The sequence below is a fragment of the Rhipicephalus sanguineus genome, chromosome 5 (genome assembly GCF_013339695.2).
Source record: "Rhipicephalus sanguineus isolate Rsan-2018 chromosome 5, BIME_Rsan_1.4, whole genome shotgun sequence".
NCBI classification, from domain to species: domain Eukaryota; kingdom Metazoa; phylum Arthropoda; class Arachnida; order Ixodida; family Ixodidae; genus Rhipicephalus; species Rhipicephalus sanguineus.
In genome coordinates, this window is record NC_051180.1 from 46,451,923 (window position 1) to 46,523,308 (window position 71,386).

Sequence of the window (71,386 nt, forward strand, 5' to 3'; positions counted from 1 at the left end):
ATTTAAACCTCACGACATCTTTGTCCAGCTTCCCACTGTTGAGGTTTGGAACTTAGATTATTAACTTGTCTTTGATATTTGTCTTTCGTATTTTGGTCAATTTTTTATGCCATAAGGGAAACGGACATGCTGTATTTTAGCCAAAATTAACTGGGAAAGTAATGAGTCATTTTATTTAAATCACTCGTTTGAATTATACTCATCACATTTTAAATTACCAGCTCACAAAAGCAATTCATTACATTTATCATCATGGGAAAAATGAGCTTATTACTGTAATGTCATTAGACTCATAACTGCCAAATCTGTAAAGGTATATGTAAACAATGAAAGTGTTGCAGCAGTAATGATGAAACGTGCGAGCTGCTTTTGTTGCTTGTATCTTGATTTTATAGCCAAAGCTGTTTTAACGTGCATATTAAAGCTTAATTAATGGTGTCACCGAAACAGGCATTGGAGCTCTTCGTAGTCATTTTGTATTGTTGATTTAGCGGTGAATATAGCGTCGTCAATTTCTCTTTCTGTGACGAGGTTCACAAAGTAGATTTCATGAAGTAAGAATGAATAGCGCCGAGTAAGTTCAATACTTTCTGAGCACATGGGGCAATTAGGGGACGCCTTATGCGGGAATGGTACCATCTGCGTTGCTTGCGTTAAATTAACGTGTGAACATAGAATGATGTGATTGCGCAACGAAAGAAATTGTGTTAAATGAAATGCACAGATACTTTAGTGAAACAGAAAGAAAGAAGAAAGAGCATTACCTGAGTTTACTTAAATACATTGCTCTGCCCACATTTTTATGAGGCCTTCTATATTTTATTCTCTGCAGAGCAGAACGTAAGCGCACGCTGTCTAACAACTTTGGTTTTCAATAAACAGGTTTTCTTCTTTCTGTTTTTTCTTTATAGTCACGTTCAAATACTGTGGCTTTATTTGTGAAAACTTCTAAAGAATTTTTGTGAAAGATTGAGTGGAACAAATTTTTTGACCGTGTAAAAAATTGTTGCTTCAGATAGTGTAAATAAGGAGCAGGCTTGGAGCAACGTTTCACGCTTTAAATACAAGTGCATGCATTCACCAAAGGCTCCCCCAAAAATAGTTTTTTCTGAATGGAACTACACAAAAAATGTTACTATTTCTTTTTATAAAAGTGAAGTTTGAAGGCAGTGGCACGTGCTCACGACAGCTAGTCAAAAAATAACTCTAATGTGGTTCTAAACGCGTTGACAGCTCTTCCGATTGAGGAAAATCAAATAGGAGAGGGAAGAAGCCGCCTTTATGTTTCCGAGGGCCTTCGATTTCGTCAGAGCAGCGTAATTTATTTCGGCAGAAATCCCGTGGAGCTTATCTAAGTTTTTCGGGGAAACAGGACAACGCACATGGCGCAGTGGATTTAGGTGAGAATTGCGATATGATAAGAAGCTGCTTCACTCAACGTCATACAGAGCGAATATCCAAGTGTCCCTGTATTTATGGAATTGTATTGATGTAGGTAATCTCTTCTAAGATAAACGTCTGATAAGAGGATGTCCGTGATCATTTAGAGACCATCTTGGGTCGAGCGTGCTTCGAATGTGCTTTGAGTTCGTTCGTTTCGCACTACTGCCTGCACACGTATGCAAATGTTTTACATAAATGTCGAAGGGCATCGCAATGCTACATATATGATCGTAGCTTTCACTTCTAGGTTTATAAAGATAAGCTGAAGAAAGCGTATTAACTAGTTCGCCTGGCCCGCGCATGTAACACGGACAAAAGAAGGCAGATGAAGCAAACGGACAAAACGTGCACTGTTTTTCTTATACGTTTACCAATGTCTAGCGCGTTGGTTTCGTAATACGACACTAATGCCCGCTTGCGCAGCGTTTTCACGTCACAATGCTTTGAATGCGAATAGGGACAGCTTCGTACAACACTCCCATAGTCGAACATCGAAGCATTCTAAGTCGTTTCATTATAAGCGAAGCTTTTATGAGTTGGAGATTTGGGTTGACAACGGCGGCGGCGGCGTTGTACGCGAGAAACCCCAGCTTCGACGAGGGCACAGAAATGCGGCCTTCGAAGGTGCGCCGGCTACGTGCGCGTTTGTATCGCCGTTTTCAAATAATTGATGTCTTATAGATCGTGGGCTTGTCGGCTATCGGCCGTTTCTGATACGGCAATTTGATCTTTTATTGAGGTGACTTGTCATTTCACGTTGCCACATGTTTCGTTGTTGCCTGGATGTGAACGCGTGACCGTCGTTGTTGCCGCTAGCAACTGAAGTGTTGCGCTACTAAGCACGTGGATTCGTGGCATGAAGGACGGAAAAAGTTAGGAGGGAGCGTTGCACAATGCGAAGGAAAGAAAGGAAGAAAGGAAGGAAGGAAGGAAGGAAGGAAGAGAGAAAGAAAGGAAAAAGAAAGGAGGAAAGAAAGAAAGGAAGAAAGGAAGGAAGGAAAGAAAGAAAGAAAGGAAGGAAGGAAGGAAGGAAGGAAGGAAGGAAGGAAAGAAAGAAAGAAAGAAGGAAGGAAGGAAGTAAGGAAGGAAGGAAGGAAGGAAGAGAGAAAGAAAGGAAAAAAGAAAGGAGGAAAGAAAGAAAGAAAGGAAGAAAGGAAGGAAGGAAGGAAAGAAAGAAAGAAAGGAATGAAGGAAGGAAGGAAGGAAGGAAGGAAGGAAGGAAGGAAAGAAAGGAAGGAAGGAAGGAAGGAAGGAAGGAAGAGAGAAAGAAAGGAAAAAAGAAAGGAGGAAAGAAAGAAAGAAAGGAAGGAAGGAAGGAAGGAAGGAAAGAAAGAAAGAAAGAAAGAAAGGAAGGAAGGAAGGAAGGAAAGGAAGGAAGGAAAGAAGGAAGAGAGAAAGAAAGGAAAAAAGAAAGGAGGAAAGAAAGGAAGGAAGGAAGGAAGGAAGGAAAGAAAGAAAGAAAGGAAGGAAGGAAGGAAGGAAGGAAGGAAAGAAAGAAAGAAAGGAAGGAAGGAAGGAAGAGAGAAAGAAAGGAAAAAAGAAAGGAGGAAAGAAAGAAAGAAAGAAAGGAAGGAAGGAAGGAAGAGAGAAAGAAAGGAAAAAAGAAAGGAGGAAAGAAAGAAAGAAAGAAAGAAAGGAAGGAAGGAAGGAAGGAAGGAAGGAAGGAAGGAAAGGAAGGAAGGAAAGAAGGAAGAGAGAAAGAAAGGAAAAAAGAAAGGAGGAAAGAAAGGAAGAAAGGAAGGAAGGAAAGAAAGAAAGAAAGAAAGAAAGAAAGAAAGAAAGAAAGAAAAAAAGAAAGAAGTATAGTAGGTCAGCCACGCATGCACCAAGCTTCGCTAGCCCCATTTTCCCGGCACAGGGCAAGGGCTTCTGATTTTTTTTCTTCTAAACACACACGTGGCTGTGTGTGCACACCATCCTGTTAACTTTTTACTCATTTCGAAGAAATCAGAAACAAGGCTCGCGTACGGACCAACATGCCACAGTCAAAATATCGGCTGCCACCTGCGACATCGTTGAAAGATCATCGCGCAGAGGAACGGAGGTCCTAAATCAGATATGTTACGATATCGCTGGACGTCTCAGCGGCGCCACAATCAGGTGAATGAAACGTCTGCAGATATCGCTTGCGTAGTTCCGCGATAGAGCGCACATTTTTTCATGTCTACCCCATTCTTTCGTAATGTTGACGCAGAGATAATGCAAAGTGTGTGTGTTTTATAGTTTAGCCAACATTAGCGCTGTTAGCGCATTGTTTCCATGATTGTGCGAACATGCGGTAACAGAAAATGACGAAAAAATGGTTTCAGCGCGAACGTTATAATCATCAGTGCACAAGAAGAAAGCTTTTTATGCACTAGTCCACTTCATGTGTTACCGATATGCTTTTTTTTTTACAACGATTTCGAAATAAACGTGCTATTCTGAAATCATCAAACGTATAAGATTTGCATGATACTCCAACCTAACAGGCCGCGGAAAGGACCTCCAAGCTTAACAGCTTATAGTTAAGTGCAGATTTCTTTGCGGAGCGTGGCATTGCAAGGCCATCCAAAATAGAGATAGGATACTTTGAAGGATTTCTGTGATGGCCCAAGGCATAAAAGCATATTCTGAAGCGTCGGCAGGCAGATGCGGTAAATTGCCGCCATAAGTATTACTGTTAACACTTGTTTCAACGGTTTTTCACCAGTTTTCTGCCGCCATTAAAAATGTATAGACCGGAAATAAGACAAGCAAAATAGAAACATGGTTCCATGTCGCACGCATAGAAGCAAGACATCAAGGGTGTTTTCTTAACTTGGAAGATTTCAAGCACTCACCATTTCTCCTAGCCCATCGCGGCTTGGAATTCCCTGGCTTTCGCACAGCATCGTTTCAAAAACTTTCAAACGCACAGAAGGCCAACCGAACACGACGCCGAAAAATTTCAGACTTCTGCGCGGACGCTTGCACACCAAGCAGGAGAAACTGTTCTTTGAAAAGCAAATCTGAAGAGGAGGAATGGATGTCTTTTAACTAATCACTCTGCGTGACTGCCCCATAGTGGCACGCGAGAATTTGCGTCAGGTTCAAACTATGCCTCGCTATCGGTCTCTTGCTCTAAGATATGAAGACGCTCGACGGAAGAACAATGGTGCAGTCAGCTGACTATCGAGGCCGTTGTAGATAGCACCGTAACGCGGGGGTGTGCCAGATAATACTGAGATTAAAACCTTTCGAGGAAAAAAAAATCCTCTTGATGCACGGGAGTGCGGCCGTCGTAGGACTAATATTTGTCCTGCCGTATAGACACGGATCATGTGTTACGTCTGGTTTTTACCGTTTTCGCCTGGTCACCATTTACATCACGGGCTCTGTTCACCGTTCCTATCTCTCAAATTACTGGTGCGGAACTGGTTCTTGTTTTGTGACTTTTGTATTGGGTGTTATGTGACTTGGAAATCACGTTTGCTGTTTAAGTATGTGCCAATCCAATGAACTGCCAATGACAACAAATTGTGTCTGGATAATTTGGCTGCTGGTTCGCCAAGATGCTTTGTTGCAGGTATGCACGATTGGTTGGTTTACGGGGTTTAACGTCCTAAAGTTGCTCAGTCTACGAGAGACGCCATATAGTAAAGGGCTCCTCTGCATAATACAAACCACTTGGGGTTCTTTAACGCGCACCTAAATTTAAGTACACGGGCGTCTACCATTTCGCCTCCATCGGAATTCGACCGCCGTGGCCGGGATCGAACGCTTGGCTTACGGGTCAGCAGCCGATTACCGTAACCACTGAGCCACCGCTGCGGCTTCAGTTGCAGGTATACAGTGAGTGTGGCTGGATGTGTTGAGCGAAGAGAGAGAGAGAGAGAGAGAGAGTGTGAAAACTTTTACAGAGAAAAGACAAGGTCGTCGACTTCAGCTGTATAGCACTCTATAGTCTGACTGTGTTTGCATAAGATGAAGAAGACGCTATTTTCTACTCTGCACTGGGAAATAGGGAAGGGCAGGGACATAGGAGAGGGATGAATGATGATGGGGAAGGGGGAAGCAGTGGATGCCTATTCCCACTAGTGGCTTTACTAGAGGCCCTCCTCTAGTCCTGAAACGTCCAGGAACTGCAGCTGCATTTTTGTTGCCTGCTTTGCTGTAAGAAATATCGAGCCATAGGCCGAAAATAGCGCTTTTTAACAGCGGTTACCCGCTTGTGCTTGCTGGGTCTTCCAATTAGTAAATGCGATCTATATCAAAATTATGTGAAGAAGAAGAAGAAAGACTGAAGGCTCGCGGTACGCTGGCCCGCGCGAACTGGTTACGAAGAAGCCGAGATTTTCGACCAGCTTGTTTGCTCAGACGGCTGTCACAAATCAACTGCGACTCTTGGACAACGTTGAGTTTTTATCTTCTGCAGTCGCAAGTTCGAGCCGGGAATGGATTTCTCATCAGCGAGCAGCCACAGTTCTTCACAGGAGCGACTGCACGGGAAAGAGCTCGGTTCAGGCGCTACGATCCGCGTTCCTGAGGACCAGCAGAAAGCCTGTTCACAAGGTAGAACTGCTGGGGATTGAAGTAGATATTAGGCTACGCTATCAAACCTTACGTTCTCGGAAATTGTTTGAAGTTGTTGCTTTCGAGTTGGTGTCGCCGCGAGCGACTCAATCGTGCACCAAGGATTTGCACTAATTGCACGGGTTTTACTACAGCGTTCTAAAAAGCCTCAATGTGGTTACGAAATTAACTACATATTTATTTATGTTCATTAACTATGTAGTTTGAACCTGTTGGTTTCATTTGGCTGTTGAAAAATTAACTTTTTGTTTTCTACCTTCTCGCTCATTATGATATGTCACCACATAACCTCACTGTGCACATCTAGTTTTCAGTTGTATGGACTATCGCGTCCACATAAGCGTCTTAATACTTCAGCTTTCCGTCTTGTTATTAGTCAGTTTTACAAATCTTGCTTTTAAATGCGTCATGCCATGCTTCTGGCCGAAAAAGAAACAAAAATATCCTTGATTTTATTGCACATTTCTTGTTAGCTGTCTCTGTAATGTAGTAATAAAAAATAATCCATTTATATGGCTCATTTTGCAGTTACAACTGCGGCTGTACTGGACGCCAGAGCTGCGAACTTGTCGCTGCTGGATGTGGCTACCGTACCGAGGTCCGCGCCCTTTGTTCAAGACGCCAAACTGCTTAGTCACGCCAGAACTGCTCCTGCCGGACCAATCGGTGCCACGGAAAGGAACTCACCCAAGAGCGTTACCGCAGAGCACGCCTCTGCAACACATTGTCGGCTCGATGACTTAGCTACTACGCGGGCTTGTCCGACGCGCGTGGCGGCCGACAGTCGTGCACCAACAGTACAGGAAACTGTTGCAATGAGTTTGGATCTACACGCAGGCGTAACGGCCACAGATATCGTCGCGTCGGCGCCTGAGTTTGTGACCTCTGCGGAAAGCGCTGTTGCTGTGCCGGTGGTTATGACCATGCATTTTAGTACGACGGCAATGGGCGAAAGCCCCGCCGTTGAACCGCCAGAAAAGCCCACATGTGAAGCTCCCGATGCGAACGAAGCCGCCGCATGTACCGTAGTGCCTGTCTTGGCGGCTGTGTACTCTACAGCAGTTCCGAGCGCCGTAACGCTGCCTGACGGCGAAGCCACGATTATTGTTGCCACTGACAACGTGGGCACGGCGGCGGATGCCCGCAAGCGGCTGTACATGAGCGTGGCGGTAACCTACCTTGCTGCACTGTCGTTCGGCCTTTCCATGGCCTACTCGTCGCCAGCGCTTCCGGGCATACGGAAGGTCATGGAATTCAGTGACAGGGACAGCGACTGCTTCGGCTCCCTCGTCACTCTTGGTGCAGTCATCGGTGGTGTAAGCGGGGGTAAGTGACGTAGTCACCACGAGCGCATTTGCCTTGTCGGGTTCTTTTTGTTTGAGACGCTATAATAGTACGGCTGAACGTTACGTTTATGCGCGGTGTGGAGCGAAGTGTCTACTTAGAAAAATGCTATGTAGGGTAGTGGAAATGGCGTCATAAGCTGGGGCAGCGTGGTAAGAGCTTCGGTAATGTTTCGAATGTTTTATTTACTACACAGCGGCCCATTGTTAAAGGGAACATCGGAGCGCGTGTCGTTCACTCGGCGCCACAGCCGGCCGGCGGCTGCAGCGAGTTTCGCACAAGCACTGTTAGCGCCGGGCGCTCTGCTTTTTAGTCACGTGGGCAGCCTGCTTCGCGACGATTTGGAGTGCGGCTGCAGGCGATAGTGGGCGACGAAATAGCAAAACCGACAGGGCTAACAGCGCCTGCGTGAAACTCGTTGCAGTTGCCGGCATGCTGTGGCGCCGAGTGGACGCCACACGTTCCGATGTTCCCGTTAACAGTGGACGCCATGTACATTCGTTTCCTGTGTTTGTCCTCGTGTTCGCAGTTATGTGTACAATAGTTAAGAATCTGGTGGTCACACTTTTCTGCGTTTCGGGTATGCGCCAGGACGTCAGCTGAGCGTGACCGGACGGCGCGGCACCCTGATCGCCGCATCCGCTTGGTATATGAGTGGTTGGGCCTGTTTGGCGGTGGCCACTCCCAAAGCAGCGCTGTTCATCGGCCGTCTGCTCACGGGCGTCGGTACCGGTATGGTGGCGCTCGCCGTCACCGTCTTCATATCGGAGATCTCGCCCTCCGATCTGCGCGGGCGGCTTAACACGGGTGCCAATCTGGTTCTGTCCTCCGGAATCCTGGTAGTCTTTGTGCTGGGAAAGTTTTTCAGCTTCTCGATGCTTGCCATCTACTGCATGGTACCAGCGGCCGTCATGGGCATCTCGCTGCTCTGGTGCCACGAATCCCCACGATGGCTGCTCAAGAACGGCTTGAGGGATCGTGCGGCCGCGGCCCTGCGTTTCTACGTCGGTCCCTTCGCCGCCACTGAGCTAGCCGCAATGGAGCAGGCCCTCGCGCACCGAGGTGGGGAGGCTGAAGCGAGCTTCACGCTGCGAGACCTGACCTCGCCGCGCATCTACCGGTCTTTCCTGTGCGTCCTGCTGGTAATGAGTATGCAGCAACTGTCGGCCATAGGTATAATCATTACGTTCGCCCAGGACATCTTCGAGGAGGCCGGCACGTCAGTGTCGGCGGAAAACGCGGCGATTGCTGTGGCGGCCATTCAAGTAAGGAACTGGAATAGGCGTGACATATCCCAGTTTTTGTTGTAATGTTGTAACGTATACTCTCATTTCATGAAATGTGTGTTTCGAATGGAGCAGTTTTACAGCGGGGCTGTTAAAGCCGAGCTTGAACCTACCTACTCCGGGTTCCCAACATAACGAAGTGGGCATGTGCCACAGAAATGGGGCAAGCTCCTCTGCTCTACTCTGGTCCCCTAAATATGAAGATAGCTGTCTAAACTAGCCTAGCGGGTATGTGCTCCAAGCAGCTCCTACAATAGCACATCCATGTATAGTATAGTATAGTATAGTATAGTATAGTATAGTATAGTATAGTATAGTATAGTATAGTATAGTATAGTATAGTATAGTATAGTTTAGTATAGTAGTATAGCAAGGGGGTGGGAAAGGGAAGTGAGTGTGAGGAGGAGTGATGCGAGGTTGAGTAGGAGGGGAGAGGGTAAAGCTTAGCGTAGCCATTCATAGTATACTATAGCAAAGGGGTGTGTTAGGGAAGCGAGGGTGAGGAATGACACTAGGGTAAGGAGGAGAGAAAGGAGGAGGGAAAGGATGAAGCATATCATAGCCATGTATAGTACAGTGTAGTAAGGGGCGGGAAAGGGTAGTGATGGTGAGGAGGAGGGAAATGATGGAGGTCATATCATAGTACACGAGGCGAGTGGATGAGGCAGGCGAGTTGGAGCTCGGAAACATGCAGGTGATCAAGCGGGGAGGAGGAGCACCGGCGCTGGGGGTAGGGCGGAGTCGGGCGTGGGAGAAGGCAATGTGCAGACGGGCCGAACGCAGGTTGTATAACGGTAGTGATGACGTCGTGAACCTGCGAGACTCCCGCCACTGTGGTCTAATGGATATGGTGCTCGGCTGCTGATATGAAGGTTGCGGGATCGATTCCTGGCCGCGGCGGCCGTTTTTTCGATGGAGGCGAAAATGCTTGAGGCCGGTGTACATAGACTTAGGTGCACATTAAAAAACCCCAGGTGACTGAAATTTCCGGAGTCCTCCACTACGGCGTCCTTCATAATATCGTTGTTTTGAGACGTTAAACCCCAACAATTATTGTCAGCCTTCGCGACGTTAAGTTATTGAAGCAGGCCCATCAGGTCCGCTTTACATCGCTGTTTACGATGTTAAGTCAGTTCAAACCACACAAAATGTTTTTATGCGCTGTGTTTGTACTACTTAGGTGGTCATGGTGGCATTAGCCACGGTCCTCGCCGATCGCCTGGGCCGGAAAGTGCTGCTTCTCTTCTCATCAGCCGCGTCCTCGGTAAGCCTCGCAGTGCTCGGCCTGTCCTTCCACATCAAAGCGACCGTGGGGGACAAGTTCGTGAAGGCCTTCGGCTGGTTACCATTGACCAGCCTATGCGCCTTCTTCGTGGGCTACTCCGTTGGCCTAGGCCCTTTGCCGTGGGTGCTTCTGGGTGAGATGATCCCCCTGAAAGCCAAGGGATTCGTGACGGGGACTTGCACCGCGATTTTGTTCGCCGAAGCGTTCGTCCTCACTATAAGCTACAACAGCATCCGTGCAATCCTGGGCACTGCGGCGACCTACTGGATGTTCAGCGCATTTCTCGCTGCGAGCTTCGTTCTCGTTTTCGTATTTGTTCCCGAGACAAAAGGGAAGGACCTGGAACAAATTGAGCGCCTTTTCGGACCTACCACATCGTCACCGCTTGGATCGTTAGCGAAGAGTGACGCTTCGAATGCGATATAGTTGCGGTGATATGCACTTAGTATGTTAATTACCGTGCTCTAGTTTCACCGCACACGAGCGCTGTCTGGCAAGTACACACATTGATTTCTTCGCATTCGATTATGTATCTGTATAGAGATGCCTGCTAAATGATATTGAAATTTAAACGAAAATAAGTAGAGAGTAGATTAAAGAATTAGGTGTGGCTGGTAAGTAGACAAGCTCCCTTACGTATATGTATTTCCTCTTCATTTTTTAAATTCTTAGACTCGTAACACGTGAGCTGATGTGAATAGTTGTATGTGAACATATACTTCGGTGTAAACCGGAAAGGGCAAATGGTAATGTAGTCGGAAAGAATGAAGTATGAAAGACTGATGTCATACGCACGTTCTGTTTACTAATCTACGCAGATGGAAAATGGCATATGAGATTCCAGGGGTGTTGCTTGTATGCGCGCATTGACGCTGCAAAAACTCTTCGGTCTTTGTACTTGCAAATGCAATAACGCATATATTGCCTTTTACATTTCTTACGCGCATCGCCGTGGTCGCACTTTTGTCAGCGCGAGTAATAAAGGGAGTGAGATGCACCGGTTGGCATATCGAAACAAATTCGCATGATATCTTGGGTGGATTACTCGCGGTCTAGACTACCGCATCAAAATGTGTCACTTATTCTATAGTGAACTAGGTGGCTGCGCAACCTAGGGACCTAAGTCACGCATATAGTCACGGCCTTGTTGCTCAGTGGTTTGCTGCGTTAAATTACCGTGGATGTGTTTGCCACTGGATGCGCTTGTCGCAATGTTTTCTCGACGCGCAAAACGGCCGCGTTCGAAAGAACGTGTGCACTGTGTAGAAAGAGGGATACAGAAAAAAAAAAAATCAACGCAGCTTGCACTAAGTCGCGCAAGGCGGGGTCACAGCAGAGATGGTGGGTGAGAGGGTAAAAGCGTAGCCAAACTGGTCCTGGCTTGGCTATGCCTTTACCCTCTTACCTCTCTCTTTCCAACCCCTTGTTGTACTATACCGCACATGGGTATGTTTGCGCTCTTTTTTTTTCTTTAATTCATGGAAATATGACCCGTTATTGCTGTGAACCACACACTACATACTTCGTCACATTAGAATTACCTTAACATTCAGAACACCCACATTGTTGCCTACAGTAAGAGGCTGTTCAAAAGTCAGGCAAACACACACAAGCGTCCAGAAGTGCAAGCCACTCCGGAACGGGCTCAAAAGTCTCAACAACACTGCGCACTTGAGCAGCTTCTTCTCGGAAGACAGACCTCGTCGATCGTGGTGGCTCGGCGTGCCTGTCGATCATGCGACTTTGCCATAGCGCATAAAGTCCTAATAACATAAATAAATCATACGGTGTATTATTGGTGGGGCTTTTTTTGAAAGGAAGGAACCGAATACCATGAGCTGTGATTGGAAGGTCTTTTCTGATTGTTCTCTTTAGAATGTCCCAGAAATAAAATGCGTCACGACAATGGATAAAACAATGCTCTATCGTCTCAGGTTGGTCACAGAGTCGACAATTTACAGTCCAGGGCACATATATTGCTTTTTCATTGAGCCATTTCTTCACTGATAGAGTGGATGTGTGCAGTTTAAAGAAAAACGTTTTCGCTGCTGGCGATATGCACATCCTACGTACACGGAATAATACATCATGGCCAGGCAAAAGCAAATATGGCAGTCGGTATACAGCTTCTGGGAAAAGGCTATTCACAAGTGCAGCGGTTAGCGTTGTTCTGTCTATATTATATAAATACTCTAATGTAAATCTGGTTTTCAAAAAGTTGACAGTATCAACAATTTCTTTTAAGAATCCCGACAACTGCGATTCCTTGGTAAAACTTGTCGTGACATAAAGAAAAGGAAGATGATAACTCAGACGGTTTCGAAGAACTGCCAAAAGAAATAGGTGACAGAAGTCTTTAAGATAAAAAAAATCGCAACACCAACTGTCGCACAAACAAATGTACCAGACTGAGGCCGCCCTTCTCAAGTGGAAGAAAAAGGTTGTCTCTTCTCATAGGTTCCCATGAAGAGCCCCAAATAAAACAAGCAAATATCCTGTGAAACGCTTGAATGTGCACACGAGAGCAGTGCAATACCTGCAAAACATAGACAAGCTTTGATGCAAGAAATACATTGCACGCTTTAGCTCTTGAAAAAATGGAAAGGTCTCGTCCGTGCCATGTTGACACCTTTCGACGGATATTAGTTATCGCGGACGTCCAATGTGGGCCGCTGTTACGATAGTTATCAAGAGGCACACCAAGATACCGCATAGCAGTCGCATTCCAATGGATATTTGAGAACACTGAGGGAGTTTGAGCCCACATTCCCAGCCAGAACCCTCTGCTTTTATCAAAATTTATACTGGCTCCAGCGATTTCACAAAAGCGTAACGTAGTGTTTACTGCTTCTTGTACACTAGGTTTATCGGTGCAAAAGAAGGCGATGTCGTCGGCATAAGCTAGAACTTTAATTTCCTCAGCCTCATATCGGTATCCTCTAATGCTAGAATTTAGAAGCACACTTAAACATAGTGGTTCCAGGTATATTGCAAAGAGCAAAGGCGAGAGCGGACACCCCTGACGTACGGATGAATTTAACTCTATTATATCCGAAAGTGTGCGGTTTACAATGAGCCTTGTAGTGCACTTTTTATAACAGAGTGAAATACCATTGTACAGTACGTCACCCAACTGCAGATGTCTTAGGAGCCTGAACAGGAAAGCATGCTGTACCTTATCAAAGGCTTTAGCGAGGTCTATTTGAAGAAGGGCTACTTGGTCCATACTACCATCGATACATTCAAGGACTGACCGCGCTATATGGATATTTGTTTGTATAGAGCGGCCTCGAATTCCACATGTTTGGTGGTCACCTACGCATCTAGTGATCACTGTCTGCAGGCGATTTGTCAGCAATTTCGCAAATATTTTGTAATCAACGTTACATAATGATATAGGCCTATATCCGTTAACTCTCTTTAACGCTTCAGTGTCAGTACTTTTGGTATTAATGTTGTGTGGCCCTGATAGAAAGAAGGAGGAAGCTCACCACGTTCATAAGCCTCCTTAAAAAGTTGCTCAAGAAAAGGAACCAGAAGTTCTTGAAATTTTATGTAAAATTCCGCACTAAGGCCATCTGGGCCAGGAGTTTTGTTTTTCTGCAACGTGCTTATTGCAAACCTTATTTCTTCCCTAGTGATGGGCCCATCAACACTAAGTCTGTCGTCCTCTTGTAAGGGTGGCACAAGCGCAATACAGTGGTCAGCTTTTTCTTCATAATCATCCCGAAGCTCAGCCGCGGTAAATAGTTTTTTATAATACTCTTCGAATGCGGCTCTTATTTGACATGTCTCTGTGCAAATAGAACCACGCGATTCAATTTGCAATATCTGTTTAGAAAGTGCATACCGCTTTCATCCCCAAGAGCGCTTTTTGTGGGTTCCTCATCAGTGAAACGAGTAACACGTGAACGAACCATTGCTCCTCTATATACTTCTGCATCATGTTTTTGTATCTGTGCTCGAACCGAATTTATCTCATCAACGTACAATCCCGGCTCTTGACTTTCAAATGCATGGAGCTTATGAAGTAAATCATAAAGATAACGTTTTTCAGCAGTTTTTCTTTGGGTCAACTCGCATGAAATACCAATTGCCTCATACTTAACTTTCTCTTTGAACATTTCCCACTGAGCAAAAATTGGCAGCTGTCGACATTGTGTTACCTCACGTAGCAATTCGTTGACTATTTTTTCGAAACATTCCTCACGCAAGAGCTGTACGTTAAGCTTCCATAGTTCCCAGTTTGGAGGAACCTTACGAAATTTTTGGGGACCCCATGAAACGGCTACTAAGCAATGGTCTGTAAAAAATATGGGCTTTACAGCATAGTTATGAATGTGAGACCATAGGTTTATAGATACATACACACGGTCTAGTCTAGCGTGTGAGACACCCTGAAAGTGCGTGAACTTTACCGAGGAGGGCGCATGTGCTCCCACATCTATTAGATTGTGGTCATTCAGTAATTGCTGCAGTAAAGCCGCACTTGCATCATAACGATTCGTTATATATGAATGATCTCTAGAGTCACAAACACAAAGTCTCCCAACACTATCAAATTTCTGTTAGTGTTCAGCAGCGAAGCTAAGGAGAGGAAAAAAAGCCTTCCTCTCGTTTACTTTTGAGGGAGCATAGACACAGACAAACCTCCAATTTTGGGAATGAAAGAGAGGTCACAACAAATAAGGCGGCCTTCCCCATCAACATGTAGCGACATTAAAGTGTGATTTAACCGCTTTCTTACTAATAAAAAACATCCAGCGGAAGCACCACGTGCTTGGCTTATGTATACATAATAATCTCGTAAAATTTCGAGTGCAAGGTCGGCATCATTAGCAGACGAAATCTTAGTCTCTTGCACTGCAGCAACGTCAATGTTATACTGCTCAAGCACGTGGCGTAACTGCCACTGACGCCTAACATTTCTCAAGCCACGTACGTTGAGTGTCGCTACACACGTAGGGAAGGTAAGTGCGGTAGCCATTTTGCTCACTTAAAGCTTTTGTTGGTCGCCTTTAGCCACAGGGCAACCTGTGGCTTTACCTCCTTTGCACTTTTTATACAGCACTTTCTTGAGGACGCTGGCATAGGCGGCGCGACCCTCGGTCCCCAAACGAGACGACACGTGGGCCACAAGAGGACATTTGCTCTGTTGCGTCTGACGCACTTGTTCTTGCTTCGTCGCTGAGCGGTGCCGGACGTTTCCTGGTCTGGCTGCTATCCATTGCCTCTTCTTCTCCCTCGTCATCAGGAGGCTTTTCTTTAAGTTCTTCCTGGGAGTGTTCCCCTGCAGTAATCTCATCGCTGATGTCTTCGCTGATGTCTTTAGCAGTGTTATTGTGGCTGCTGGGCATGGCTTCCATGGACAAGTGTTGATCTTCCTTTATGCCACCTACTGCTTCTCCGGTTGCTTCTCCTGTCGCATCAACTACCTCCGTAGCATCCATGAGATGGTCCAGATGCGGCTCTTCTGCGCTAGATTGGCCAGAACGAAGCTTGCTGGCGTAAGTCGACACGCAGGCATCCGACGAATGACCGAATCGATGGCACTGCATGCACCTCGGTGTTTTGCATTGTCGACGGACATGCCCCACTCGCTTGCAACGAAGACACAGCGGAGGCCTACCGGGAATAAGTACTAGGCACTGGTGACCGTAGATAGACATAATATGCGGTATTGAGCTCACAGTGATGGTGTCCTTGAGCTCCAAGGAAACATCCCTATTTGTTGTCATCCAGTGCTCCATACCAGCACACCTCCACGCCTCTCTGTCAACGGACTTCACCACACCGTAAGCTTGGAACGCCTCTTCCACACGCCGTGATTCAAGATGAGGTGGAAGCCATAGAAGCTTTAGCTTAATGTTCTTGGTCTCCGGGTCTATCACCATGCACTTCCGCCCTTTTACACGGAGCTCACCACGGGTGACAAGTTTCTGTTTCGCCGCGCTGCTTGCACACGTAACCATCCATACGTGGCTCATTTGATATTGTCCCACACCTATGATATCTGCAGTGGTCACCACTTCGAGCAGCGCGTCACGAAAGTCTGGGGCACGATACGGTCTACCACTCAAATCGGCATGAAGGAAAACGGAATTCAAAACATCGTTACCGGTTGGTAGACGAGGCAGGACGACTTTGTAGCTTGAATCTTCGTCAAGAAACGGGGTTGATGATCCTCGGCCTGAGACCGATACGCTGTTCCCAGCAGAGAGCATTTCCGAGCACAGCCGTTCGATACGGCTTCTTTCTCTATTTCTCTATTTTATCTATTTCTTTCTCTGTCTTTGTATGCCAGTTCATGATGCGCGTGCCAGTTCATGATGATGATAATTATATATCTACGACACACGGCAGACCTCGAGCATAACAGCTCTGCTGTAAAAGTGTCACAGTTTTGCCTCGATGGCGAAGCAGTGAATGCGATGGCGACAAATTGGAATGTTATACGAAGTAAGGCTAGCGGCTAACGCCTTTAATATCCACTCTCGCGTAACTCTACAAAACGCGGGTGTAAAGGAATACGGCCGCTCCAGTGAGCGAAGCGGTTGTCGTGCTGTCTGTCGCCTCAAATCGAAGCAAGCGGTGATAGTACAGCGCGTAAAAATCTGAGCCGTCTGCTGATCTCTTTCGAGATTGCGTGCGCGACCGCGCCCATTCGATCAAAGTTCGCAGTCGCTGCCTGAGCGACGCAGTGCCCCCAGCCGTCACCCCTTCATGCTCCTTCGCCTGACGAAGACGGGATACTGACGCCTTATCATTAGGGGTGTGCGAATATCAAATTTTTCGAATACGAATCGAATACGAATATCCACCTTCGAATATCGAATATCAAAGGAAACATGCCTCCACAGTAACGATATTTTATTTAACATGTAGCTATTTGAACAAAAAAACATTAACAGCCTGACTGGCAACACAACATACACTGCTATCTCCAGAACACAATGCACATCACAACACAAGCAAATATCATGGCACAATGAAAGTAATGACTACATGTTATGATGAAGAAATATGAGTTGCTCCACATGATCAGGCAGCAGGCGCTCCCTTGTAACAGAGACAACCCCTCACCCCCTGCCACTGAAAAGGCACGCTCGCTTGGAACAGAAGTGGCTGGTATAGGGAGTTACATGGGGCAAAGCTTTGCCAGACTAGGGTATCTGAACAGTCCGCCACCAGTCACGTGGGTCACTGTCTTTCTTCAGAAGTGGTCCCGCATAGTGAACGAGTCGTAGTGCGGCACGTTACGGCCGCATAATATTGAAAATATAAGGTTACATGATCGCCAACAGCGCTGCACGTCGGAGATGCACCAGCAATAAATCATACGTATTGCGGCGCTCGTCGCAGGCAGATATCGTGCCTCCGTGTACTTACGATGTTTATCGCTCCTCTCGGCAAAGTTTTTAGCGATACGAACGCAGAAGAAATGCGGAAGACGAGTTATTTCATGCATGATAATCGTATCGCATTTTCGAATTTTTCGAATATTCGAAGTTATCGAATATTCGAAACTTTTCGAATACACGATTGTCGAATCGAATACGAATATTTCGAAGGTAATATTCGACGAATATTCGAAACTTTCGAATATTCGCACACCCCTACTTATCATGTCTTCTCTGTTTTTAGGAGCGAAACTCCTTAGGCCCGTTGAAGCTCCCTTCTCTTAAAGGGGTCATGAAGCACCCCTTGGGCTGATTGAAAAAACACATCCTGCGGAAAGCTGACACGGCTATGAACTGCTCTGCCAAATATTACAGTCGTGCGCGCCGCGTAATGGCCACAAGCGGAGCGCGAAGTGCCGTTTCCCAGGCACCCTCTTTTCAAACAGAGGCCGGTTCTTCACCTCTCGTAGGTGGGCGGGGCGTCTGTCCCTGTACGTCGCAGAGGGACATAGCACGCTTATTGGCCGATAGCCGACGTAAATCGAGAGCGGCGTTCGGATCAGATGCGCTTCTTCCGCGGGGTTCCGTCACTTGCCGCGGCCCTCCTCAGTACACGGTAGCCGCAACTCGCGCAAGCGAATCACAGCGGTGAGAGCGATCGCGTTCATGACGCGCGCTGGCGTAACTTCTTTCCCCCATGCCATCCCTCCCTGGTCTAGCTTCCAGTGCGCTCGTCGGCACGAGAAAAGAGAGAAAGCGCTGGGAGCGTGCGCCAAACCCCCGTAACTCCGCTGATTCTTGACGGATTCGAGAAATTTTTGCGGCAATCGATTCGGGAGGCAGTACACTCCGATAGTGAGGCCATTAGATCATTACTTGGAAAAGTGGTTCATGACCCCTTTAAGCATTGCTTTGGGTTGCAGTGGCCGGTGATTTAAGAGGAAATGTTTAGGCCTTGAGCGCTTTGAGTCTAGAGCACCAGACATTCAAAGTTAAAGGAAATAAGCTCTGTGCACAACTAGTTATAATGGTCGTCTTCACTTTCACCACCTTTATCGTGGATTGAGAAACGACAACCATCATTCTAGCCCACTAGGGGCGCTTTGTCGAAGGTAGTAACAGACGCTCTCCCCACCCGGCGCCGGCGCACGCCGCGCGTGGCGTTCCGTTGCCGCCGTCGAAGCTCCCCGCCGCATCACCGCTCGCACCCCTCTCCCATCTGTCTTTCTCTCCCGGCGTGGCGCGCGCTGCACACTCACTCACTCATTCGTTCCAGCAGTGATGCCAACCCTAGGGATTTACCCCTAGATCCAGGGATTTTCTGTCTGGTTCAGAAACTTGACGTCTTTTTATGGAATCTAGGGATTTTTGTAAAGCTTACATTACAAGGCCTAATAACGGGTGTTTCTGAGTAATCGCGCTTATTCAGCTAGAAAGGCTATAAAAAACAATAGTTTTCGCTATTTGCTGTTTTGCATTTAACGTAGCTTTGGTGTTCTGCTGGGCCAAGTGAAGGCGATAGCAGTGCTATGACGCAAGATTATTACATGCTGAATACTGGTGGGGAAATGAAACTTCGTTGTCATAAAGTGCTTATCATGCACGCGCGTATCATCGTGAGCGCCCTGAGTGATTGCTGCTCTGTGAAACAATGAGAAATTTTGTCTTGAAAACATGAAAACGTGAAAATGTGCCAAGTTCACGCTCGTCGCGTGCCTTCAGCGTGCAATGCCTTCATGTCTAACAACTTCTGGACCAGGGGACCTTGATAGGAAATCGAAAGTAGGGCTGACAATTGGGCGAGTTGGTACGGATTCGTTATTATATGAAAACGGAGTGACGGAAAGAGACAAATAGACTGAATGTGTGCTTTTAGTTTTTCCGTCGCGCCGTTTTGATAAGAACGAAAGTAGTGACGAAAATATTTGGCCGTATGGGAAGCTGATCAAAAGTACACATGATCGCTATCAGCCAGTAAAAAAAAAAGGCCATGTATATCTACTGTAAATCATGCAACGCTGATTTCAAATGTGGAAAATTAGCAATTGACCGTCACCTCGCATTTGCAAGTACAAAAGAATCACAGCATGTCCACGGAGTGAATGATGATGAGTGGGCGAAGCTGCGGAGGTTCATCGGTAAACCGTGAATCTTCCGTGAATTCTGCCCAGTACATCATCACCGACGTGAGATCGGGCGCGTTTATACTAAAGGTTCGATGAGTTATGACGACTTGCAGCTCACTTTAATTTTACATGTACGCTGTGAATTTTCATTGTTTTAGAAAACCATTGCTTTAGACAACATCTGGCGTCTTTCGTTAAGCAGCTGGCGTCTTTTCGTTTTGCTTTAGAAACATCTGGCGTTCTTTAGTTTTGCTTTTAGAAAACATCTGGCGTCTTTCGTTGGTTTATTTCATCAATCAACGGCGTTTTGAACAAAATTTTTATTGTTTAATCACGCACAGGAGAAATCTCACCAGACACTACCTTGGAGGTAAACAATGGCTGCTAATGGGAATGAGAGACAGAAGAAGCCGGCTTTTAGCTAACACTTACACTTCTACTTCTACTAACGTTTCCTACTGGAACATGCCAATGGCTGCTAATGGGGAATGAGAGACAGAAGAATTCGGCTTTTAGTTAACGCGCACGCTGCGAATTTTTTATTGTTCAACAACGCAGAGGAAAAATCTCCCACCGGCACCACCTTGGAGGTCAAGATCTGGTACTAGCGTTACGACTGGTTACGCACTACTACGACTACGAGGGACGAACGGGTGCCGACTTAAGGAGCTTCGCCCCTAAAAAGGGGCTACAGACTTGCGATTTAACCGAACGATCACATTTATGCCTTCGATTAGTGGGAAAGTGAACTTAAGCCCTTTATGGCCAATTACTCCACAGAAAATGCAGAAAAAGGACCTTCAGTGGCTGTTAATACGATGCATTTTACGTCAAATTGGATTAAGATTAACTGGGCAACAAAGCGAACAATGCTTATACCTTGTTAAAGGTGAATTAACCTCAATGATGACATTAAAAAGTCAATCTAGGCATTTTTTTGCAATCTAGGGTATTTTCAGGGGTCAATCCAGGAATAAAACGTTGACTTAGGTTGGCATCACTGCTTTCCCGCCACCGAGCGCAGCAGACGCTCTCCCCACCCGCTCCGCACCCTACCGCCTTCATGAAAGGCAGCAGCGAGATCAGCCGCATAGTCGTTTTGCGTTCCATTTCTAAGAGCTTGACTCATCGGTTGTATTCGTACACGGAACAACTGCTAGTTTTTCTTCCTCATTCTCAGTTGCGCCACAAATATTTTGTTTATCCGGTGCATTTCATATCCTCTTGAGCAGCGCCCGTCTGCAGCGGAGAACATAAAACAAAGAACATATAACAGCGACTCAGACATTATCCGGAACATAACGGCGAAGCCAAAAATGCTCCGCGAGTGTCCATATAATCGCCAAACAAAAAGGTTGAAAATTGGCGTATACCTCTTGTTAGAGGTCGCTCATAAGCATGAAATTATGCAGTCGGCCTTGAAAACCCGGGTTCTTCGTTGTGAAGAACTTGGCCGAAGAAATTTCAGCCGCCTCGCCCATCATAATTTAAGCACATTTTGTAGCGATCCGCGAAACCTCCGCACTCGCACTGTCCAAATTACGTCATCGCACATGCTTGTGTCCCTTAGGATAATGGAATGATCAGCCTCCCCCACCCTTCCCAATTTGCGTTTCCTGTTATAATATATAATTTTGTAGGGACGCTAGCGCTCGTGGTGGCGACAAGCGAATTGCGAACAGCCATTGGCGTAGCCAGGTAGGGGGGAGGGGTTGAAACCCTTTTCCCCCTAGTAAATTTTTTGATGTTGTATGTGTATATATTGACACAAGGTGGTTTCAAACTACGCGCAAAGCTCGATTTGTACGCCCTCCCAGTTGTTTGTGGCATACGTGCGAAGCAAAGTAAATGTGTGGCCGAGAGCGCGTGCCTGCTTGACCCAGGTCATAACAGCTGCGCGCGACCCACGCGGGACACAACCAAAGGAAGAGAAGAAGAAGAAGAGGTGTAGTCTTAGAGCTGAAAGAGGACTGTTCTCCAGAGCTGCTCGGGGACTTCCGTTTTAGTTATCTTCTGCTTCCATCTTGGGAACAAGTTCGCGCAACTTACTATAGTTCATTCATGTGTGTTTTTGAACTGTGCGTTACAATATAGAGGCACACATACAAACGCACGCACAAGCATACGTATAGTATGATCAGCCCCACCCCCCCTTCCCCCGAAAAATATTTCTGGGTATACGCTACTGGCGACAGCTATGTCATATGCGCCTTATTTTCCATTGGCGGTATGATAATCACATACCGGTGTCTCTGTCTCGCACCTCTACACGAGAAAGCTAGATAAAAGTTGGTGCTGACCGCGGTTTGTTTCTCACAACCACCACAAAAAAAGATCACAGGGTTCTATATGCATTCGCCTAAGACGACTCGAAGGCGAAAGGCATCCGGTACGCCATAATACATCATTTTGCGATGTAGCGAATTACCCACTACGCGTCCATAGGGCAACGTGTGCACGTGCGTAGCTGCACACGGTGTTGATTCCGTGGCTGATGATGATCAATTATTACTGAGCTCTTTGTGATGGGTGGATAGCTTTAAATCGCCCACACGTTACGCATTTTACGTGGTGTGACGTCTGGTGCGGTTCAACGCTTCTGCCACGCAATATTACATTTATGTCCAATTTTCGAAAACTCTCTGATGCTTTAATTTATTGACCACTATTATTAGCGTGATTCACGCTTAATGAAATCTTTCCTTTCGTTTCAAATTTAATTCTTTAACAACCACGCTATAGTGTTGTAAGGTTAATCTTGAATACGAACGCCTTAAAGATAATTTTAAAACCACGTGCTTTGTTGCTAATCCTCCGTAGTGGGTATGAGCCATCTGTGAAGAACAAGAACAAGAACAAGGGCATTGTTCGGGTCCAGTCTGTCACGAGGCAAAGATAACCGAACTCGCCCTCAAAGGTTTGCTGCCCTCTGCGCTCAACATGCTTCGGCGTTTTTTTCCGCATCAATATCACCAGCGCGGGCTGTCGATATACGATATACAACGCTCTGGTTATACTTAACTGTTGCAGGCCAAACTTGGATTTAGAAATGTCGACTCCTACACTGAGAAGCCCTGCTTCTCCAGCCGACGAAGCATGCCAGCAGGCTTCCAGGTCTGCCGCTCCAGAATTGTCCCGTGTTCCAAGAGATCAACAGGAGGCCCACCCACAAGGTAGGTATCAGGGGCGCATTGCTAACAATCATCGTGATAGGGAAGTAGGCGGGAGTATTGCGTCACGCGGCTAGCCTTCGCAAGTTCATTTTCAATGAAGTCATCTTCACCGCTTTTCTTTCCTCAGAATATCGATCCCGTGGGCGACCCTGCTGAGGGGACTTGGTGCACCGTGCGTAGTTTGCGACTATAGTTTTAACAGACGCCGACTTGCTCGGGTGCCTTGTCAACGGCTCTGTGGACACTTTACTTTAATATGTCTAGGATTATGATGCAATGTAAGCTTTCATTCTTATCGTTCTTGAACGCCAGCTAAAAGCGTTCCCTTTTCGGAAGAGCGTGCGGGGAGCGCCGCTAACGTGGTGGAGAAATGCGTTAAAGCTTTCGAGACGTGATCACACATTGGGCCGACTCACTTGGCGTCACAGATACTGCGCAATACTTTTGTCAGCGAATCGCTAGCTCTGGAGCCTCTCGTTGCGCCGTGCCAGAGTCCAAGCGGTGTCCTAGACGCACGGACCAATGGACAATATTATTCATCTGATAGCTGTTCTGCAAGATGTGTCGTGCCTTGGCGGCGGTGTGTCGCTGATGATGTGCTCTTCCACTGGAACCGCCCTTTGTACTACGCCTTGGGTCTAGTCTATATACTGAAGAAGACCACACCTCTATGGCTGTCCTTCTTTCATTATAATACTTGTCACCAATGGTCCATACGTAATACATGTGGAGCACAATAATACTACTTATAGTTCAGCGTCAAAAAGTACACGTGAGGTGATAACACCTATAATTCAGCGTCAAGCATACGCGAGGCAATGCAAACAAGTGAATGCCTTTTGAGCTTCAACGTGATGCAGTGAGCTATAAATGATGTCACAGTTAAGGGCTAAGACTGGTTTTGACAGAATGTCAATTTGCGGCTTCAGATTTACTTAGTGGACGCTGTTCAGGGCAGCTTTGTTTTCAGCAACGACCCAACGATGAAACGCGCCACATTGACACAACGTTGATATAGTCTGCTATGCATTGCATAGATGCGTCAGAGTTTTTCCATACGTACGCACACTTCATATTGTCATAATGGTGAAGTTTTATGAACGTAGTATTATTTTGCCACGTTTACCGAACACCAAAGGAAAACCTATTTCCGCGTAATACCAGTGGATGGTGCCCATTGGAATGCAATTTCTTATGTCATTCGTTGATACAGCTATCTCATCTTTGCAGCTACAAGCGAGCCTACGGTAAGCGAAGCTCCGTCGATAGTGCCGCTTGCGGAAGCCAATGCCGCATCGCATACTGGCGCTCGAGTTTCGGCCGGTGAGCGAAAAGCCGAATCAGTAAACAGTGCAACGAAAGAGCCTTCGCAAGTGAAGACTACCACCGGCGTGAAATTGCCCGCGAAAAACGTTGTCGCTGATTCCAGGAGGCATGAAGGGCTTCCATACTGCATCGCCAAAATATCATCATTTAACGAACCAACTGATACGCACGACCATAATACTGGAAGAGGCAAACTCGACGCCGAAGGAGGGAAGTATTTCTTGTGCGCTGAAATGGAAGTCAGCAGTGGCAGCTCGTCGATTCCAGCTCGCGAAGTTGCCGCGGAAAGCCAAGTCACCGCAACGAGAGCAGTGCCAGAGAGTTCGCACGCAGCGACGATGGGCAGAAGCTCAACAGACGCCCACTCTGCGGCCGCAAGCACGGCAATCCCAGCTAATACAGACGGAAACACGGCACCAGTTCCAAACAGCACGACCCAGCCAGAGCTGAAGACCTTAGCAGCCACTTTGCCGGGTAGTTTAGGTACAGAGGCAGAAGCTCGCAGGCGGTTGTACCTGACCATAGCCATAACGTACATGGCATCGCTGTCGTTTGGATTCTCCGTGGCTTACTCGTCGCCAGCGCTTCCAAGCATACGGAAGAGCATGGAGTTCAGCGCGACCGAAAGTGACTGGTTCGGCTCTCTTGTCATGCTGGGTGCAGTCTTAGGAGGCCTGGGTGGTGGTAAGCGTGAAGATTATGCGGGTTAAATATTTAAGCGCATGTTTGTGGGACACCTAGTGCATAACTTAGCGATAATGGGAGTACAGTAAAACCTCGGTGATACGATCACGGCTCGTACGAATTTCGGGGTGATGCGAATTTTTCTGTGGTCCCGGCCAAGGCCCATTATCCTGCAATGTATTGGAGTACGGTTGTTGCGAACCGATTTGCACACTGCGACGTTTGATACGAACGTACGCTAGCGCACAGGTACGAACAGGTGCTGCCCGCGCTGTCGCGGAAGAGCCAGCAGTCACGCGCGGGCGCGGGCATGCGCGCTGCGCGACCATGAACAGCGCGTCGTTGCCTCCGAGATAGTGCGTGCGAATCTTGGAGGCCTCTAGGTGCCTTCGCGTTTAGGTTACAGATGACGTTGACGTCGCGCTTTTTTTTTTTTCCCCGACGCGTTGACTCGTGCTCCTGTGCTCGAGGCAGCAGCGTCTTTGTACTGTGTTAACACGTGCCTGCCACGTCAATGCAAGCCATGTCTCCGCAATCAGACGTTTTATGAAACAAGACTGAAACCTCGGCTGCGGGACCGTCATGAAGTCCCATTAAAGGTGGACGAAGACACCAAGAGACGAAGCGGAGGGTCTTGGCGAAAGAGCTTGGCCTCTATCTATCGTGTGCAAAGCGCTCCTGTACGCCGCAGTACTCTGGTGTCATGCAGAAAAGCGTAGTAAGATTAGGAAGGGGCTACTAGCGGTCATGGGGCACAACACATCTGGTTCATTAATTACACAGGCGCGCATGCACCGTATACTTACGAGTGCAAGTATGATCGCTGACGTCTAAAAACTTTACTGGCAACCATTCAGAGCTGTTCATGACGTCGCTGCGGCCCTGAAAAACACGTGGCTGCGATTGGCCCTGACTAACACTGCAAGGTTTAAATGCACATGTATACCCCATAAAGTGGACGGGAGGATGACCGCCGCCGTAGCTCAGTGGTAGAGCATCGGACGCGTTATTCGAAGGTCGCAGGTTCGGTCCCTGCCGGCGGCAAGTTATCTTTTCGTCCACTTTACTTTCTTCACATTTATATTCTAAATACTACAGATAACACCCCCTATACTTTCCTTGGCGTTATTGTCTGTTAGTTCTCATTAATATTGTGTCTACTAAATCAAAGCGTATGCCAACTTCCTTTTGTCGCATACTGATTTTCCATGTTTTCTGGTGATACGAATTTCGGATGATACGAATATTTTTGGTAACCCCGCGAGATTCGCATCACCAAGGTTTTACTGTATAAAGTGTGCAATCGCTATGGAAGCCGCGCGAAGGTGAATCAGAATTACTGGAAGGATTGGTTAGTTGCTGAATCGTTACCTTACTTCACCGACAGCGTTCGTCTGATTGTGCGTGCTAAGTGAATCTTCCATGTGAACACAGGTTTAGTGGACCTGGCTTTGATTTCCTATAGCTCTGCAACTTTCCGAGAAACTACATTATGGAGCAATATGATTTTAAAAACAAATTCTTATTTTTGTTTCGCGCGATACATTGGGTATCGGTTCAGAAGTGACATGTAAATAGGTTTGAGTTCAATTTTGCTTGTGCGAAACATTTTCAAGGGTGTCCTGGGCTAAAATCTGTAAAAAAGTTTAATTCGAAGCCTATTAGAGTGGTCCAAGATAAAATACGACACTGACATTATTAAACATAAAAGGAATGGGAATGAGTCAGTAGGCTTGTAACCCTGCACTACGTATAAGTTTTCTCATTGCCTAGGGTCTATGTCCTACTGTAATGTGCGATTCCTGTCACGTTGTTTTGTCCCTTGTTTCGATACTGTTCGGCTACTCGGTCCATAGATTCAGCAAAAACTCTTCATCGTGTCCCTGTTCTCTGAACACATGGATCTTAAATTTATGGCGGCGATAGGAACTCGTCACGCTGTTCTAAAATCGGCTTTTTTGCCCCGTGTTCCATTTTGCACGTCTGCAGAATGAAATTATTTGTTCACTGATTAATTGCTTTGAGATTGGTAATTTCCTAAAACAGCTAAACAGTAGGTAGTTATGGAGTAATTAGCGGCGAACAACAAAGCAGATCAACATCGTCTGACACACACGCGAAGAAAAAAAAAAGCTATAAAAACATGCAATCATAAGATACAAAACACTCCATAATCTCTGTATAATGAGCAGTCGTGCACAACAATATGAGAGAAAGAGAGAGACAGGCGTAAAAGACAACGTGGCCAATCAGGTTCCACCTAGTTTGCTATCCTATCCTGGGGAGGAAGACATTGGACAGAAAAGTACTGTACTAGTACTTGCGGTTGGTGCATCCTTAGTACAAATAGTAAACTTGGGCGCCAAGAACAGCACCCCGCAAGAGGGCACAAACAAGACGGGCGCTCACTTACAAAGGTGAGCGCCCCCTCTGTCTATGTGTTCTTGTGGGGTCCTGTTTTTCGCGTCTGAGTTTACTAAATTTATATTGGACAGAATAAAAAAAAGAAACACAGAAAGAAGGAAAGGGAGATGTCCTGCATCAAGTAATCGCATGCGGTCGCAAAACGGGTATGTCTTTAGAATATCCGGCAGTGCCTTTATGGCTCGCAACGTATAGATGCCAGTCGAAGCCGCGGTCTAGCTTACCTAGTGAATGTTTTGTCTTCTGGTCTGGCTAAAGCGACCCACAGTGTCTTTCATGCCACAAGTATAGCAATGAAGCGCAAAAAAAAAAAAAAAAACCGGCATTGTTGAGCAAGTAACGTGTAACCGTTGCAGAGGGAGTGGCTGTAGTTATAATTCTGGCAATGGTACATTAAGGTTTTCAGTTTTCGGCACACATCTACACCGCTGTTTATTCATAGTCTCGAACCAAACCGGGTGTGCATAATATGACATCACGTAAACAAGAACGGTCGACACTATATCCTAACGCCTACCACCACTAGAGTAAACTGTGTAATAAGCACATGTACAAATAGTTACGTTTCCACATTGTCGCACACTATCGACTAAGAACTGAATGCAGTTCATCCATAGCAACTCTACACATAACGTTTGTCAACGATTAGTCGCCAACTAATCGAGCATTCAGGCAATCTCTTCTTTGTAATGCTTCGTTACGTTATTCTGTTGTTCTTAAACACTTCGGCAGGTCGTCAACTGAACGCTATCGGCCGTCGCGGCACCCTGATCGCCTCGTCACTCTGGTTCATGGTAGGTTGGATGTGCCTGGTGGTGGCCACCCCTAAGGCGGCGCTGTTTGTCGGCCGCCTGCTCACGGGCGTCGGCACCGGCATTGTTGCGCTCACCGTCAGCGTATTCATCTCGGAGATCTCACCAGCCAACCTGCGGGGCCAGCTGAACACGGGAGCCAATCTGATTCTTTGCGGCGGTATTCTGGCCGTCTTCGTGCTCGGCAAGTTCCTAAGCTTCTGGCTCCTGGCCGCCTGCTGTCTGACACCTGCGGCCGCTATGAGCATCGCGTTATTCTGGTGCCACGAATCACCACGCTGGCTGCTTAAGAACAATCAACGACGCAGCGCGGCGGCAGCGCTGCGCTTTTACTTTGGTCCCGGCGCCGCGACCGAGTTGGCCACATTGGAAACAGCCCTGTCGCGTATGCATGGTATTGCGAGCTTCTCGCTGCGAGATCTGACGTCACGGCGCGTGTACCGGTCTTTTCTCTGTGTCCTGCTGATTATGTCGATGCAGCAACTCTCGGCCATTGCCGCGATCATCACGTTCACACAGGACATTTTCGAAGACGCCGGTACAGCCGTGTCTCCCGAGGACTCTGCTATTATTCTGGCATTTATACAGGTGAGAGAGCTATGTGTCTGTAGAGTCCACATCGCTACTCTTTATTTGTTAAAGGTTAAGGTGAAATAGCTCATTTAACAAGTTTGGAATGTTGCAACACCCAGGAGGATTGTCGTGGCTGCTTCCCGACCAGAATTATCTGCGCTTATCGGGGATAGCCGCGTTTTGCGGAGGACCACAGTAACTGGTGGAAGGAACTAAAAAACAACCTCGGATATGTTCATTATATTCTTTTCGCATGTCTGAGGGCCGTTATTCCTAGCCGTGTCTTTGCTGTTAGCAGCGCTGTCATTAAAATAACATTCCATAGCGGGATGCGCCTGAAGAAGAAAGTTTGAATGCACTTTTTCTAAAGAGATGTCAGAGACTAAATTACGTTTGTCTATATCTTCGTATATGCGAAAAATGTTCATAAGTTTTGAGCGGTTCCTTTTTAAGTGCGACAAATTGTAAGATGACCATATTCTCTCAACTTAGCACTGCATTTATATTGTCCATGGCCTCCGCTGATGCCAGACAATGAAGCTACTGCATGTATACTCGCTTTTCTTTAATTTCTTGCGCATGCGTACCGAAGACGCAGACGTAGTGATATAAACGTATGATTAATATTGATTGGCTCATTCAATCACTACTCATAAATGCATTTCTATATATACATTTTTATTGTTGTGGTGCAGGCAAGAGATCGTTGTATTGGGGCTCATGTTTTTCGATGCCGATACGTTGCACGCGTCCGTAGCTGTGAGAGGTTAACGACTGCTGCATGTGAAGCTTTCATGGCGATGCAGATGACGTAAAATGTCCAGGTTACAGTTTTCTGTCCAGTCTAATGTGCCATATACCTCTGCGTTCCAGATGGTGATGGTAGGAGTAGCCACCGTTCTCGCTGACCGCGTTGGCCGCAAAATTCTTCTCATGTTTTCGACGATACTGTCATCGGTGTGTCTCGGCGCACTCGGCCTGTCCTTCAGCTTGAAGGCAAGCGTGGGCGACAGCTTCAAGGAGGACTACGGTTGGTTGCCTTTGACAAGCCTCGGCCTCTACTTTGTCGGCTACTCCGTGGGCCTGGGCCCGTTGCCCTGGGTACTTCTTGGCGAGATGATTCCCCTGAAGGCCAGAGCATTTGCAACGGGAACTTGCACAGCTATCTTATTTGCCGAGGGTTTCATTGTGACCTTGAGCTACAACGGTATGCGTGCTATCCTGGGCGTAGCTGGAACATTCGGGTTCTATGGAGCATCTCTTGCCGTTTGTTTTGTTCTTTTGGTCGTATTCGTCCCTGAGACCGGAGGAAAGAACTTAGAGGGAATCGAGCAATTGTTTGGCGGGACTTCATCGTCGCCACACGAGTCACTGATGAAGAACAAAGATCAGAATGTGGGCTAGTTACGCTTCGTTTTGATTTGTACGCTTTTGACACAAACACTCTGTTGATCGATGGACCCATTCGGAATGCAAAAGATGAGAGCGTAGATGTTTTTGATTTTGATGCTGGCTTTTTTCACTGATAGGGGATACTGAGAGTGAAAAGAATTTGCAAATAATGTATTTCGGCGTGTTTTAAACGAAGCCACGAGCGAGTGAACATTCGTGTGGTTGTTGTTCAGCGAGGTGTATCTCGGGAACTAAAAAGAAAATAACGTATTAAATTCGATAATGGCCAAGTGTACCTATCGCATCATGAACCTATACATACCTATATGTAAGTAAACAAACAAGACGCAGGAATAACATAAAAATGTAAGTGGTAACAGTATATACAACGTGTGTGTGTGTGTGTGTGTGTGTGTGTGTGTGTGTGTGTGTGTGTGTGTGTGTGTGTGTGTGTGTGTGTGTGTGTGTGTGTGTGTGTGTGTGTGTGTGTGTGTGTGTGTGTGTGTGTGTGTGTGTGTGTGTGTTGTGTGTGTGTGTGTGTGTGTGTGTGTGTGTGTGTGTGTGTGTGTGTGTGTGTGTGTGTGTGTGTGTGTGTGTGTGTGTGTGTGTGTGTGTGTGTGTGTGTGTGTGTGTGTGTGTGTGTGTGTGTGTGTGTGTGTGTGTGTGTGTGTGTGTGTGTGTGTGTGTGTGTGTGTGTGTGTGTGTGTGTGTGGTGTGTGTGGTGTGTGTGTGTGTGTGTGTGTGTGTGTGGTGTGTGTGTGTGTGTGTGTGTGTGTGTGTGTGTGTGTGTGTGTGTGTGTGTGTGTGTGTGTTGCCACTGTATCACCTAAATGCTATTCGCACTGAAAATGATAACATACATCAGTCAGTTTGTGTCGTAATATTTTCTTACTTACTATTGTAATTATTGTTGTACCGTACCTATGTGACAAACGCACTCGTTAATGAAAACACGAGTGTCCGAAGTTTAATGTGCCGCGCAGCAATCTTTGTAGATTATCTGCTTGAGATGCGCTTCTATTTCCTGTCTGTGGGGATGCAATGACACTCAACGTCACTTAATAACAGCGCACGACTACCACCACAGAGCACAAGTTGATAAGATTGCAAGGATGTATGTGCTATAATTTGAGGAATGATGTCAGCGCTCACATATCTGCTGTTGAAAACATTTTGGTGATGTCCTATGCAGCAAACTAAATTAGAGCAGCGAAATTGCACTGAAATAGGTAGTAGTGCGATGGGTAATTTTCGAAATTTCAAGCGCTTTTCCAAAGCTGCGCAGGTAAGGAAAGCTTACTGCAGAAAAGCCTGCCGTGCAATGCATGTAATATTTCACGTTTTCAATTGTAGGTTCCGGCATCAAATATATCGCATTTCAAGCTTTCGGCATTATTATGTATGTGTAACGCCGACCATCACATGTCTTTAGCTCGCCTACTCTAGTGGAGGCCTACAGATTAAAATAACCCGCCACGGTGGTCTAATGGTTATGGTGCTCGACTGCTGTCCTGAAGGTCGCGGGATCGAATCACAGCCGCGGCGGCCGCATTTTCGATGGAGGCGAAAGTGCTCGAGTCCCGTGCGCTTAGATTTAGGTGCACGTTAAAGAACCCCAGATGGTCGAAATTTCCGGAGCATTCCACTACGGCGTCTCTCATAATCATATCGTGGTTTTGGGACGTTAAACCCCAACAATTATTATTATTATTATACAGATTAGAATAATAATCCGGAAGTTCGGAAGGCTGACGTTGTGAGCACTCCACGACCTCGCCTTCTTTGTTTTAGAAGTATCGTTGATAGTCGCATATATAAACGCGAGAGACAGGATGCCTGTTTTCTACAGAAACAATGCAACAGTTACTATAGTGGGGTTTATTAAAGGAAGTAAAACTGCCCAGTTATCTCTTCTGTGACGACATATGCAAAGCGCTAGAGCATCTCTCCCCATTGCAGGAGGTACTAGGTACGATTCCCAGGGCCACCGGACATTCGTCGGTTTTTATCAAGCGGATAGAGGCACCCGACCTGGTTGCTCGGCTGTGAATGGGTAATAGTATTAGAGAAGCGAGTTGGGCTAGTTGATGCGTATTGACCACAGGCATAAGTAATTAGCGCAAAAAACAACAACGGACAAGGTTAAGACAAAAGAGAGGACTCGGCATCGTTGTGTTCACCTTGTCCGTTGTTTTTTGCGCTAATTAGTTATGTCTGTAGTGAATGGGTATTAATCTCGTGAAGGTGGCTTCTCCTTTCTGGTCTCTCCTATCTTTCACTTCCCTTCGCCTACACGACTCTGGGCCATACTCCCTTAAAGGTTGCAGAAATTAGCGTCCTAAACCGAATTCCAGGGGCGTAGCCAGGGAGGGGGGTTGGGGGGGTTCAAATCCCCCCCCCCCCCGAAATTTTTCAGTTTTGCTTGCGTATATATATACGCGCACATACAAACGCACGCACGAACATACATAAAGTATGGTTGACCCCCCCCCCCCCCCCCGAAAAAAATTTCTGGCTACGCCCCTGCCGAATTCACCATCTTCCTCTCTCGTTGGTGTTAAAGTCTATTTAGAACCTAATGAGTGCGTGGGAGGTATTTGATTCTGTGCTACTAAATGTTATAGGTTCGAACCAGCGTTGCCTTGCATCTTTTATGCCGAAAACTTGCCCATTGTCATAAGTGTACATCTGAAGGCAGGCTTCGGTGATACACATCAGTTCTGCTTGATGCTTTGGCCCATGAATCCAAATATTATCAAACGATGGTCTCGTAACATGAAGGCCAGCCGCTTGCAGGTAGCATCGTCGGCGTCGTAGGCCTCTATGGCTGCTTCATTCATGATGATTTTCCTAATGTCCTTCATCTCTTTGATGTTGAAATTGGTGTGTTAATACATTGATTCCTTTGATGCCGGACCGGCGCGGTGGCTGTACGTAACAAGTCCTCTGGCTTCTGATGTCCCGCGTGGGATTCCGCGTGTCATCACGTAGTGGCGTAAAAGGCGACATATGTGCCTGATAGATATACGTCTCATGTCATGTACCGCATAGGCACCTCGAAATCCGCGCATTTCCATGCGCTGCGCTTGGAGTCCAGCCAAACGGCTTTACAGGTGCTGACAAGCGAGAGAGTACACACGTTATTGCAGGAAGCACTCTGCGCGTTTTCGCAGAAGCTTCTCGTGTCTCGCAAATTTCTTGGCTCACGCGAATCACGACTCTGCGGGAAAGTTAGTTTATTTCGTTTATTTTTTTTTGTAACGCCACGGGAGACACGATCGAATTTCCATGTGTTGCCTCGGCCGCCAGCCTGGCGCCTTCTCCATTAAGGACCGGTAGTCTTTCATTGCCAGGTTTCTTTCTTACCTGCCTTTACGCAACATCCAGTGAAATTCAATACATCGAATTCAGCTGTACGTGTTCCAGGTCTGTATGCAGACCTGGAGTACGTAGAGCTGTGTTCTTTACTGAACCGTAATTACGCAATAGCGGTAGTCAGCAAATTTGTTACTATGTCTAAAATAAACGTCGCCAACAAAGAGCGTGTACCGGCACTGTCGCAGCACTGTTGCTGTTCTACGTCCAAGTTCCGTATGAATCGCACATCGCAGAAAATCTTGAGAAACAACTCTGAGGGCGAGTGCGATCGAACATATAAAAAAAAAAAGACTTTTCCTGTGCACTACTTTGTGCGATTACAGCGTGGCTATGCGATTACTCAATATGCTTTGTGAAAACTCTCTTGGAATCCTTATAATATACGGCTCCCTGTACGCACATGTAAAGCGTGGAAGCGGTGTTCCTTTGTGATCGTCAATACGCTTAAATGTGTTGGCGCTGCAGGTGCGGCATACAGTGTCTTGTTTTCGCTAACTCAATGCCAAACGAACCGGAACTTTTCTGCTAGAACGGCGAAGTTGACGACTGCAGCGGTGAATCACAGGACACAAATGGAGATAAGATCTCACGCTGCTCGCAAAGCCGGCTAGAGGGCTCCGTTCCGGCAGTGTAGGTTAACTGATAAGTTCGAGCTACGCGAAGTGTGCAATGGGTTGCAAGACGTGCGAATGCAGGTACAATAGGTCTCGAGCCAGCGCCCCTCTGTTAGATTGCGCTGAAAATAAATTGAATTACGAAGTTGTACCAAAACACTCATACAAATAATAAACGGGCCATAGTAAAGAATCCACGGATTAATTTTGGGTGTCTTGGATCCTCGAACGTGCACCAAAATTACTGCGCTTCAACGTTTATGGTTTTGCTATTGTACCAGGTGGCATAGCGTGCGCTATCGAATAACATATAGGGCACATTCATCGAGCTTCAGAGACCATTACGGTGAGCAAAGTTTTGCTGCGGCAAAATAATGAAAACTGTAGATTCACGCACATTGCAAGCTGATAACAACCATCAATCGCACCGAAGAGTGCACACACAGCAAGGGTCATTTTGGCCCTTCGTATCTCGTGAACAAAGCAAATGAGGACATATGATATGAAAACGGTGTTTTCACTGACATGAGCGCTCTTCGTTAAAAAATTGTCGTCAAAATTGAGACCGGAGTTCTTTTTATTTTATTTTTTCAAAATGAACTTTTTTTTGAAAAAAATCGCTTCTTTAACTATTTTTTTATTCTTTTACGCTGCCCGTAGGAAAACGACCTTCTGCAGAAATGTTGCAAAGACTCTTTTCTATATTTGACACTGTTTTGAAGTTCCTGTGTGAAATAGGAAAGGCGCCAAGGCGCACCAATCTTAGCAAATTTTTTTATTTGGGCCGTGTTTGCAATTTTTTCAGGTTTTGTTCTTTCTGCGGACGATTAAAAAGAGCAGTTGCGTAATTCACAGTAATGCGTAATACAACCAGCAGAAAAAAATTTCCACACAACGTTTATAGTTCGCGATAAATTCGGCCGTGAAATCCGAAATTATTGCAGTCAGCAAAAACAGGACGCCCACGCCGCCACCTTCAAATATTTTTTTTCGCGTGCTGCATGGGAGCGTTTTTGGGAAATAAAATTTTCGGTTGCGTGCACTTTGAGTGTGCCAACGTAACATACAAAAAACCCAGAAGAAAGAAAAATGTCGACCGGACATGCATGTTCGATCTCTCGTAGAATCAACCTGCATCTTCTCGTTTTGACAGTGTACTTTACCGTAGTTGCTTGCTGCTAGGAGAGGCCCGTGGCCAACCCCGGAGACAACCGCTGCGTTCGCATGCAACGCATTACACGAGGACCTAGGCTCTCTGAGCTGTTATCTTAATGTTTCTCGCATTACCGAAAATGACAGGACGGACAAAGACACCTAGGCTGCTGAACAAAATAAATATTGATTTGGTTGATCATGGTGGTTATAATGATGTTGGTACTAAGCGTTGCTAGTGATTTGTAAAAATAGAGTGTCCAGACGCGCAAAACTAACGCTATCAGGGAGTCAGTAAGACTGTCACAGAGCTCGGAAAAAGCATTCCATGTGACACGCACTACGCTTTCCTATTCTAAAAATCAGCATTGTTAATTTTTTTCGTCTCGTTGTCGTCGTCATTATTTAATCAAACGTTTATTTAATGTGCCCAGGAACAACCGTAAGGTCTTTGTACTGGCGCGCACAAAAAAAAAAAAAACCAAAAAACAAAGGAAACATTCATAATAAAATATCAGGGATAAAAAACGTTATAAAATTGCACATATACAGCTATGCGCAGAAAAAAAAAGGTCGACAGTGTACAAGGCTATGTAAGTACAGTGCAAAGCTCGGAGCAGAACAACGACTGGGAGCTGTGAAAAACATCGAGCTCCAAAAAGTAAGCATTGTAAAGACGTTGTATCCTGCCAATGGTCGAATGTTCACAGAGGCAGGCGGTTACATGAAAAGGTCTATTCTCTCTGGTCAGCTTACGTGGAATTCGGAAATTAAGACAGTTGAGCAGTACAGGGCAGGATATGATACCATGCACAAGCTTGTAAAGAAATAACAGATCAGCGCGATTTCGTCGGCAGCAAAGTGATGGCAATGATAATAATCCAGCAGCGTTAGAACGAGATCCAGAGTCATTTCTAGCGAAACGATGGTTGTAAATGCTTAGGAATTTTTTCTGGACTCGCTCAATGGCGTTGCTGCTGGAATTAGGAATGCCATTCCAGATCACAGATGCATACTCTAGTTGAGGAAGACATAGCGCGGTGTACAATTTTCGGAAGGGCACAGGAGAACGGAATTATCTAGATATTCTGCAAACACAGCCTAGGGTGCGAAGACCCCGCAAAGCAACACGCTTAGCGTGAGCAGAAAAGTGTAAGGTGCTATCAAAAAGAACACCTAGATCATTGATCTCACATACCTTACACAACGACACAGAATTGACAGAATATAAAAATGGCACACTAGATGTTTTTCGAGTGAAACTTATTACCTTGGTTTTTGAAATATTTAGGGAGAGGTTATTGCTCTTGCACCATTCAGAAAAAGAACACAAATCAGATTGCAGCAAGCGACAATCGATAACTGAATGAATTTCCTTAAATATCTTTATGTCATCGGCATACAAAAGGAAAGAAGAATTCCGAATGACAGAAGAAACATCATTAACATAAATTAAAAAGAGGAGTGGGCCCAGTACCGACCCTTGAGGAACCCCACTAGTAGCTTTATACAAAGAGGACGTTTGGCCATTAACGGCAACGTAACATAATCTATCAAGAAGATAGCTATGGAGGAGATTCACAATTGAAGAATGAACATCAAAGTGTGCAAGTTTATCCACAAGCAGCGAATGGCTGACAACATCAAAAGCTTTGCTAAGGTCACAGTAAATAGCGTCAACCTGTCCTCTCTGCGAAATAGGCGTGGAGACTTGCATCATGAAACTGGCAAGATTAGTGACAGTTGAGCGGCCAGCGAGAAACCCATGCTGATTCACAATCAATGAATTTTTTACATCAAAAGACAATATTTTGTGAAGAGCAAGCTCAAAGATTTTGGATGCGGCACAAAGAAGGGAAATAGGGCGGTAGTTCGAGACGTCACTTTTACAGCCAGACTTAAACACTGGGAAAACACGAGCAGTTTTCCACATGCTAGGAAACGTTGAAGCATGCAGACACTTATTAAATATGGTAGTCAATACTGGGACAAGTATACTGCCATAGGCTTTTAGTATGGCAGAGGGGATGCCATCTGGGCCAGCTGAAAAGGATGGTTTCAAGCGCTTAATGCATTCTGAAATGGAATCTTCATCTAGCGACACAGCATCAGCTGCGCCAACTGCCTTAACCTGTCGACCGTTACTAGCTACAGAGGCTGGAGACTTATAGACAGATGAAAAATGCATGGCAAAACAGTCAGCAACGGCTTGAACTTCTACTCCATTTGGGTCCAGTATCCTGAAGGACTCGCCACTTTTGCTCGACCGTTTGCGCACATACTTCCAAAACTCAGCCGGCCTGTCAGACGCGCTTTTTTTCTAAAAATGAAATATATAGACTGTGATCCCGTTTATAAAGGCGTTTACAAAGAGTACGAAAACGACAGAATTCTTCCTTGAAATGAGTTGATGCAGAACGTTTATACTTCCTGTGTGCACGATCTTTATGTTTCAGTGCACTTATAAGTTCTGATGAGAACGTATACCCGCATATAATAATACCCGGATTTATAATAATAATAATAATAATAATAATAATAATAATAATAATAATAATAATAATAATAATAATAATAATAATAATAATAATAATAATAATAATAATAATAATTGTTAGTAGTAGTAGTAGTAGAAGTAGTTGCAGTAGTAGTAGTAGTAGTAGTAGTAGTAGTAGTAGCAGCAGCAGTAAGAAAAACAGTACGTGTTGGTTTGTTTATGAAGAAATGCAACAGAGGAAGTATACATTTATTATTTATTTATTTTTTTATTTCCATGCGAGGCTTAGTAAACGCTATTGGACAACAGTGTATTTGATTTAGGATCATATTCTTTCATGTGTTCATTTACATACACAGCTCTCTTCATTATTATTAATAATATTATTGTCTGGAAATAGTACTGCCCTTATTGTGGCCTATCCCTGAAATTGCTTTCGTGCCACCATCATCACCATGAAAAAATATTTCCTGTTTAAGGATTTTCTCACCTCTCCAGTTTCCCCTGAACTTCTGTTGTTTGGACATCAACATCATAATTTTTCATCTGGAAGATAGTTGCTGGTCGCATTGCAATAATGAATAGTCTTTTAATTTGCGGATGGTTGTTCAACTTCATTTTATAGCATAGGAGGCCTCCTTGAGTCTAGAAAGTCGCGGTGCCGAGCCGTCTTGCTTGCCCGTTCCAGCATCTTGTGCTGGTCATGCGGGTATACGTGTAGGACGCCTGGTGCTCCAACTGCTCGATGGGTGGTTGGGAGGGGTATCATGAGGTAGCATACAGGGTACTGTACAGAATTTGCTGAAATTTGCGCTAATTGGTTTTGACTTGAATACATTTCACCAGCAAGAACAAGACAGGGGCGAAGAAAGATGAAGGACACAGGACGCTCGCCCACAGGACTATCGAGCTGTCTTTTGTGGATTTTGTGTCTTTCGTTCCTGGCTTCTTTTTTTGGCTGCGGAAATGTATTCAAGTCGAACTTTGCATCGGTATTTAGTCATGGTGTGCAGAATACATGCCGTGTGAGAGCGTTCCATGTGGATAGATGTTTTGATCTCTAGTTGCGATCTATGCAGAGGATAGAGAAAACGAAAGAGGGGTCTGAATATGTTGATAATTGTTTACAACTTAAGCTTTAAAAAATTACAAACTGTGTCTAAGTTTTACGTGAAGTAAAAAAGCGAATCAATATTCTTCTGGGTTGGAAGCACATTCCTGAAGACAATGAAGGTACATTTCTGAAACTTTGGTAAAATTGGCTAGTTTAGAAATGTTAGGTATACGGAAATTGTAACTGGTGGCGAAAGCGCAAATTTTTCGCTTGCAAACGCTCCCATGCGGCCCACCTATGTGATCGACATGGCATTAACACGACGTACTTAAACGGCCACTGACTACACAATTCTATAGCTTAGCCTCTGTAGCACCATACTGAAGATGTGAACAGCGCTCCAACATGAAGTGCAAGGCCGTGAATGCTGTATATTTTGCAGCACTGTAAGCCAAGTCAGAACCCAACATACGTTAGGGACTAACAGTTTTGGAACTTAAAGGGCTAACGTACGTTTGAAACTAAATAAAAAACGCAGTCGGTTATGTCCTTAGAAAACCTAACAACAAACTGGTTTCAAGGCGCATACCAAATGCGACCGCAGAGCTTTTTATTGAAAGATCAACGTGCGCAAGTACGATGGCCACTTAATACAGATATCGCTACTAGAATGAATGTGTCAGGGATGGGGTAACAGATTTTCACGGCGTAACCGTACCCGATGAGGGACCATTTCAAAAATTATTGCGCGCAAACACATGACACATTCACACACGCACACACCCACACATCCAGGCAACACTGCATCCAGGCACCAAACACTAAAGGCTCGTTCACACCGGCGACTAGCAATGGTCGCGCGACCGTTTGCGACTGGCGGTCAAAAAGCGACTCAAAGCGACCGATGTTCACACCTGGGTGCGACCTATATACGTCGCCACATAGAATTCACGTCTGCTCGTATACAGCTTGCACTGCCGTTGCCCAGTAAAATAGGCTGATGTCCTGTTCCTGCGCATCTGATTGGTTCAGAGGTTTGCGACTGCAGTCGCGCGACTGAAAAATCGAGCAGCGAGCGACTGAGCCAAAGCAGTCGCTTTGCGACCAAAACGGCCATTTGCGACCGTTTACGACCAGTCGCTTTGCGACTAGCTTAGTCGCGCGACCGTTGCTAGTCGCCGGTGGGAACGAGCCTTTACAACGCTCTGCGTGAGCGCTGTAAATATGTTTGGTGCCTGAACGCCTGGTTGTGTGAATGTGCCGTGTGTTCGCGCTCAAATAATTTTTGAAATGGTTTACCAACTAGCCCAGCAACAAGTTCTTTTATTTTTGAGGGACACCTTACTGATCTCCCATACTGAAGTAAATAGTACTTTAAATTGTTTCCTTCTTTTTCTAAAGACATAATAGAGTACATTCGGCTCTGAATCCAGCTGACTTCGGCATCCTTGTGAAAATGTTTCATGTACATAGCGCTCAGTTCTTTTTTTTTGGATATCTTATCGTCCTATCGATAAAGCACTGCCACTGTGCCTCAACGTTTGTAGCGTCGTATGTTGGAATAAGCTGTTTCTAATAAGCCGAGTTGTTTTTGTTTTGTCACAGTGCATATGCGTCTGTTCCGCTTACGTGTATTACTTAAATAAACTTTTCTTTTGAGCAGAGTTTTGCGCTTTTGTTTCATTTCGGAACAATTATGAAAGCTGCGTACGAAAATGTTTGACGCGTGGGACGTAAAAAACATGTAACATGGACGGCCATTCACGTAGCACATGCGGTCGCGATTACGGCTACGGAGAACTCTAATAGTACCGAGGGATTTTTCCTGCAGCATATTGTATACTGTGATCTATTAGTGCGCAAACCAGGTGTTTGCTCGACGAGATTAGCTTACTCGTATTTCCTAGAAGTTTGCTCACGTTCTGCCAATGCACGGCAATCTGGACAAAGAAGTCAGGTTTTTCCAGATCTTGCATTTGCTTTCTTTGTGGAACCTGGGGACAACTTCTGACAGCTAATGCGCTACAACACGTTTTTTTATCGCTGGGAAAACGTAAGCGTGTGAGCTTGTATTTCGATTCCACAACACCGTGTAATGTCCTTAAGAAATCAGAAGTGGAGCACGAACAACTGTGCAATGCAAGGCGCAGTTTACTGCCCAAATAAACGTCACCAGGTGCCTGAATAACAAAGCGCGATAGCATTTCCACGTAGGGGCTGCTTACTCACTCTGTACTAAGAACTAGCGCGAAAAGTCGTCATACTCTGGTCCAAACGAGGGTGATAAATGTGCCTTATGTCGAGGCCTCCGTGAAAGACTTCCTCCTTAGAGATCGTGCGCGTCGACTTTCATTGAGCCGTTTTTGCCCTTCTTTCTCGTATCTCGGCCGAACAGTGAGCACGGGCGCCCCTTCCAAACACGTTTGCGTTGCATTCGCTTGGATTATGGCACGTCTTCGACGTTGCGTGTATTGCCCGAAGTGGCAGTAAAAGTTACGAGGGGAGATGGAGCGATATTAAAGGGAAAGGAGATGTTTCGGAAAGGCTGCAGAGAGAGAGAGAGAGAGCAGCGCTGGCCTAAAGGGTCGACGTTGCCGGTGTACCTTCACATGGCGAGTGAAAGGGGATTGGTCATTTGTATGCAACCTTGAGGAAAGCGAAACGCTTCTCCTAGCTCCTTCCTCGCAATCCGTTCGCGGTTGAAGGCGGCGTACGGAGACTGGCGCTGCCGCTTGTACCGACTTGGACACGACGAGCAATAACTTGCCGCCGGATACAAGGACGGATCCGCGAAGCGACACCGTATGGTGGCGTTGCTGGCAAACAAAAATACACTTCTGCAACGCGCGTCGCAACGTTAAAGGGAGAGGAGACGTGGCGTCGCGGTGATTCGCGAACCGCCAAGGGTAAGCCGAGTAGTGCGATTTTGGATGCTCGCGCAACTGGCGCAACGCCGCCGCGGGAACGTGTTTTCCACTCTCCGTTTCGCCGATATTTCCCAACTCTCCGCCGCAATTTCTTCTCGCGCTTTCTCGCATTTCTTTGTTTTTGCCAAAGTCTCCCTTCTATAAGGTAAGGACTCGCGAGACTGGGGATATCTCCTTTCCTGAATTATTTCTCGCCCTCTCCTCTCTCTCGCTAGTCGCCGGCACGTGACGGAACTGTCGCGACAGAGCGGGGGTTTTCGTACGACAAGCAGCGACTGGACGAGCACAGCGTAAACGAATAGGACTTGCGAAGTCATGAAAAGGAAAAGAGAATAACTGGGCGTTGCGACGTATGAAAGAAGATATCAAGCACTGACATACGCGCGATTCTGTTCGGCTGACTCGGTCGAGACGGTTCCGTCTCGGTGAAGAGTGTGGTGTATCTTTTTCTTTTATCTGGTAACACGTGCGTGGTAGCCGCCGGTGGAATCTGAGACTACGGGTCATTGCCGACCGTCGGGTTGTCATCGGAGGCCGTCGTCTAGTGCCCTATATTTTTTTTCGCTGTCCATCGCCTCAGTCTTCGTGGGAAATTAGTGTCGTAGCATCGACTGAAGGAGGCTGAGGTAAGCTGTTTGTCTTTCGTCCAAAACGCTAACATAAGGCTTGTTTGCAGTCCATTGCTTTTATAGTACAATAGTGTGAATTGAAAACGTAAAGATGCAGTCCACAAGTAAGGAAATACTTTGAATTCTATAGAAATTTAGTCAGTTCTCTCAATTTAAAAGGAAATAAATTATAAAAGATGCTCGCAATCTGCCCACTATCAATAGATATCCACAAGTTTTGACTGTTATGCTTGCTTGCGAAGCCTGTCATATATACGTAAGCATAATACGCAAAATTGGCAGCGCTTTGCGCACGACGAATATCTTTGGGCATCTAGGATATTCTACGTTCTGATTTGATTCAGAACTACTAATAGTTCACAGTTTGGCAAGTGAGTTCTGGCGTAAAGAAAGTGGGAAAACTACTAACGAAGCGCTGCAGAATATAGATCACTAGATGATTCATCCAATCATAGCTACAAGTTTGATATCACTTTAACATATGCGGATTGTTCAATTTCTTAATATTTATCAGTCTGAAACGAGGGAGTTTTGCAGGACAACGTAATGGATGTAGTGGCGTTACTGTGATGTGATCTGATACGACTGGCGCGTAAGAAAGTAGTTAGACGAACATGGGCTTAGGAAACCTCTCTTAGGAAGCGACTCGCCGTCTTTTGCAACAATTACTAGTTTTTCTGTTTTTCAGGTATCACGTAAAGAATAAATATTACTCATATTACTATGTCAGGTTGCTTCCTGCCGCCTTTTTTTTTTTAGAGATATCAAAGATGCGTTTTAAGAAGCCCTTCTTCTAAAAATCTTTGATGCCGGCATCGCGGCGTTTCGAAAACGAGGTCAGAGGTCTTCATACAATGAGAGCAGCATTTTGGGCTAGTTCGTGATCCATGACGTCAAAGAAATTGCGCAACGAAAACACGGACAGAAGAAGATAAGTACAAACAGTTCGTTCGTATTGTTTCCCTAAACAACGTGAATCACTTGCTTACTGTTGTAAATTAAAACAAGAAATAGTACGCGCAAATAATTCTCTGTCTACTGTGCAAAGACAGGTGCACACGTCCCCAAAACATGATTTCTCCGGCGTATCCTCAAAATGTGGAACTGGAGTACCTTGTCACCGTATATCTATTTTAGGAGTTACGCATCTTTGTCGAGCTAAAAAAAATGAACGAACGAACGAAATGGTGCAACTGCTCAAAAGTTGAGAACGTCAACAACGTGTTTGCATGATACGCGACATCTGTAACGACACTTTATCCCATATAGAACGTGAGTCATCTCACGGTGCCGAATGTGAGAAGTCTTCAAAACTGACGGCCACACAACGCTCCCTTTGTTTTTCTTCGCCAATGAGAGAAAACGTTTTCCTGCTGTCGAAATAAAGATGACTGCGTTAAGTGTGGCGTTCTCTGCGCGGAAAGTTTGTGAAGACTGCTGCTGCTGGCAGGTACTGAACACTGTTACAGCTCTTTTAGCAGTAAGCTAATCTTGTTAGCAACCTTTTGGCCTGTCTTGCGGTAACTTAGACCGATTTGTTCACATCTTTCCTTTCAGAAAAAGCAAGCAGTGCTGAATAGGCCCTTTGGAAATTTACCAACTGCTTATTTTTAGATTTTATTTTTGAACCCGAAATTTCAATGTCTTTTCTACAAGCTTTTCTCAAAGTCTATCGAGCTGATTGGTCGAATGAGCGAAATCTGTCTTACCTGACATAAACATGTTATTACACGACGCATGTTCTTCTGGATTAAAGCCAATCCGTCGCTCCGGCAGCCTAACGATTCAAATTTACTTGGTGTCCTTCACATACATCCAGTCACGACTCCCCAGTATTACTTGACAGTGCCAGTGCTCACTAATATTATTGAACAGCTTTAAAACCGCTATTGAGGGAAAACCGATACACAAAGTAAAATAAGATTAATGCTCCATTCTTGGTTAGAAGCGCGACGGCCGACATTTGCAATGGGAGAAGAAGGAACGAAAAAGTGCGCTGACGGATAACGAGAACGCGTTGTTTTGTTCTACCTCTCGCCGCTAGTTGTGTTGTTTTTATGACCTTCATTCTAACGCTCAATTACACATTTGCACACTCTCGTACAGGCAGTGCGTGACGGCGCGGAAGCGTACTATCAATTAATTGTTACCCGTAATGTCCCTACTACCTAATTTCTTTTCCGTACCTTCTATCGCTTTATGATAGCATGTTTTATTAAGCAACAGAAACGTTTGCAGCAACTTGCTTTAGCTATTAAAGCAACGCTGTCTTCTCGCAATTACTGGGTCTGTCTTATATTAGACAAAGTGGTTTTTATTCTGATACCACGTATAGCTTCTTGCATAACAGATGCGTTATACATTCGCTCATTTGAATAACTTGACGAGGCCGCCGCTGTGAATCAGTGGTTACGGTTCTCGTCTACTGACTCGAAAGACGCGGTTTCTGTACCGACCGCGGCTGTCGCAAATCAGTGGAGGCGAAATGCTAGAGACCCGTGTACTGTGCACGTTAAAGAAGCCCAGGTGGTAGAAATTATTCGGAGACCTCCACTGGGCGGCGTGCCTCATAATCATGTCGTGGTTTTCGTACATAAACAGTGGCACAAGAGATGTTCAATAGTCTCTACACAGTTGCAGGTTTCGCCCATGGATGAATCGCCGGACTCTCCAGTGTGTCTTGAATAGACTCGATGATCGGCCCTTTAATGAAGGAAAGATCTTAGGAGCCTTGTCGCGCAGCACGTCAGCACAGAAAGCCACACGAGTCCTCCTGCGGTACTTGAAAGCAACTTCATTGAGCGACCGCCTGTAAAACTCGGCACTGTGTGTGTGATGTGACATGTGTCTATCCTTCTCTCTCTCTCTCTTTCACTCCCCTATTCCCCCTCCCCATGTTTAGGGTAGCAAACTAGACGCATAGTCTAGTTAACCTCCCTGCCTTTCTTACATTCCTTCTCTCTCTTTCTCTCTTGTACGTAAAACCCCAGCAAATATTAATAATTTTACGACAGAAGAATATTCTGGCCTTATATATATATAGTGCGTATACATCGTAGCGAGATCTGGCACGGTTATCGATCATATCAGATCTAAACGTCGTATCTGAGGCTTGGCACGTTGCAGGTATATGTGAAAGAAGGCTTCAGATAATAAATGCGGCGTGTACCAGGATGCTAAACAGGTAGTATTCGCACCTTTACGCGAGCAACGGTTGCGCTTACATGAATCATGACTCGTACGGATCGACACGATAACGGTGCAGCACAAGTGGAGAATTGTGAAACATGAAAAAGTGAAAAACGCGTTCTGTCTGTACCATCTCATCCATTAGAGTAAGCGACGAGGGAAGTAATTTATTAAACAATGCGTTCGTTTTTTGCTTACCGTAATCAGGCCGTACAGCGTACCGCTGACAGCGATGCTCGCACTGCCGCTGTCACTATTAGCGACAGATATATATGAAGTGCACTTGTGACGTGTTTATGGCGCAACATCGTCCAGCGTCAGGACTGTCATTCTGTGCTTTCCGAAAATGCTTTTTCCATGCTGCATTTTACCTTGCAAAATAATGAAGCGTACGAACAGAGAGTCCGTGACATCCATTTGAAGTCTGACAACAGCCTATAGCTAGCATGCGTAGTAATTTTTAAACTAGTCACGTGACAGTGCATAGTTAGAATACTACGTAGATCAGGCACATGGCTAGATGACGACCGGTTCCTGAAGAAGATAAATAATTCATAACAACCTTTTCCTTGCGTAAAAAGACAGCACGACAAACGAGACAATACATAGGCTTAGTGCTGTCCTCTTTGTTGTGTTGTCTCTTTGCGCTAGGAAAAAGTTATCATGAATACGCATCAACTTTCATTCTTTTGGGCGTGTATGTGCAGTGTAATCGGGGCCGCATCTGAAAGATAAAAGGAGGACGTACTTACGCGCAACAAAACGCAATGCAGGGTGTACAAAACGCCGAGTGATTCTGCGCACGACGCTGAAACAGGTAGGAGGAATCATTAACGTGAAGCCTTGACGGCTGCACTACCGTCGCAGCGCGAGCGTCACCGACTGCTTACAGACACAGTAGCCGTAGGTACTCCCCAGCTCCGTTACCGCCTCTACTGCCCTAACGATCATTGAGGAGCTGACGTCATTCTGTATTTTAGGCACAAAACAAATCTTTTTGTATATGACTCTCTTTAAAGAGAGTCATATACGAGAGGACTCTGCAACGAGAGTATAATGATCTTATTAAGAAAGTTCACGTGTCTCTTTAAAGCGAGTCGTATACGTGGCAAGGTAGGATTCAGAGAAAAGGGTCATATGACTATTTTTACTTCTTAGAGTGTACCCAGGGATTTTACGATTTATCTGAGCGGGAACGAGGATAACATGGCGTGTGGGAATGACCGTCTATAATATATACATACGGGATTTTTCTGCACGCTAACGGCAAAGAAAAAAAAGTAATAATAAAAGAGCCGATTTCTAGAAGCTTTACTCATCTGAATTTGTGCATGATGAGCGATTCACCATCCTCAGTTCTACGGCGGAACACGCGTGACATGTCATTCTGTGTGTATCGCGGGCTAATCCGAATACGCATAGCCGGCACCGCGAACGCTTCTTTCCTGAAGCGGTCTGTGGCCTTTACCTGCAGGCATTATGACATAACTGAAAGTTTATTGACCATCACTCGTACCCAAACACGCATAGGCTTGCGCAGAGTTCCTCATTATAAGGGGGGGGGGAGACGTTTTACCGTAGGACCCCCACCCCTCTTCCCGACCCCTTCCACTGAGACCCGTACGATAAAAGCGCAGTGCAAAGACGAAATATTAGCAAGGGCGACTTCACCCCCTTCTCCCCCCCCCCCCCCCCCCCCCCCCCACCTGCCCTTTGTGCGCACGCCTATGCATACATGTAATCGACGCGATGTGAGGAACACAGACTAAAATAGACCTTGAACATGGCTCGACGACGGTCTGCGTCCCCTAAGAAAGCGGGAAAAATAATAAGATTTGAGGTTACAAATATAATAAGTACGTAATGATACATACTTTATTTTTACAGCAGAGTCGTTATACGACTTCTAAAAATAGCGAGAAGCTCATAGGATAAAGTTATATGAAGTGGAATCGCGAAAGCCGGAACAGTTGCTAAGCAGAATGAAATCGCAGTAAAATTAAACGAAAACGTCGTTTTAAAATTATAAAATAGAGAAATCAACTTTACATTTTTCTCACAGTGAGTTCATAACAAATTATATAGTGGAGGCGGAGGGGCACAACCAAACCCTAATGTATGGTAATGCGTTAGACTATAGATTATTGGTTGCTACACAGTGAGCACGAATTTGAGGCGAAGACGCAGTCCTCCTTCGTGACTCCTGTTGCTTTCCTTATTTTTCTTCTCACAGAGCAAATCAACTATGACGACGCCATACGCCCTTCACGGCGTGCTGTTGCTGCTGGCGTTAGGAAGTGGAAGCGCCCAGCAGCTCGGTATCCTAAGCAACCCGCTGGGTTCGTTGACCAACACGGGCTCCAGTCTGAACCCGGTGAACTTGGGCACGCGAGCCTGGGACCAAACGTTCGGAAAGATTACCAACACTTCGGCTTCGGATATCAGCAGGCAGCTGACTGAGAAGTGAGTAGGGCTCTTATTCGTTTATTTGACGAGCATCTTAGGTGTGAAAGATGATAATGGATGAAAGGGAAGATAAGTAATCAAGAGGCCGGACGAATTTGTTTCAAGAAATGGAAAGTTTTTTTCTTTTTTAAGACTTTCGTGCGAATAACAGTTTCTTTTTCCTTTCGTGAACCATAGTCTATTTTGCGCGCTTCCACAAAACTAAGTTTCCATATTGAAATTACCGTGCATCGTGTATTGTAAAATAACAGCATACGTGATGCTACAGGAGAGATATTACGTAGATGATCGTCTACGCATCTCGTAATATACTGACAACGCTGGCATATTTATGGGAGCACTCGCAAATTGAACGTTATACCTCTCGAGCTTGGAAGTAGCCCACGCACTTCGAAGAGGCGACCTTCGCCAGTAAGGCCCGTCGTCTGACTGAAAAGAACGCCCGCTAAATTCGCCGTTCTTAAATATCCCGGCAAAACGCCCCGAAATTCACCGAGCTTCATCACGGGTGCTGGTCCTGGAAATTTTTTTGTACTGCCCTAGTTCTTGCATTTAGTCTGGAAGCACTCGCGTCGGTGCAGTATTCTAAGAGTGTTACGAAAACGTTATTGACAGAAGAGTGTTCTTATTTGGAGAGAGACAACGATTTTATTCTGCGGCTCCGTTAAGCTGCTTGGCAAGTTTTCTTAGCGTCCATTTCAGAGTGGTGCATGCCTCCAGCTTTACGAACTCCAGTGAGACAGAGAGGGAGAGAGAAGCAAGGAGACACAGGGTGGTTAACCAGACGCACGTCCGGTTTGCTACCCTGCACTGGGGGAGAGGGATAAGGGGGCGAAAAGAGAGACAGAGGAAGAGAAGAGAAGAGGGATGGACACAATCACGAGCACACGCCAATTGCAGTGATTTTCTAAATACGGAGTCACCCCTCGAGCTGGGAGGCGTGGCTTCATGGGATCTCTAACTAACATTATTATAATTAGGTTTGCTTTAAGATCACAGCAGTTGATCCACATTCGCTCTTCTTTCGTGAACTGACTATTCAAACCTACACACCAATAAGTCGCCGTTATTTCTTTTTTTCCATGTCTTTGTACAGCATGTATCTGGCAGTGCTGTTCTTCAGTGCTGCATGCCAGTTACTGTGCTCCATCGCACCACTACCGTTTAGCATTACCGAGGCTACGGGGTGTAAGCAAGCCACCCACTTGCGCAGCAAAACATAGTTCCGGACAGGGCTGGGCAAAGATACTTTGAAATTGTATCGCGATACGATACAGGATACTCAGGCAAGAAGTAATTGAGATACAGATACAAGATACTGCCACAAGAATTGTATCCGATACGATACTAAGCAATTGTATCTTAAGATACTTCGATACATTCGCAAATTTGTGTTTATAAGTCCATATAATGTAGCAGAAAACGTCTATGCACAAAAATGTCTGCTTGACAATTTCTTAACATTGACCCATTTCGTATCATTTATTTATTCACGTCGTACTGTTGGCCACGTGGCCCAAGCAGGAAGGGCAATGTACAGCATAGGAAACACACGCACAAGGCACAATTCAAAATCTCAAACGAAAGAAGGCAAACAAACAAACAGTTGTAAAATGAAAATGTTGTTTAGGAAATAGTGAGAATGTGAGAAATAGTGAAATAGTGAAATAGTGAAATAGTGAGAAATAGTGAGAATTTATTCAGGTGAGCCCGGATGATGAAAAGGTATCAGGTTTCATTCCTCAGTAGTTCGGTGAAAAAATAAAATAAAAAATAATTAAAAGAAAATTAGCGAAATGCCTGTTAGTATCTCAATTTCGCCCTTCTTCCACAAACTACATTAGTTTCCTTCCGAAACAACTTACTGGGGTTTGTTTTAGCTTCTTAACAGGACAGCTGTTTACACACTTCGCTGACAGTGGCACTTGCTTGTCATTTTTGCAATTGATGGGAGTCGCTGCTCTGCTTGCCGACCAGCTAACGGGTTGGCATCTAATCACAAGAACTTCAATAAGAAGCCTTCGCACGATGGCGCAAATACCGGTGTGCACTTTTGCCTTGTCCGTAAAAGACCGATGGCGCAATAGCGGATCGCTGGACAGGTGTACAGCAGCAACAACGCTGGTAGCGAATTTTTTTTTCTCGACGCATCGTGTATACCAGGGGTCTCAAGCACGCGGCCCGGCCCGCACGTATTACCGTCTTCCCCCCATTTGTTTTTATTTTCTTAATAAGTATGTACATGAGCTACAATGACATGACTGGTCTCAAGCATTCTTTTCGTGAGGACATGAGGTCACCATGTGTTGAAACATAACCGTGGAACAAAAACGCGGTCGCATTTCGATGAAGGCGAAATGCTAGAGGCTCGCGTAGTGTGCGATGTCAGTGCACGTTAGAACACCAGATGGTCCAAATTTCCGGAGTACTCCACTACTACGTCCCTCGTAATCATCTAGTGGTTCTGGGACGTTAAACCCCACACATTACCATTATTAACAAAAACTCGATATTTCAGAATCCGTGTCCAGATTTCAGTCATTCTGTAACTGTATCGATGTTTCTCGAACCCTGACTCCAAATTCCCTTGAGATATGACCTATATATAAGGTATGGGAAAGGTTCATTTCAAATGGCAGCGTTAGCTGTCATCTTCTTCAAGCCACTCCTCCCCCCCCCCCTTCAACCTTCACTTTACTGCCCTGGCTCTGGCTCTTGCGGAACTGCATTTAGGGACTGCGGCCCGCTGGCTTTACGGTGAGCTTGAGACACCTGGTGTATACGTAGAGGACATCCACTGCAATGAATTTTCAAATTGTACTTATCTGCTGGCGTAAAGGATTTTTTGTTGATATACTCACTGAAGTACAATCTTTTAACAATTTTTCTTCAACGAGAGAACATGTGCAACCCAGAAACGTCTCCGACGTGTTGTATAGTTGCACAAAGCGTCGCGGGATACCGCCGCTATTCGCGCTATTGCCACTTATAGTTCTGATGACGTGGCGATTAGTAGTACTAAAAAATTAGGAAGGCCTCAAACAAGAAAACAAATATAGGTAAAATAGAGAGGCGGTTCCGTATCAAACATTCACACTGAACGAGTACAGAAAGACGATACAGACGATGCCCTTAATAGATATGACAACTAAGCATGAAATGTCGTCAACCCACCTGTTAAGGTGAGACAATATAAAATTCAGTGCCTATGGGAACTTGCCTGAAACAGGTTGTTAGGACGCTCATCAGAAAAACAGAGCTTTCGGTATAACAGCATTTCCCGAACCCCCTTCCTAACATTAAGATGGCTCCTAATAATTTCCTTTTTTAGAACGCAAGTCAATTTCGCTATTTTACTAAGCGGTAAGCAGAACGTTTTCTACTGTATACTCAAGGCGCGCACACATAATTATATATCTGTTTTCAAAATCGCGTTGGCAACGTGTAAATGTGTAAACAGTACTAGAAATAATGCAGACAGTCAAAAGAATAAAGCAGATATCTTATTTTGGTAGCCCGTTACAAAAGATATACTGCAGTGACCAGACCGCAAGAAACAGTACAGAGACCTAGGTAATGTACGGGATGCAAAAGGACAGCTAAGAAAGAACTTGTGCTAACATTCAAATTGTGATTTCATAAATTCTTTAAATAAGGACAGCAGGAAGAAAAAATGCAGTAGGCCAAGATATCTTCTGTTAGGTAAACGCTCGCTCTATTATATCTAGCATCAGTATCAGTGGTGCTAAAGTTGTTAGAATCTTATTTGCATATAAGTTACTTCATTGCATGTAAGTCAAACTTACATCCACGAGATCCTTCAAATCGCTGGTACGTAAAAACCACGAGACGCAAAGCAACCCCATCCTTGCAAGCGTCAGATTTTCGTTGCGAAGCAAGACGCAAGAGAATCTTCAATAACGACACTGTAGCAACATCAGAATTTGCGCGATAAACGCCGCACGCATTGGAGTACGCGGCGTAGGACGGTGGTTAAGAGCAAGTGTCATGCCATGGGCGCAAATAAAAAGAAAGAAAAATCGAGATAACAAAAGGTACGTGGGATGGGCGTAGACGTCCGCGCGCTTGTTACTGTCGAAAATGCGCGAGCGCTGCCACGTGACTCTGCTCCGCCAATACGGACGCGCAGATCTCATATTCTGCCTTCACTGGAGGGCACTGGCGGAAAGAAAATTTCATCACTGCCTTTAGTTTTATTTAGATGGCATAGTGACGCCAGTACCAGCTTGAGGACGGATTTGGGCCAGCGATTATTCTTTCGCACGGTTGTGTTGCGATAGCAGTATCTTGTATCTTAAGATACACGATACATTATCGAATGTATCGGAAATACAGATACAGATACATGTTTTTCGAGACGTATCGCGATACAGATACAAGATAGTATCTAAGATACATGTATCTTCGATACTGCCCAGCACTGGTTCCGGACATAACTGCCTTACAATTGGCAGGGTTGAGACATTTGCACTGATTTGGCACGTGTTACGTCACATCGATGCGTGATATGTTTATTCTTACTTCGCAATGATGTCGTATGCCTTTAATTGCTGTATCAGTAACCGCCGGTAACTGCGGTTACAAATTAACATGGCAGCGCCCACGCAGATGCGAGCGCTCGCTTTGACCCGAACTTGCGCGTGCTGTACGCCCACTGCGCTGGAAGCAGCAAATAGATGGTGAAGTGAGCGATCGCTTTGTGCCATCTCACGCTGAGGACAAAGCATGAGGCACATTTTGCCGTTATTTGCGAGATCAGCCGTTTGTTTAGCCATACCTGCTAAGCCTAAAGCGCCGAGAACGGTTCATGAAATTAGCGCAATATAGTCGCGAATACATTGCTGTCGAAGCGTCAGCACACTCATCTGAAGCAAACACAAGTGACAGTTTGTAACTCACGGGTCACACAGCGCACGATAACGACTCGATAAACTCGAAGCGAGGGCACCAGCTGCGGTGGGTGCAGCCATTTTTTTTTCAGCGATGCCGTCTCTTCGCTTTACTGGCCCTACGCGTGCAAGCAGACGCCAGGGACCCGCTGAGCAGACGACGCGACGCGGATGCATACGCGCGGAGGGGCTGATTGGCCCTATTGGCTAAAGGGCCCTGTAGCCTTCACATTGCTGAAGGGAACTTCTGAGATGGAGTATAGGCTAAATTAGTCTGCATCGCTAGCCTTCGCTAGGTTACATATAAGACTGCGAAATAATTCAGCCGACTGAATTCACAAAAGCTCACAAAACAATCATTGTGTTTCTCTTCCTTAAGTATCTACCTGTATTGTTAGGTCTTGTCCTAATGATGTTCAAACACTGCAGCGCCATCCCGGGAGTTCGTCATCGAGTGATCACCGATGTGCCTCTGGGGGGACACGTACTTGCTGAAATCTTCCAGAATTCTTCCGGTCATGTTATCGACTGCAACCTGCTCGGTGACAAGTAAGTGACAAATGATGCGAATCACTCAGCACAGTTTCTACTTTACAGGGAGTAGCGGAAGCGAAAAAAAGAGAAAAAAAAAGAGAAAAGCACTTTCTTCCGATTTACTGCGGCTATTTTTTAGAGTATCCGAGAGTAAAACGCAAGCTCGATAAATAGATAATTGGAATGAAAGAATCAAAAGCTGCAACAAAAGCGTTCTTTCTAAATTAAGTTTTAGTGGCGTCTTTGCCGTTTTATATGGTAATGCCTTTTAGATTCACGGTGTCATCAAGCATCAGGATATATGAAACAGGGGCGTAGCCAGAAATTTTTTTCGAGGAGGGGTTCAACCATACTTCATGTATGTTCGTGCGTGCGTTTGTATGTGCGCGTCAGGGGCGTAGCCAGAAATTTTTTTCGGGGGGGGGGGGGGGGTTCAACCATACTTTAGGTATGTTCGTGCGTGCGTTTGTATGTGTGGGTGCCTATATACTCAAGCAAAACTGAAAAATTTCGGGGGGGGGGGGTTTAGACCCCGCCAACCCCCCCCCCCCTTGGCTACGCCCCTGGTGCGCGTGTGTATATACTCAAGCAAAACTGAAAAATTTCGGCGGCTACGCCCCTGATATGAAATAATTTCAGTAGTTTTACGTGCCATAACCACGATCTGATTATGACGCACCGTGCAGCGAGAACTCCGGATTAACTTTCACCAAGTGTATCTGCATGTGCGATACAATCCTAATCCATCTGCGTTTTAGCACTGCGCCTTCATAATATGCGCACTCCGCAGTTGCTGTTGAACTTGCAGGGGAACACCACAGCTACTAAGGTACCACGGGGGGTTGTACGAATCTGACTTTTTAGTACTCCTGTACATGAAACTGTTTTGTCTACAGCGCAGAAACGTCTCCCGAACCAAAGAGCGCAAAATATGAAAATTGCTTGATTTTTTAAAACCTTTAGTAATATTCTTTGTATTACCTATGACCAACACTAATTGTTTCATGTTGTGTTCATCTAAATTGTTCCTGAAGTACAGGTTTAGCCAGAGAAATTTATTGTTTTCTTTTGTTGTTGAAGCTTGCATACAGTTTTCGAAACAAAGCTTCAATAATTATGTGCCACGACTTTCCCGCACATCTAGGGCTCTTATTGAAGGCGTCCTCGTAGTCCTGCCCGAAAGCCTGGTAACAAAGGTGACACCCGAAGAAATGAATCAGTTTCTGGACCTATGCGGCACGCGGGAGAACTTCGCCAGCAAGCAGAAATCTGCATTTGACTACATCGGCGACGTATTCAAGAGCCTGTTCATATTCCCAGGTAATGAAATTATCCATTGCAACACTCCAGCCGTCATGTTTAAAAAAAAACAACGTTCGAACTCAAGCTGTTTCCCATGCAGAAGAACGTGTGTTGTCCTTATGTATGTGCCATTTCACTCTTTATTTTACATGACGTGTGTACTATTCTACTCAAGAACGGCATCTTACAGACTGAACATTCGAATGTGTGTTGTCCAGTGACTTAAAGGACCTGAAGCTAAATTGGAACACATTTGCTGCTGAGAGAATGTAGCCTGAGCGAACGTTGGAAAGTAGTGGCTGCTGTAACTTTTGAATGAATCGTGTTACTTAAATTGTGCAAATCGAGCAACAACGTATTCCGTATATCTCGTTGCAGTAATGCGTAGCTGGCATCGGAATGGTTGATGGACTAACTTTCTCGAAGCTTGCGGCACACTTTATGGACGACAAGGCATTGCCGTGCGACATTCATAAAAGTGACGACAGTATATTCTGTGAACACGGCACAAGCATACAGTGAAAGGGAAGATCGACAACCACCCGTTTGGGGCTTGTCGCTAGAAATCCTTGTGGCATTGTGCTACAAACGGGTGGTTGTCAATTTTTCTTTTCATAACTCTTCCGCCGCCTTGCGGGATTTCGCATAACTGATCCGCAAAACTATAGATGCCTGTAGAGACGATGCCTGTATGAGAATCATAGATACGGAATATAAGATTTGTCGACGAAAATCAACAAGGTGCCTTCATTCTACAAAAGCTCAGATGTATTGCTCGCTATAAAACTGGAAAGAAACGGTGATCTTGAACAAATATCAAGGGGCGTGGCGAGGAGTGAGCAATATACTAGGTTTTGCGCACATTGCGTTCTTTACTACATAGACAAGCAAAACTTAAAGCGAACCTTCTAATAAAATTGTGTAATAGTAAATCATAATGAACTTCTGTCACACTTAAGCCGTAGAGGGCGTACTACACAGAGGAAAAAGAAACAAGAGTATATAGCACGAGAAAGCATTGTGTTGCAAATTGGTTGTCTATACCCGTACACCTTTAATTCGTTATCACTACATTTCAGGCACAAAATGGTGCGGCGCTGGTAACGTGGCCAAGAACTACGACGACCTGGGACCTTCCAGGGCCACCGATGCTTGCTGCAGGGAACACGACCACTCCGACGACAACATCCCGGCTTTTCAGGCTAAATACGGCATCAGAAATACGAACCTTTACACTATGTACGTAACTATGATTAACCTCCTCTGTAGCTTTCTTATTATACTGTTCACACTAAGTTGAACTCACGTAATTGTACAGGCATGCAGAAACAGTCAAGTGTTCCTTTTATGAGAACGCAAGTGTTCTGTGAGCTGTAAATAGACGTTTGTATATGAATGATAGCAAGTATCTTTGATCCTGGGATGTGCTAAGCAATAACATTTCTTAGTCTGCTACTCTCGTTTGCATTGTAGGTAGTTTATCGCTTAAAATGAAGTTTAGCTACCAGGCAACAAGGAAATCGCATACCCAGAAAGTATTCCATGAGCATACAAAATTTATGGAGCCATCGTTACTCAGCATGTTACGTTTATGCATGCGGTTGTAGAACGCAGTCCCGATTAGGAACACATTTCTGCAATACAATTCACTTGATAAATTCAAGCTGATATCATTTCTTCGTGTGTGTATGCCATGCTTAATTATGCTTAAAGATGAAGAAATCATCCAGGCTTATTGAAACTTGATTTGCGCGATCTCTTTTCGCATGTTGAACACATACTCGGTACTTTAAGGTAGACGCAAGCACGTAGCGTTGATAATGACGAAATGAACTTAATGTTTGTGTGAGTCACTGTCAGCGTTAAGGTTGTTGCTAGAAGAACACCTTGCCAGCTGAAAGTTTAAAAAGAGGGAAACATTAAACAAATATACAGAGAAGAGAAACGATACGTAAATATGCGTAATATCTAAAACAGCAGTCAGCCTTGTAAGGGCAGTATATTAAAAAGGGAAGCTCAGGGGTAAGAAAAACGCAATAGAGATGGCGCCCCAAACTGTACGTAGGTTTCATATACATAACGATTGGACAGTAGTGTGAAATTAAGAGACGGAAAGAAGAAGCGACAATTCTATCACTGTATTAATGTTGTGATATTGTTCCACTAATACGTAGCAACAATCCTAAGGTGCCCTTGTGGACAATATAGACATAGAATAGAGCAGAACCATGCATTAAGGTTTGGACAGGCATTAAAGATTTATTATTTGAAATAGCTTCCTTGCCTTTTCGCCTGTATTTTCTTCCTCCCCTTGTATAGAACATTTTCATACGCTTCAAATGGTCATATCGTTTTTCTTATTTCGAATATTGTTTCGATGCAGGACTCACTGCAAGGGTGACCGTAAGTTCTACGGCTGCCTTCTGAATGACAGCAGTATCCCATCTGTCACCGTGGGAAAGATATTCTTCAACATTCTGCGGACCAACTGCTTTGACTACACATTTCCCAAGAAGTGTGTCCAGAACAATGCGTAAGTACTTGTACTATAGAGATTGCGGCGAGCCTCCGAAATTAGTGAGGAGCTTTTCACTACCGCAACTACATGCAGCCTACAATATCCGTGTGTACGAAAGCTTTCTTTGATCATAACTGTAGGGGTTGGTGCCCACCGATAATGGGCAGGCAAGGGAAGCACGATGATCATAGGCGTGCGCAGGGTTCCTCAGCAGGGGGAGGGGGGGGGGCGAAGGGTCATCGCAGCGCCCCCCCTCCATACTAAGTCAATGAATGGGGCAGACTTTTGCCCCCCCCCCCCTCTCCCCTCTTAGGTGACTAGGGCAAGCGGCTGCTCCCCTGCGCCCCCCCCCCCCCCGTCCGTGTGCACGCCTATGACGAAGAAGCTGCGCGCGTCACAGTGCAGTTCCACTGTTGTTGCAGCAGGCGGGGTCAGCCTGGCGTGCTTAGCTGGCAAATGTTCCACGTGAACATCAAATATTTTGTTACCAAGAGTGCGTCACGGGCAGGCGGATCAACGATATATCTGTCTCGAAAAAAGGCAATCATAGTTGTAAAGAGCTTCTCCTGATAGCTTCGGCGCTTAAGATAATACCACATGCATCTACGAAGCTCGCTTGTCTCTGTCTGTCGCTTAGCCTTGTCCATCTGTTGCTTACACAGAATCGGTACAGCCTATCATTCAGTTCTGATAGCCTTACATGGTTCTTTAATCCTGGTTTGTTATGCTGACTGGGATCAAGAGCGCCATTATCGAAGTTTTTTGTTTGTGAACAGCGTTTGCAACTGGCCGACCTCATCCGCTAGTAATATGTCAAATTGTGCGACTGACTGACACTTCCTCTTAGCATAACCTCTTTCTCAGCACCTTTATGCATTCCAACAATGTAAGAAAAACGCGTTGTGGTAAGAGCAATGCTACATCAGCACAACCTATGTCGCGGTCAACAAAACTGACCTGTGTCGAAGCATTACACGTTGCGATCAAAGAGGCGTATGTACAGTCACTTGGATACAGCATTCGAGAAGTTCGAGCAAAAATAATTAAAAATTTAAACTCATTCGACACTCGCATTCAGATATTAGATCCTATAAAACCAGCGTAACTTGCTTAGGTTGAGAAGCAATACCTGCTGCATCGTGATTTCCCAGTCTGTAGCGGCGAGCATCTGATCAAGCCGTGGCGTTTTTCCAGAACGGCTTGCTGAGATAAGGTTGACGAAATAAGAAAATTTACAGGTTCTTGTGAAGTCTCATGATGCACAACAAATATGTTCATTCGTAAAAACTGCCCGGTGGCAGCTCTTGCTGTCTTGTATATTAATCATAAACAGGGCTAAATGTATAGCGAATTTATATACAGGGTAGGAAGTGCACTTTGGCGTTTGAATTATAGGCGCTTATCTTAATATTCATCGCGAAGGAAGAAACAGCGTCATTACCTGCGGGTTACGTTTGTCTATTGGTAGCTTACAGCGTTCCTTCCTGTACTTTGCAGATTCTACATTCCTCTAATAACTGAAAAGTGCAGCGAGTACAGGCTGGATCCTGCCGAACCAAAGGAATGGCAGACCTTCTCGCCCCCGAACTTCTGGAAAGACTACTTGGCCCGCAAAAAAGAACAAGCCAACCAACCGAAACAACCAGTCAGTCCCCCGAGCCCTGGACAGGACGGCGGCACTGTGTCGGTCACCACGGAGGAGCCCGAGGAAGAACCGGAAGAGGAACCCATCGTGGACGCCGAACCCGACAACTGGAAGAAGTTGGACCCTGCCGACTACAGCCTCGACGCTACCGAAGAACCCGTGTTCGAAGAGACGACGCCGAGGCCGGCAGCTTCGCGTTCGTCCGGATCGAGGCCTACAGGATTGAACCTCGGAGGCCTTAACGTTGGGTGAAAGTACGGACACACACCGCAGGGTACAACTGTGCCACTCTAAGAAAAGTTTGCACTCTTTGCGGCCTGTATTCTCTCGAGCGAATGATCATCTATCTATATTGCCTGTCTTTCCTTTGATTAACATATTTAGGTGCACGTTAAAGAAACTCAGGTGGTCGAAATTTTGCGGAGCCCTCCACTATGGCGTCTCTCATAATCATATCGTGGTTTTGGGTCGTTAAACCCCAGATATTTAATTATTATCCTTTGATTAACTCTACGCGTCCGGTACGTCTTTGCCCCGAATGACATATGCGTTATTACCGCTTCGTAACATTTTTGACGGAAAAGTACCGAGCGCGTAGTTTTCAAGAAGCGAAAGGCAAGCAAGCCGGGTGGTGATTACTGTTCGGGGACGAGATACTCCGCAAGTGGTGCAAACTTTCACTAGAGTGTGGCGTTTTGTTATCGGTCACTTAGCTGCTTACTACGCAACTCAGCAACCGCATAATGGTCCGGCTGCTATAGGCTACGAAGCTGCCACGTGTCATCGCTACGAGAGTCGCCTGTAACATACAAATATTTTAGGATGCGCGTTTTCGCTTGATAGCGGCTGTCAGTATATGAGAGGGACATGCAATGAATGGGTGTTAGATGATGAAGAAATTAGAAGTGTCTAAGAAATAAACTCTTAATACATGTTGCCTTTTGTGTACGAACTATTTTTGGGTGGCAGGGGGGAAAACATTTTTGTACACGTAATGTTCGGATTGGAATAATGTGGGTCAATGAGCTTCCACGAAATCAAAGTGTGATTCCTTTAAGATTCATCCTCGGGGTTTCAACTGTTATAATCTTAACGGTGCTGCGTGGACGACTGACTGTGAATTTTATGTTGCGAATAATGGAGCTGGAGTCTATCGTGGGCATGTAAATATGTTCTTGCTTGGTGTTGTTTGTCCTAGAAATGGTGCTTCTTTCTTGACCTCGGAAATCGTTTGACTATTCGTTATTTTCTCAGTTGTGGCGGTGCGCATGATTCTGATACTGTTCACGAGTTCATGGATAAGAATGGCCGTGAGAATAGAGACGAGTGCTGATCGTGTAGGCGACAGCAATTGGGGAGTTGTAACATTGTTCGCTCATTCGCGCACAACAATACCGAACTGTTGGCAAATCTGTCAATAGATGGAGTCTTGACGTTAAAATGTGCTTACAATACGATTAGCACATGCTTGCACCTGTGAGAATGTCACTGTTACGACAAAGACATCTCTCCCGCAACTTTGACCTTGACGTCAGAAAGCTTTAATGACAGCGGCGTAGATCTATCTATCTCAGCAAAGACTACCCCTTCCTATCCCCCATTTGCTTTTTACGTTGCGTCGTGATGCAAGAGAGCGTTTGCGCCACGATAATGCAATGCTTTCCACTGCTTTCCACTGCTCGGACTGTCATATTTTGACAAATAATCTGAGGTGCGAACTAAGAAATGTTTTCGTTTGTGAGGTATTTGCGACTGGCTGAATGCTTTATCACTCATATGTCGAGAATAAGCGTTAGCTTTGGATTTTCCAAACACTTCTTTTTATGACATGTTTTCACGAACAAGGAAACTGAAAACTTAATAAATATTTCATTTCTGCAAAAAAAAAGTAGAACAGGATCATAAGGTTCTTCCATTGCTCGAGCATCCAACGCCGATGCTGTCGTCTGCAGCATGTATTTAGGGCATCACGAAGATGACACTCTCGTGATAAGAGCAAGACATATTAAGTTAATTTCTGACTTTTCGTGCAGTGTGCATGCCTGTTTTATTGCAATTTTTCATATTAATGCCCTGTATTCAGCAGAAGATGAATGTCAGAAAGAGACAGGAAAACTTAGCAAGTTTTTGACATCTCTTTATTCCTAAAATTGATTCCCAATATGACCATCCTGACCTTATGCATAAATTCTGACAATGCGACAACCTTTATTTAAGGAAAAAAAGTCCGGCTGCCTGTTGAATTACCAAGTATGAATTCATACTTGGTAATGCATTAAGTTATACAATCGGTGACACAGACCTGTTGCAAGATATAACAAGCCTCGGTGTGAGAGACACACATTAGATTACCTCGACGTTCTCAGTCGATTGCGGTGTTTCTCCCGCGCTGAAGCTTTCTGCGCTTCACGACCTCCGAAATCGGTTCGCCGTTGACGGTGCCTTGCGATGATGTCGCCATGTAACGTCACGTGATGACGTCATCGCGTGACGTCACATGGCGACATCATCGCAAAGCACCGTTTCTTGGCCAACGGTGAGGTGATCATGACGTCACGATCACGTCACATATTTCTGCGATATTTCATTTCAGATGAAGACGTCGCAACGTGACGTCAAAGGTGACGTAGATCGCGTGTTTTTTTTATCACTTCCTTCACCTGCCGTGTTTCTCTCAAGGGGCAACTCAACGAGACACTTAAGGCTTTCGCCTTAAGAGGGGAATAAAATACAGCCTTGTCAGCGAACAATGACGCATTCAAAACTCCACATCAGCTGCAGTGACGGCTACCTCTCCGTCTGCCCTGCTGGACTTTGTTGACGGCAGCGGACTGCGTGAGCGCCTCTAATTGGTTCTCGTTGTGTTTGTTTTTTCTTATCGGTAGACAGCCTAGTGAAGCCCCACCCCACTTTTTTTTTCTCTACTCTCGCTCCTTCCTCTCCTTTTCATACATCCACTCTCTTCTTTTACCTCCCCATACCCCTCCCCCTGTGCACTACTGCTGAGGTGTCCCACTTTGATGGAGACAGTTGCGGGGTGCACTTTTTTCTTCATTTCTTTCTTACTTAAAAACCACTTCCCCCCCTTCAATGGCATAGCGAAGCTTAGCAGACGCACGTGCTACCACGTGCCGCCGTTAAACGCTTGGGCTTGATTACATGCAAATACGCATTTGCCATGTCTTGTGTGTGTTCTTCTATGTCCCGTACCTAATTTGCGCTCTGCAGTTTACTATCATGAACCAACTAGCCCAGCAACAAATTCCTCCAATAAACCTTCGCGTTTTACCTCAAGGAACCAGGGCTTTCTTGATGCAAGTGTAGCATCCTTATAGTACAGAAAAAGTTAGGAGTGTAGAATGGCAGCTGTGGCTCTTTTGTTTCCTTCTCTGACGCTTCCATGACGTCAGAGGGTTGGCACGTGACTCTCTTTGATGACGTTTCCAGACCACTGCTTGGCTGGCGCAGCCGCGTTGTTCCAGTTTTGGCACTCGCAACGCGGCGTTGCTGGCTGTGCGGTAAAAGGAAATGTTCTCCGTAATTTTTTTAGCGTAGAAATGTGCACGAGGAGCTCACCCCAAATAAAAAATAGGGCACCAGACGGTACGCATGCGTCATAAGCAGTGAAAAAACCATATGTTAAAAGACTGCCGGTAGAGTTTATGTAGTGGTTTCACAGACTACATGCTACTATGTCGGATATTCCGGAAAAAGTGGATGGAAACAGGTAGGTTATGCACTTTGAGTGAAATCGGCGTAACGTTGGTCTAGATTTGCGAATCTCACTGTTAAAGTGTACCATACCTTTTGACTGCGAGAAAGTAGAGTACCTCGTTGCTCGGCTACACAATTTTGTACTTTATTGTGCTTCATTTTGTACTTTTGCACTTTATTTTGATGTGCAAGCTCTAGGGAGATTTTTCTCAGGGAGTACGATACTCTTTGTTTTTTGGAAAGCGATTTTAAGATTGGTTGATACTAACATATTTATTATACACCTATGCTTGTGTCGTTTCAAAAGCTAGCAGGTGTTCTGAAAAGGATAGGTTGCGAAGCGCTCGCATCATGGCGCCCAGGGTATGTCGTCCCATTGCCATCCCAAACACCCAGTAACGTGAGCCGTATTACGGCTGACGGGAAGACTGTTTCCGTCAGAGTGTGTAGTTACATTAGCTCATGACCAGCTCATGATGGAGGTGTGGTACTTTGAGCACACCCAATCAAATGTAACTATTGGTAAAGTGGATTCGGGAGTCTACTGGATAACTTACTTGTGCTGTAGGCGCATAGAAGATCCACGTGAGGGTGCTTCAAGGAAGCTGCTAGAATGAACAGTTTTATCCTGGAGTCATGTAATTTTTGTTTCCGGCATGCGAAAAATTCTTCCACGATTATTAAATGCGAAGCATTTCTTGGCGAACCTTTGGCACTTTGAGCGTTTCTATCTAGATATCTATCTAGCCACCTACGTCTGGGTGCTCTCACGATCGCCTCCTTAACTTGGTGTACACCAAAATCGACATGGGATGGTAAGAGGATTTGACGAATATGGTTGTCGGGTCATGACATGAATAACGTGAAAATCATGTCGCGTACGTCGTCGAACCCTTTCCTCCAGACACGTGTGGCGCATACCCGTTTACCACGGGCCGCGGTGTACGGGGTGCGCCACAGGAGATTGACAGTTTATATCCACCCAGGAACGGCGAGAACAAACATTGGTAACTTAATTGCGAGAGCGTTAAGAAAACCAGACATCGGCAGCGTTGATCCGACGAATGTAAATGATGAAAATTAGGATCCCAGCAGGAATCGAACCCAAGAATTCTGCGTGGAAATCAGGTATTCTACCACAGAGCCACACCAAGTCTATAAACTGGTTTGGAAAAACAGCCTACGCCGGCATAATGTCGGTGCAAAGTCAACTGTGGCTGTGGTGCTGGCTATCTAATTTTGCAAGAAAGCAATAAACGCTACATGATACTCCCACGATAAACACCACATGATACTCCTACGATACAGGCATCATATCAGATTAACGTCTGTAGTTCTAGTGTTCGCTCCACTTTTATAGCAATCTAATAAACATTACGTTTGTATTCCTATGATTCAGCAAGCTATATTAAAGTATTGCTCGACCCCGGACGATTACATCAATGATAGTTACGTACCATATTCACATAATCGCACCGTAAAGTGCACTTAGTCCGCCAGAATGACGCAATGTCATCTTCATTTCTTACGAGGCTGGGCGATGGCCTCATGCTGACCGAGGATGATGCCAGATTGACTGACAACCGCTTTGTAGGCTAGGCTACGTAGGCCACATACGTCCAGATAGTCTACGAATACGACAAGCGCCATCCACTGATGTTGGTCTACCTAGTACTATCCAGGCCTACCAGCCTCGACGGCCTACACCTCCCCAACGCGAACGGTGACTTCAGGTTCCGAAATGTCGCCGGCTCTATCGACAAACACTTTGTCGAAGATATGACCGAGGCATCCGCGATTTCCTACAGCTGTACTGTACTTCATACTTCACTACACATGGACCCCTCGTCACCGCGAGCACGACCGAATCCAATAAAATGTCATGACCAGCTGCTGGTGCTCACTGACCACGGTGATGACCTTGTTGAAGAACTGTCAAGAACTTCTTCCACACATGCACACGGGTTCGTGAAACGTGCGTGCGTTCTTCATCACAAGGGACAAGTATAAGCACTACATATCAGCTTACCGCTTCTGGCGTTGGTAATACCCACGTTGCCGTTGGCATCGTTACCCAACTGTAAACAAGTTGTTATATAACATACATGCGGCTCTGAGATATATGTGTGCGCACAAAACTTATACAAATTTTTAGCGTCATTTTGTAATGTTCCGCTCAGTAAAAAAAATTACGCCACAGTCACCTTCCCGCCACATGCTTCGCATAACATCGACTACCACGGTACCTGGGATCTGCCGAATTTTTTGTTCTGGAGATGGTATGCCATCAACACGAGCAACCGTAGTCGTGAGCAATAGTCTCTGAGCACCGTACTGGAGACATGCACGGAGAACGTATTCAATGGTCTCATGTCACACGATTTGTTGTTAGCCATTCCAATGTCAAACGACAAACGGTTAGAGGCAAGCACTTACAGGCAAATGCCTTAAGGTAACGCCTAAATGTACTCTTGACGAAAGGCAGGATACTTTAAATATACTTCTCCTAGTCATAACTGGCAAAACAGGCTGTGGCATCGGCAAATTTCTCATGATGTGTAAAGAAGAAGCCAAGGGGGAAGAAGGGGTAGCCGTTGTCACGAAATGGCGATAAGAGCTCTGTGATTTATTTTTATTTAAATAAAGAAACGGAGTGAAGACTCTAAAATGTGGGTGCAATTGGTTGTTTTGGAAACTTGGGTAGCTGAAAATGGAGAACGTGATCCGAGCACTTGAAGATTTAAACCGGCGCCTGAGATTAACGATGTTGTAAACTAAGAAGCAATTTTATAGAGGCGCCGCAGAAATTGTGCCGTGTTATGTTAATAAATGACAGCGGTAGTTCACTTAGTAGCATTCTGAATTCTGCTTTCAATTTTGGTTGTCGCATCGTAGGGAGACTGCTCTTTTGGAGAATGGTCATACACTTGCTGATTCTGCACACTGCAACTTCCGGTGGTGAAAGCATGAAGTTATTCGAAAATGAAACATACAATAACGTGGTCGGAACAGAAAATGTGGGAAGCCTCTTCGACTTCATTACGAAAGCGTATGAAACTGGAAATGTTGCATATAGCAAAACGTATGTACCTTGTTGTTGTGATAACAATTTCATTAGTCTTCTGCGAATAACCTAATGACAAGGACATGTCTGTAACGGCCAGCTAAAGTGTGTTGTCATGATAGCTTCACTGCAAATTATTTTAAAATGTGTAATTTATTTCTGCCTTTCCTCTACGCATATCTACTATTTCTTAAAACACTGAGCAGCCTTGGTTCAAGGTAGAAGCAAACCGTCTTAGTTAACACTTATGCGCAGGTTGTGTGTATCAGAACTCGCCAATTTAATTACTCTACACCACATTTTGAGCAGAAGCAATACCGACCAACCATAAGATTTTTAGTACTACTGCTGAGTGTAGTGTAGTATAGTACTTATGGAACAATATTCCTCGTACATATTTAGAACTTTTTCTGAACACGATCTACCACTTCAGAAACATGTCATTTCATTACATTTTTGTTACCTAAGTACCACGAGGCCAAAGGAATTCATGTACACATACTAAGCTCATTTAGAAATTTAAAAATTGCGGTCACGGAAATGAGAAATACGAAGTTTGTTACACCGGCACACATGAACCTGGGCGCACTTTCGGCAAGACAGTCGGTAATAGCAATGAAGCTTGCCTGTTTAACGCATCTACAGCTTTTTCGAAATCACACGTTTTTGTAAGTGGCCGAGCAGCTGCGGTCTAGAGGTATGCATGCACAGGTTCCTGAAAATCTCCGTAGCCTTTTGTAAGAATCGACTAAACAGCAGCTGTTAAAGCGGCTTTAAGGGCATGTCGCTCACAGCGTTAGTTCATTTACAGAAGAAGCGGGCTGCACTATATATACATATAAAATCTTTTTGAGTAACACGAGCACTGACTCGCTTTCCAAGAGTGCGTATTTAAGTCTTGCGTATGCCAGAGGAACGGCTGTATAGACAGACAAATATCTGACGCCGCCTCGCTTGTACTGCGAATCAGGCAGCTCGCAATGAAACTGAGTTTGCGTTCACCGAATAACGGTCCTGGCTTATGTGGACTAGAATCTAATGTTTCACATTTTTTGCGCATAGAAGACAAGATATGAAACGTAATCTTAATTACGTTTGCTTTGTGAGCTGTGCGTAAGTAAGCTGTTGTGCTCCTTCGTTCTTTTTGCTTCATGAGCGTAGCTTATTAGTAACTGTAGGAATGCGAGTGTTTCTAGTGCTATATCAGTGATATTGAGACTTGGTCCTTATTGTTATTTGTTCCCACCAACTTGCGAAAGTAGCCGTGCAGAACGAATGAAAGTTGTACCCTGAGTATTGAAAAATGTTTGAAGATGTCCTTTCCCTTGCCATCTCAATCTCAGACACAAACCAGAATTTACGCTGCTTACCTTCTTCAGTTATCTTATCAGAGCCGGTGTAAAGAGCAACACAAAGCCAACCGGCCGCCCAGAGGTTCTATTTAGCAAACGCCAAGTTTGAATGCATATGAAAGAAACAGCGTAAAAGCACTAAAAGCTTCTCAGTAACATAATGATCAGAACTGGCAAGGTAGTTCAACCGACGAATGCTTCCCTATTTGTTTAAAGAAACATTTATAAATTAAGATTTAAAGCACGCTGATGTACGACAGTAGGGGACCATCAGGTGTCGGCTATAGGAAAACTACGTAAGCGACATCGTATTTACACGCACACATATCTGCTCCGAACACAGAGAATACAGTATATCAGCTATTCTTCAGCGACTCTATCATAAACGAGAATTATTCGGCAGTATAGTTGTTCGCCAAATTTCAGGAATGACGATAATTTGATGGGGCTCATCAAGCCTTTGCGAGCAGGTTCAATCTGTATACAATTCTTATTTCTTAGATTTATTGTCCCATGTCATTGTCACTTGAGGAACTGACCGTCATTCGTCAGTCAGTCAGTCAGTCAGTCAGTCAGTCAGTCAGTCAGTCAGTCAGTCAGTCAGTCAGTCAGTCAGTCAGTCAGTCAGTCAGTCAGTCAGTCAGTCAGTCAGTCAATCAATCAATCAATCAATCAATCAATGACATTGCTAATAAGCAGCCTTATGGGATACGCCTGTAGGATAACTTTGAATGAGAATATTGTGGCCTCTATTATCAGTCTCGCTTATGAGCTAGTGGTTACCTTTCTTATCACGTTTCTGCCACTACTATCGGCTGAGTGTGGTTCAGTGGAAATTGCTGTTAATTATGTGTGAGGGAGTTTGTATCACCAGCCTAACTAACGTGTCTTGCAGGCTGACAAAGATGATTGTGACGACAACGAGGGAAGGGACTGTGACCTATGTGACCTCCAAGCAAGTGAAAGATATTGCTGCTGCGTATCAGAATATCACTGCGTGGCATGAAAAGCAGATTAAGCAGGGATCTTTAAAGAAGAAAAGGGGGCCTAAATTTTTTCGACAGCTGAAGCTGCTCGCGTCTTGCGCAGCTGTTCTTAATGACCACCTTAAAAGCCCATCATCGGCGATGATGACCCTCGATCACCTTTTTATGTTTCCAGGTATGAACACCGGTACGTTTTTTAATGGTGAATGAGTGAACAATATGAGATAAAACGGATTCTTGGTGGTTTTTATAAAATAATGTACCTGTCCTACTCAACTTTTAAGCCGGCTAAGAAAAAGTAAGAAATGGCATTGTAATTTTAAGAATGTGTTTAGTGTACGCGGTAAAAGGACTTGCTTGAGACGAGTCACCTTGCCGAAATGTTTACTTCACAAGCATTTCAGCTTCGACTTTTTGTCTCTAGGGTGCGTAGCGACATATTTTTCTAATGTTATCATTTGACATGTCTGGAAGCTTAGTACGAAAAAAATGCGTGCTTGCACGCAAAACTCGGCAGCGATGGTAAACACTTCATCCGCAACATAATGTCGAAGTGTGCACGCAGCCGGAAATATACATTATTTAAGGATTTCACGAACAGTAAACGTCGTCAACTTGGTGTACTTGTTTATATTACTCCGCTGCAGGAAGACGTCACCGATCATAACTCCATCAAACGTTAACACTATAATATTAAGTTAGCATTCGATTCACCTATCATGCACCATAGTATAATCTTGCTGTGGAATAAGAATGTATAAATAGACAACGCTGCTAACTTTATAAGGTTAGCGTTTAGTTAATTTATGGCTGGTCAGGCATGTTTAGCTCATTTCAGGGACGAAGTGGTGTGGAAGAGGGAATATATCCGAACACGAAAATGACCTGGGTCTACTGCGAGGCACTGACCGATGCTGCCGAGATCACGATTACAGCGTAGATTTCATTGAACCACTCTCGCGGAAATACGGGATCATGAACACGCGCTTGTGGCCCATGTGAGTACTTTGTCTCGTTCGTAGGCATAGCTGAGTATTAGCTTCTGGCTCTGCGCTTTGTGATTAACTACACGTAGCAACGCGAACAAGCTGGTGCCTTTTGAGACCCGCAATGGTATTTAAGGCTGGGAAAACTATAGCCATTATACCCTACAACAGCCGATGCAGTGCAATGACACATACTTTCCAATTTCCGCGGATGTTAAGTCTACTTCACGCGCTCGCGAATGCAATGAAGTAAAAAGCTTAATCGTGGAATGAATATGACGTTTGATGTAGATGAAGGTATGCTTAGAAAAAGTATAAACGACGCGCTCTTCTTCTTCTGTTTCTTTTTGTAATGACAGATCAGCGGAGAGCTCCTTGCTGTTTTTATTCATAACGCAGATTTCCAAGTCACATCAGGAGAGAAAAACACTTGTAGGCTGAGGGAAGCCTAATGCATTGAGTTTGTTTACCTAGGCTAATATTGGAGAAACCAGGTTTGCTAAGGGACGCCTTATTTAGAGTGCTTGTGATGATGTCATAAGCGATGACGGCTTCCCGAGTTGCGCCCGAATATTGCATTTTCAGGATGAAGTGCGAAGATGACCAGAAATTCTACAACTGCCTGTTGAATGATAGCAGCGAAACTAAACTGATGTCGGCCTGTGTTGGAACATTATACTTTAACATTCTCGGCGCACAGTGTTTCAAACAAGCCTACGCTGTTACTTGCGTGGAGCCTGTGAGGTACGTGGAGTTTCCTATAAAGTAAAGTAGCAATTTGGGCATGTAGTTACTGCATGCTTGATTCATGGAGAAATTTTCATAATTTTGATTGGTACTGAAGGAGATATCTAATGCGGTTATATAAGTTTGCGTAGACAAGTATTTACCCAGGAAACTAATTGCTATTATGATGTGAAAAAGTGACATAGTATTGACACCAACGAGATTCGCCTTGTATATCGAGCACAGTATAGGAAGGTTTACTATTTAACATTGATATATATTTGTGACAACATTACCAGATCAGCGTACAGCTGTGCGTGAAAGGAAGAATCACTCCCAGTGATAAATCCATGCATACAGGTAAAAAGAGGAGACGAGATTGCAAAGCTAGAAGACTTCACTAATGAAGCGTACAGCCTCTAGTGAGGCTCAGTACTGGACGCGATAACGCGCAGAAGAGATAGCGTTTACCCTCGCAAGTGAAGTTTATTCGACTCAACTCAACGCCCAGTGTCCAAACACGCGAACAGCTTGAAAACGTTGTAGCTGTGTTGAAGATTGTGTGAGCTTCGGGGAGATTGCAATGCTGAATACGGGTTTTGAACAAATGACATAGAAACTTGCCGACTGTGTGCGCAGGCAAAAAAGGAAAAGAACCCTGAAGATTGTTATTTATGTAACGTTGATTTATATATATATATATATATATATATATATATATATATATATATATATATATATATATATATATATATATATATATATATATATATATATATATATATATATATATATATATATATATATACTTTTCAAATTTTTGCAGACGTCTTCTGCATGAACCAACGTGCCGAAAATTCAAGATAGATACGTCAAAACCAACGTGGCAACTGTCTCATTCGAAAAACTTCCTTGACGCCTATCTTCGGAAACCGTGAAATATATATTTATATGATGGAATACTATAGTTTGTATTAGCACTTCTGAATATAAATAGAGCTGATATTCTGTTCTCCACGAACCGGGCTTCACACATATTTGACCGCATCAGGTGAACAAGGATTAGTGGCGATAACTAATAAATGTCATAACGACGATTTAATGTAAATTAATGCAAAGCAATAAAGCCTTCGAGCTTTTCCATGCGAATAAACAGAACATTTTCTCATTGACTTTTGCATCCACCGCCCACGCTTAGCACTTCGAAGGAAACATATTATAGAATGACTGGCCGCAGCCTAGGCGTTGTGAGCCAAAGTACATGGCGGGCTCCATAAATTAACTGAAAATCTCTCAACCAGCGAGGTTGGTGGCTCATGTCATTGTGCCGTTGGATTTATTTGACCATACTGTTAATGAGGTGCCGCGAGGTACAGCAAAAAGAAAAAAAATTGGTAAAAAACAAGGAAGAAAACGTACCCTTTTCTGAGTTACGAAAAGTGCGACAATGCTAATGTGCGACAGGCATAGTCATAATTTCATGGCCACCACGGCAATTTGTGAAAAAGGATGATAAAAGTAGGTCCAGTCTTGAAACGCTGAGCTCGAATTCACGGACTGCGATGTAGCACATCATGGGACAGTTCTGTGTACTACACATTCTCTGTTTCGTTTGTTACAAGATATTGTTTTTGTAGCCATACTGGCGCTCCGCAAATCACACCAAGCCGACAGCGGTACGGCAGCGCGGCATAGATTCCTTTTTATTTCCTGTGCGCTCAACATACAGCAAAAGTAATTGTGCTCACCACTACGAACAGTGGCGTAACGCAAGCTGTTAAGCAGTTCGCGAAAGTTTCAAGGGCAGCGGAGGAGGCTTAGAGAACATAAATTTTGAGAACGGGCCGAGAGAAAAAAAACTGCGCTTACTTAACCCGCCGGACCTTTCTCAGGGAACAGCTGTAGGGGCGCCAGGTGCTAA

At 45.1% G+C, this 71,386-nt stretch overlaps 4 protein-coding genes across 5 annotated transcripts; 3 read left to right on the forward strand and 1 right to left on the reverse strand.

The window, feature by feature from the left end:
* The first annotated feature begins 6,941 nt into the window (after positions 1-6,941).
* Positions 6,942-10,338, forward strand: LOC119393582 (solute carrier family 2, facilitated glucose transporter member 8). Its single transcript, XM_037660689.2, has 3 exons — positions 6,942-7,323; positions 7,933-8,606; positions 9,808-10,338. Exons 1-3 carry the CDS (start codon positions 6,942-6,944, stop codon positions 10,336-10,338), a joined length of 1,587 nt encoding a protein of 528 aa, XP_037516617.2.
* Positions 10,339-14,972: 4,634 nt separating this feature from the next.
* On the reverse strand, positions 14,973-16,136 carry LOC119394641 (uncharacterized). The gene has a single exon (XM_037661957.1). It carries the CDS (start codon positions 16,134-16,136, stop codon positions 14,973-14,975), a length of 1,164 nt encoding a protein of 387 aa, XP_037517885.1.
* An 8,267-nt stretch (positions 16,137-24,403) lies between these two features.
* Positions 24,404-29,836, forward strand: LOC119394642 (facilitated trehalose transporter Tret1). The gene is made up of 3 exons (XM_037661958.2): positions 24,404-24,621; positions 27,778-28,445; positions 29,304-29,836. Exons 1-3 carry the CDS (start codon positions 24,474-24,476, stop codon positions 29,832-29,834), a joined length of 1,347 nt encoding a protein of 448 aa, XP_037517886.2. The 5' UTR covers positions 24,404-24,473; the 3' UTR covers positions 29,835-29,836.
* A 3,109-nt stretch (positions 29,837-32,945) lies between these two features.
* On the forward strand, positions 32,946-59,562 carry LOC119393583 (group 3 secretory phospholipase A2). 2 transcript variants are annotated; one of them, XM_037660692.2, is made up of 7 exons: positions 32,946-33,052; positions 47,496-47,725; positions 53,068-53,187; positions 54,317-54,492; positions 55,554-55,713; positions 56,858-57,007; positions 58,490-59,562. In XM_037660692.2, the coding sequence occupies exons 2-7, from the start codon at positions 47,508-47,510 to the stop codon at positions 58,887-58,889; spliced, it is 1,224 nt and encodes a 407-aa protein (XP_037516620.1). In that variant the 5' UTR covers positions 32,946-33,052; positions 47,496-47,507; the 3' UTR covers positions 58,890-59,562. The 2 variants fall into 2 exon arrangements, with proteins under 2 accessions (XP_037516620.1, XP_037516618.1); XM_037660690.2 differs by lacking the exon at positions 32,946-33,052 and adding an exon at positions 41,667-42,070.
* The last annotated feature ends 11,824 nt before the right edge of the window (positions 59,563-71,386 follow it).

Excerpts from the sequence above, each read along its gene's own strand:
- LOC119393583 (XM_037660692.2), top strand. The coding sequence starts at position 47,508 with ATGACGACGCCATACGCCCTTCACGGCGTGCTGTTGCTGCTGGCGTTA. Across the intron at positions 47,726-53,067 it reads AGCAGGCAGCTGACTGAGAA|CGCCATCCCGGGAGTTCGTC; the intron begins GTGAGTAGGGCT and ends CAAACACTGCAG. Across the intron at positions 53,188-54,316 it reads TGCAACCTGCTCGGTGACAA|GGCTCTTATTGAAGGCGTCC; the intron begins GTAAGTGACAAA and ends CCGCACATCTAG.
- LOC119394642 (XM_037661958.2), top strand. The coding sequence starts at position 24,474 with ATGGCATCGCTGTCGTTTGGATTCTCCGTGGCTTACTCGTCGCCAGCG. Across the intron at positions 24,622-27,777 it reads CTTAGGAGGCCTGGGTGGTG|GTCGTCAACTGAACGCTATC; the intron begins GTAAGCGTGAAG and ends ACACTTCGGCAG. Across the intron at positions 28,446-29,303 it reads TTATTCTGGCATTTATACAG|ATGGTGATGGTAGGAGTAGC; the intron begins GTGAGAGAGCTA and ends TCTGCGTTCCAG.
- LOC119394641 (XM_037661957.1), bottom strand. The coding sequence starts at position 16,136 with ATGCTCTCTGCTGGGAACAGCGTATCGGTCTCAGGCCGAGGATCATCA.
- LOC119393582 (XM_037660689.2), top strand. The coding sequence starts at position 6,942 with ATGGGCGAAAGCCCCGCCGTTGAACCGCCAGAAAAGCCCACATGTGAA. Across the intron at positions 7,324-7,932 it reads CATCGGTGGTGTAAGCGGGG|GACGTCAGCTGAGCGTGACC; the intron begins GTAAGTGACGTA and ends GGTATGCGCCAG. Across the intron at positions 8,607-9,807 it reads TTGCTGTGGCGGCCATTCAA|GTGGTCATGGTGGCATTAGC; the intron begins GTAAGGAACTGG and ends TGTACTACTTAG.